The sequence below is a fragment of the Gadus morhua genome, chromosome 11 (genome assembly GCF_902167405.1).
Source record: "Gadus morhua chromosome 11, gadMor3.0, whole genome shotgun sequence".
Classification (NCBI taxonomy): domain Eukaryota; kingdom Metazoa; phylum Chordata; class Actinopteri; order Gadiformes; family Gadidae; genus Gadus; species Gadus morhua.
In genome coordinates this window covers 789629-861717 of record NC_044058.1, presented here as the reverse complement: position 1 = coordinate 861717, position 72089 = coordinate 789629, and the positions used below count along the sequence as shown (strand labels likewise).

Here is a 72089-nt window from a genome sequence, read left to right as displayed (position 1 = left end):
TTTTGTGGGATGGAGGTGTACATTTGTGGCTAAAGGTGTGTAGACACAGCTGGCCTTTGGCCACGTTTTTGTCTGGGGTCAAAAGAAGCCGGCACCACGCCGCTTATGAGATAACAAAAAGTTAATGTGTGTTTCTCTCATAACTTTTTGTCATTATTAAAGAGAGACCTGATTCTCAGATATGCATGTTGGATGGCTAGGGTGTAGGTCTGGGAAGAACTTCAGGCCAAAATCTTGCAAGCGAGCCGCAGGGTGAGGTGCAACGAGATGGAGCACTTGCTGGGTCATTTCCTGTAGGGCTGGAGCCACAGATTGAAGCGTATGCGTCCTTTGAGACCCCTTTGATATATAAGAGACCCCAAGGTAAGGTTCTCGACTCAGTCACCTATTGCATCACTTCCTTTAGGGCTTCGGCCTCCTAATTGATCATTGTGGTATAATTGAATGCCCTCTTTCATATATATGATACCTCCACCACTGGGACGTGGCAACAATTCTCCAAATTCATATGGGGAGGGGGCGGGGGGGATGCTTGTGGACAGTAGGGGTGTACACTAGACATAAATAGGAAGCAAACTCAGGAGAAAGAATGACCTCTCACAAATATTTATTTAATAAATTGTTTCAAATAACCCTGCCTCGTTAAATCAATGAGCTTGGTGTTTTGCTTTCAAAAATAGGTTACAGAAGAAGTCTAAACTGCAGAAAATAAAAACATCCAAGCTGCCTTTTAAGGATACCTTGGAATATCCGTCTATTTTTTAACCATCGGACCCTAGTTTATGACAAAAACAACACAATTGACGGCAGCTCCTTTGCCGTGTGGTTTTTAGAGCCATGTAAGGATTATAGGGTGCGGTCGATAGCAACCACCATAGCAACCATGACGGTCAAGTGACTGGATGCTGCCCCGTTGAAAAAAATAGAATACCACCCTACACACTCAGGAGATTAATGATATTTAAATTATTATGACCATGAAGTCTTTATTTGCATTTGTTTACATTTCGTTCTGTGTAGCATGGAAAAATCTGAGAAACACTCCCATTCAGAATGCATTGGTTTACATTTCGTTCTTTGGAGCACGGTTATTTTTATTTATTTTCAGTTTTTGAGGAGGTGCTTCAAAGATGCTAATTTTTCTGCAATAATCCAAAATCCAATGGAAAAACCTGTTGGCTTTTTGTCAAGGGAACCCAGGGCGACGCTCACTTCTGGGTTGGCCAACATACGTCATCCCTCCACCACTCTATACTGTAAAAACACATGTTCAAGTTGAATGATAATGCATGAATTTATTCTTTATTCTGCCATAGTATTTATTGAAGGGGGGGGGGGGCATACAAGTCTTTTGGCCATGGTGGATCCAGATCTGGAGCATTTCACCACCTGTTGTTGTTTTAGCATTGTGTGTGTGTGTGTGTGTGTGTGTGTGTGTGTGTGTGTGTGTGTGTGTGTGTGTGTGTGTGTGTGTGTGTGTGTGTGTGTGTGTGTGTGTGTGTGTGTGTATACCACGGTATTTTATGTTGAAATGCGACGTAATCCAGTACTCACGTACACAGTCAGTGCGACGTATGCTTTTGGCGACTGGGTTGGCTCTCAGATAAACGTGTTTCTAACAAGATGATATCATTAAAAGTTACATAAAGTAACGGTTTAATAACACAAACGCAGGAAACACGTGAGCTGCTAGTTTAGCGAAAGCAGCGTCCCTAGCAACCTGACGTTGTTGAAACATGCGAGCGAGCCGATAAAATCTTCCTAATAACTATAAAACTAAAGATCAGACACAATCACTGACTGAAGATTATGCAAGTAAAAAGTATATTTCTTGCTAGAAATGTTATTAGAAACACGTTTATCTGTGAATCGGTCCTAAAATATTGCATTTCCCATTCAGATAATAAAGATTAAAAAAGATCATACATATTCACTGACTGAAGATTATTCAAGGAAAAAGTAAATTTCTCGCTAGAAATGTCATTAGAAACATGTTTAATGGTGATTCTGTCCTAAAATATTGCATTTCCCATTCAGATAATAAAGATTAATAAAGATCATACACATTCACTTACTGGAGATCATAAGAGGAAAAGGTATATTTCTCGCTAGAAATGTTATTAGAAACATGTTTGATGCAACCTGGTCTCACAGGAATCCGTGAAATGACTACGGACGAATAACTCGAAATCCGTGGACACATCACGGAAACACGCCGATTTCCGTGATGTGGCCACGGAAGTTGCTCCAATGCAAGTAAATGACAATGATATTCCGTGGCACACACACAGATTCCCGTTTCAATCTGTGTGTGTGCTCCCGTTTAAATCTGTGTGTGTGCCACATTTGACCACAGCGGGGGCTTAACTCAAAATCCGTGGTGGTCTGACGGAATCACTTCAATTGTCCGTGATGTGGCCACAGAATTTGCTCCAATGCAAGTAAATGACACTGTTATTCCGTGGCTCACACACGGATATCGGCGTGTTTCCGTGATGTGGCCACGGATTTTGAGTTAAGTGTCCGACCGTAGTCATTTCACGGATTCCTGTGAGACCATGTTGCAACGATGGTGTATCTGTCCTAAAATATTGCATTTCCCATTCAGCTAATAAAGATTAATATAGGCTACGTAACAATTTCACCAAATGCTAGGAGAACGTCTAGCCCCCTGTTGGTGCTATTCCTCCATTCATGGAGAAGAAAGCGTGTTCAGGGTCACGCTTTGTGGACCAACGTATCTATTTCACGCCTTGGCGTGATACCGGGTTGGTGTGTGCCACGGAATATCAGTGTCATTAACTTGCATTGGAGCAAATTCCGTGGCCACATCACGGACAATTTAAGTGATTCCGTGAGACCACCACGGACTTTGAGTTAAAGGGCTAGTTCGGAATTTTGGACATAGGGCCTGATTCCCAAGTGAGCATTGGTATTCTATATCACTGGAGACAGTTTTCAACACATTTCATTCAGTCCTTCTAGTTGCAGAGTTCGCTCGTGCTAGGCTAGCGCACGGCAACGGGCAATGCTAGCCTGCTATTAAAAAACAGTCTTACCCACTCCACAGTACACCCGAGGTAAATCAATTATAACGCCAGACTATAGATTTAAATGTCTGTTGATAGAATAATGTTAGAAATAAAACTAACCTTGCATCGCATGAATCATCGAGGGACTACTTTCTCATTAGAAGCGGAATTTTACTATGCGCTGGTTAGGTTTGTAACCGAATCACGACAGAAGAACGTAAACAGAGAAGCGTGGGACAGAACCGCAATTGAACGACTAGGCAACATGATGGTTCAGTGTGCTTTTAGAAATTGTAGAAATAAACGGTACAGATGGGCACCACAAAGTTTCCACCAATTTCCAGTGCGAGATCCAGAAAGGACTCAACTGTGGCTTGTTGCTGCTGGCTTGGACATCAAAACACCGGCTCGTACATGTACGGTTCGTTGGATACAACAAATTCCTCATAATCGTCTTCAAAAGCAGATGCATCGCTAACTCCTCCAAACGTGGGCATATCTTGTTAATTGAATACGCTTATAGAATTCCTTCGTTCACTGTACTCTGCGTTTGTCAATGACAGCGGCAGGTAACCTAGGTATCAGTCCGCCGCTGCCGTAGCCTACGTACAGGAATATAAACACTGCTGCTGAGACCCCGCAATTCCCTCAAAATGCAATGCAATGCAAGGTTATTTATTTCTAACATTATTCTATAAACAGACATTTAGATTTATCGTCTGTCGTTATAATTGATTTACCGCTCGGGTGTACTGTGGAGTGGGTAAGACTGTTTTTAATAGCAGGCTAGCATTGCCCGTTGACGTGCGCTAGCCTAGCACGAGCGAACTCTGCAACTAGAAGGACTGTATGAAATGTGTTGAAAACTGTCTCCAGTGATATAGAATACCAATGCTCACTTCCCAGACAGCAAGCAAACATTGAATAAACATTAATTTTCCATCTGAATCATCATTATGGTTGATATTGAAATTTCAATGCAAAATAAATGTTGAATCACCATTACCATATCGATGAAACCTGATGTTATCTAATGTTGATGGCAGCAACATTGGAACAACATTGATCTATTGTTATCTTTATGATGGAATAAGCATTGATATTTGGGTTACCGGGCGATATTGCCAATGTGTTGAAAAGTCATTGATTTAGAGTTGACCGGGAAATATGGTTGAAAATGCATCGATATATAGTTGACCGGGAAATATGATGGAAAATGCATCGATATATGGTTGACCGGGAAATATGATTGAAAAAGCATTGATATATAGTCCTAGTTGACCGGGAAATATGATTGAAAATGCATCGAGATATAGTTGACCGGGAAAAATGATTGAAAATCCATCGATATTTGGTTGACCGGGAAATCATCGGGTGGTAGACCAACGTACTTCACCGGACACATCTCATTTCTGGACCCTTGACCCATACGATCAGGTAAGCTTGATTATGTAATGTTCGATATGAATGAATTGTACCAAATCAACTACTGTTACTCGTTAACATGGTGGTAACCCACGCAGTACTGCAGTCATTGAAATCGATTTTGTTAAATCAATGTCAAAATCTGCCAAAGTTAATGTAACTTCGTGCGGATGGCCATCGTCGTTATCTTCCAACAGGTTACAATAAGTTAGCAAAACCTCAGAGTCCAGTTTATTTGTGTGATAGCTAGCTCGAAATACATAGGCTATCTGTACCATCATACCAATTGCTAAGCAGGCAGTAGATACATGGATGTATGTCGTTAAATCTATTAAAAAAGCACCGCTTTTCTTCTGACCGCCGGTGAACACCGGCACCAACGCTAGCATAATTGCAGCAGCCTGCCGGTGTTCTAACAATTTCTGCTCCCTTGTCAGTTTTTGTTATCTAGTGGTTCTGCGCATGCGCACGATGACACTTGATCCGCTGTGTAGTATTGTACCCCTGAATGCTCCAATAAAGACGTTATAATACAGTATCAGCCTATCGAATCATGCTACCATATCAAAAAGTGCTACCATATGCGTTTGGTAGCGTACTTAATCAGTTGATCAACTGTTACACACACACACACACACACACACACACACACACACACACACACACACACACACACACACACACACACACACACACACACACACACACACACACACACACACACACACACACACACACACACACACACACACACACACACACACACCGGTTGAACGCTGATTGGCTGTTACGTTACACATGTCACTCAGTGGCCACGCTGTTGAACGCTGATTGGCTGTCATCACGCGAAATTCGCGTCAAAGTTGAAATATTTCACCTCGAGCGAATTTGTCGCGGCACAAAACCTCATGAACGCGCTTGCCTGTGCAGGGCGAAAGTGTGGCGCGACAAATCTAAACTTGTCTCCGGTTTTCTCGAGCAAATAATTCGCCGTTCACTTTGTATGGGATCTTGTCGCCCCGTCGCGTTTGTTGTGAACGCACCGTATACAAGATACAGCAGATACAAATATTGGGGGAATATTATGGGGGAAACCTTTTGGTTACCTGAGTACATATGTATAAAGTACAATCTCAATGTATCTGTATTTAAATTGCTGTTAACACTGACTTGTCTTTTCTGTTCTCTTACAGATCACTATTGCACAAAGTAAGCAAAACAATATTTTTTATTTCATTTCTACTAACAACTTGCAGATTCGCCCAAGCCCCCAAAGTGTTATTTCCAGGTATAGTTAGCCTCTGTCTCTCTGTCTGTCTATTACGCACAGATCAGCCCCTAACCACCTTTCCCGGCCCCCCACATCTTTTTTTTCTTTAGACAAACCAGCAACCCAACAAGCCAGTCAGGACAGCCAACCATCACCTCCAAAGATGCATTATAGCCTCCAACGCCCCAATTTCCCTAACCCCAATGTCCCTATCCCAATATCGTTCCGAGGAGATGAATTGGCCTACCCTCCACCCGGTCCAATGCCTCAATTCCAGAGGCCATCTCCTGAAGGTATGTTTTTAAAAAGAAGTAATTCATGTCAATTCAAACATCCAAAACAACTGCAGTATATCCAGTCAAATGGTTTAATTTCTCTCTTCATACTTGTCACAGATTCTCCAGGCACTGCCAGAATGGCATTAAAAGGCAAGTACAGGAATGTTATGTTCTAAGGCTATTTCTAGGCTTTCATTCATGTGCAAATCTTTCCTCAATTCTTTGAATCATTGAAGGATGTACCATCTATCAACAATTAGCTTAAACCAATGGCATTGCTTAAATATATATAACTCTTCAAAAGTTGTTCAACACTTTCTGAAATTTTTAAGTAAAAGGGCGTCAGCTTTTACATTCAAATGTTATTATTTTCTTTGTCAATAGATGTGGCTATGCAGAAACTGCTGACTGCGGTGACGGAGTTGTCCTAGGAGGTGAAGGACCTGCGGGAGGAATTCAGGCAATACGTCCACTCCTGCAAGTGTGGACAGACTGACTCGGTGGGTCTGGGCTCCTTGGAGCTGCCCCTCCACACCATGGAGGCCCTGGACCGTGCAGAGGAGACACTGCAAATGGACCAAACCGCCAAAATATGGTAGTTTAATAGTTACATCATTCTTCGGTCAGAAAACTTCAATATATCCTAAAAACTGTTGTTGTTTCAGTACGACTTTATCAATCCAAGTTATATTCAGACTGAAAAAATATATAATCTGCACAGTCTATGAATATGTTGGCATGAGCAAATGTGATTCCAGTCTGCGTGTGTTAACCCTGCAAATGTGTTATACTTTGCCAGACTGCCCGTCTCGCCATTATCGGAGGGACTACCCTAGAGGTGAGGGTCCGCCGGATGATGGCCAATTTGTTGACCAACGAACTGGCTTCAGGACTGAACTGGGCCGGAAAAAAGCAGGGCAAGGAGCAGGCCAAACAGAAGCGGCCCTTTAAAGACTTGGCACTCTGCCGATCTATGTTTGGTAAGTCCTGCTACATTTTCAATCACCATAAGAATATTCTATGTCATGAAATTGTGGACACTTTCTTACCACGCGCCTGCCAGTGTGATGCTGCTAGCAAGCGACTCCTCCGTTTTCAAACCAACTACTTTTTCAAACTTTCGATGCACGGCTATAACACTCTCGGCATGTTCCCTAGCATTTAAACATAAATACATAAACAGTTACACAACCACTGTTCGTACCTGTATAGAAAGTTGAAGTCCAAAGTTGAAATGGCCGAGGAGACGGCAAGCACGCTATTCCCCTACAGGCTGAACGAGGCAAAACAAAAGTAATCGAACACCATCTAGACTCGAGATTGAACTCAGAATGAGTTAACGTGCAGAATAACGCGCAGCGTCGGTAAAGAGCTTTAGCGCAAGGATTGACGTTACCCCGAATCAATGACCATTAGTGGGTGGGGGGGGGGGGGGGGGGGGGGGGCATACAGGGTGGCCAATCAGATTACAGGGGGGGCGGGTTGCCCCCCGTGCCACCATGGAAGCCCCCCACTGGATATGTATATCATTTTAAGAAAATGTCTCCTAGGCTGCCGAATTTGTTTCAAAGTGTGCATATATGTGGGAGTTCTGTTTAACTCTAAGGCTAATTTTTTGCATTGTGCTTGTATTCTCTGTTTTAGATGCTATTACACAGCAGCTCGGGACAGCCGCCGTCACCCAATACACTTTTGCCCAGGCTGTTCAAAAGTGGCTGCGCTATGCGCCAGACCGGGCAGGAGGGAGTGGAAGACGTGACGTCATGTAATCCTGTAATAAAATGTTGTTGTTTTTGCCTTAAACAGTGTGGTGTGGTCCGTGTTTTAGGCTAGGCTATAGGCATACAAGCTTTCAAATTTTCCATAACTTTTTAACATCCTGGCTGTCGATAAAGCAGGATATTCATTATAGGCTATTTAATTTAGGGCATTACATTTTCGTATGCCTAGCAATCATAATAATGATTGAAATTCCATTGATATTACGTTGATCCTTAGTTCAGTTGAAATCTCAACATTGTTTCAATATTCCTGATAATTGAAATACCATTGAAATTCCATTGATATTACGTTGATCCTTAGTTCAGTTGAAATCTCAACATTGTTTCAATATTCCTGATAATTGAAATACCATTGAAATTCCGTTGATCTATGGATAGGATTTCAACGTTGTTTCAATATTAAAAAATGGTGCAAAATGATGTAGAATCAACATCAGAGTTCAGATGTTGATTCAATGATTTAATGTTGACAACGGAATGTTGATTTAACATAGTTTCAATGATTGTTTGCTATCTGGGTTGGGAATCAGGCCCTATGTCCAAAATTCCGAACTACCCCTTTAAGCGCCCGTGGTCGACTCGCTCGTTGAAACGGGGATCCGTGTGTGAGCCACGTAATAACAGTGTCATTTACTTGCATTGGAGCAAATTCTGTGGCCACATCACGGACAATTTAAGTGATTCCGTGAGACCACCACAGACTTTGAGTTACGCGCCCGTGGTCGACTCGTTGAAACGGGGATCCGTGTGTGAGCCATGGAATAACAGTGTCATTTACTTGCATTGGAGCAAATTCCGTGGCCACATCACGGACAATTTAAGTGATTCCGTGAGACCACCACGGAATTTGAGTTAAGCGCCCGTGGTCGACTCGCTCGTTGAAACGGGGATCCGTGTGTGAGCCACGGAATAACAGTGTCATTCACTTGCATTGGAGCAAATTCCGTGGCCGCATCACGGACAATTTAAGTGATTCCGTGAGACCACAACGGACTATGAGTTAAGCGCCCGTGGTCGACTCGCTCGTTGAAACGGGGATCCGTGTGTGAGCCACGGAATAACAGTGTTATTTACTTGCATTGGAGCAAATTCCGTGGCCACATCACGGACAATTTAAGTGATTCCGTGAGACCACCACGGACTGTGAGTTAAGCGCCCGTGGTCGACTCGCTCGTTGAAACGGGGATCCGTGTGTGAGCCACGGAATCACAGTGTAATTTACTTGCATTGGAGCAAATTCCGTGGCCACATCACGGACAATTGAAGTGATTCCATCAGACCGCCACGGATTTTGAGTTAAGCCCCCGCCTTGGTCAACTGAGCGAATTCCGTGGCCACATCACGGAAATCGGCGTGTTTCCGTGATGTGGCCACGGATTTCGAGTTGAGCGTCCGTAGTCATTTCACGGATTCCTGTGAGACCAGGTTGCCACTACTATACTCTTTCACATACATGACTATACACTCTCATGCATACATGTTAAGGAGTATAATAGTGTGTGTGTGTGTGTATGAGTATAGTTGTGTATATGCAAGATTATAATAGTGTGTAAGACAAAATATGAATTCTGTCCCAGCCGGCCCGTCATGTTTGTGTATGTGACGTGTTCTTGTGTTTTGTGTGTGTGTGTGTGTGTGTGTGTACGTGACGTGTGCGTGTGTTTTGTGTGTGTGTGTGTGTCTGTGTTTGTGTGTGTACGTGACGTGTACATGATATGTGTGTGTGTTTTGTGTATGCATGTGTGTGTGTTTATTAAACTATCACTAGGCACACTACGTTCTCTACTCCTCACATCTCAACTGAGGCCGGAGTCACCGGCTTTGATGGTAAGATCCTCAAGCCTGACAACACAAGGCGGCCATGAGTGACGTATTCAATTAAAGAAAAAAACATGCTGAATGGTCATGTGTGAGCCTGTGTACATGGAGTAATTTCCTTGTGAAAGTGTAGCAGGGCCTTTTAGTGAAATTCAAATGTTTTCATTTGCAAGTCTTTCGCTGGGCTTTGGCATACTTGAGTAAATGTCTCTTAAATACGCTCTCTTTCTTACTCCCCCACAAGTGTCATTACCCGGATAAAAAGCTATGATGAGGAGCTTTCTCCAAGAGGCGATTATACTGTAGAACATGTTGAACAGTGTAGAAGCACTCTGTTAGACATGTCACAGACGTAGGGGTGGACTGAAGGTGTACCAGAAAGAATGAGGCTCCCTTCATTCAGTGCCGGAAGGCGTGTTGGGGTTCCATTCCCTCCCTTGCTCCGCCAAGGGAGGGAATGACCAGGGGAATGAAAACTACATGAATATGGAAAAAAGGCGTGGGGGCTGGGAAGGGAGGGAAAGAGACAGAGTTGAGGTCTTATTCATAAACTAAACAAACTTAACACAGTTGAAACAGGTCCCTTCTGATAGATCCTTGATCCAATGTGTGAATGATATGGACCTGATGCCGAGATTTCTGTAACGAAATGCCTGCGATTTTTCCCAGAGTGCCAGATTCCACTTTTATACATCATTAAGCCACAGAAACGATTGACTGAGGAAACTGTTTCTTCTAGGTCGTAAATCAACAAACACAAATGTGCGCACAAATAATACACACCACGAGCTATGGGCTCAATCTCAGTGCTTTGGTAATGATTTAATCAGTCACTGACAGGAAATAAAGTCATGGCATGATTTGTTACTTCCATTGGGAGTGAGAGTGAATGTGGTTGTGTGTGTGTGTGTGTGTGTGTGTGTGTGTGTGTGTGTGTGTGTGTGTGTGTGTGTGTGTGTGTGTGTGTGTGTGTGTGTGTGTGTGTGTGTGTGCGGGTGTGTGTATGTGGGTGTTTGTGCGGTTGTGTGTCGTTGTGTGTGTTGGTATATGGGTGTGTGTGTGGTTGTTTGGGTGTGTGTGCAGGTGTGTGGATGTGTGGGTGCTTGTGAGCGGTTTTATGATTTGCTTTTCAGTGAGAGAAACTGAGAACAGGTCCGGAGAATACTTTGTTATTTCTATTACACACAAAGGAGGATGGTATAACTGCAATTCTGTGTGCTATTTAATTAAACCTTTTGTATTTTTGTATTTTTTTGGCATTACTGCTGTACAACCAATCCAGTTTGTTTCTCTTAATGAGGAGTGTGAATCCGGGTGGGGGGTCAGGGATAACCGCGGTGATCTGCTGTGAGTGACACTTTTAAAATGCAAGCAGTACAGGAACAGGAACAGGCAGTGTACAGTACACCTCTGAATCCAGTTAACAACACAACACAGAGGGGTAGAGTTTTAATACAAGCAGTTCAGGAAAGAACACATCTGAATCCAAATGAACATACAGAAAATATGTGTGGAAACACATATTTGTGTGTGTGTGTTAGTGTGGGTGCATGCGTGTGTGTGTTAAACCATCCTCCTTTGTGTGTATACACGCCTAGGTGTGTGTGTCAGTACATTGAACAGTTCCACTGGGAGATAGAGAGGTCCGCTGCCGTAACAGCTGCTAAATCTTCCGCTGCTCTACATTTTACTCAGTCTGTTTGATCTGCATCCTGTGGAGAGGATTAATTCTCTCACACACAAACACATACACACACACACACACACACACACACACACACACACACACACACACACACATACACACACACACACACACACACGCACACAAAGATTCATGGAGTCATGAAGTGGAAAGAAAAGCGTTGTGTTGTGATTACTTCCTCTATACGGGGCTGACTCGCACAGCGAGGCAGACACCATCAGACTTCTGTGGACGTGTGCATCTGTTTGTGTATGGTGTGTGTGTGTGTGTGTGTGTGTGTGTGTGTGTGTGTGTGTGTGTGTGTGTGTGTGTGTGTGTGTGTGTGTGTGTGTTTGTGTGTGTGTGTGTGTGTGTGTGTGCACATTGTTTCCAAGTTGTTTGTGTCTTGCCTCTGGCTTCCGTGCTTAACTCATTGATACCACTGTAAATCAATCCCCATCTCTCCAGATCTCTTGGTTGTCCAAATGAAGCAACCATCTGGACTGCGTCCTGTCCTGTTCCCGCCTCGGCGGCCGCTGCAGAAATCGACCGGTTGGGAGGCAGCCTGGACACCTTCTGCCCCTCCACCCATCACTGCTCACCTGGCTCAGTGATGGCTGGACGATTGGAGGGGGATTTCATTTTAGATCTCCTAATATTGAAGCACAGTGCTGTTGTTAGAGGTAAGTAGTGGTGGCTCGGCGGTCTCCTCTGTGCACAGGTCCTGTTCATTATGATCTGCCTCTAGAGCCTGGTTTTAATTCACAAGCTGACAAGAGAACAATTCCAACATGGTCTCACAGGAATCCGTGAAATGAATACGGTCGGACGCTTAACTCGAAATCCGTGGCCACATCACGGAAACACGCCGATATCCGTGTGTGAGCCACGGAATAACAGTGTAATTTACTTGCATTGGAGCAAATTCCGTGGCCACATCACGGACAATTGAAGTGATTCCGTCAGACCACCAAGGATTTTGAGTTAAGCCCCCGCTGTGGTCAAATGTGGCACACACACAGATTGAAACGGGAATCTGTGTGTGTGCCACGGAATATCATTGTCATTTACTTGCATTGGAGCAACTTCCGTGGACACAACAAGGACAATTTAAGTGTTTCAGTGAGACCACCCCGGGTTTTGAGTTAAGCCCCCGTGGTCGACTCGCTCGTTGAAACGGGGATCCGTGTGTGAGCCACGGAATATCAGCGTCATTAACTTGCATTGGAGCGAATTCCGTGGACACATCACGGAAATCTGCGTGTTTCCGTGATGTGTCCACGGATTTCGAGTTATTCGTCCGACCGTAGTCATTTCACGGATTCCTGTGAAACCAGGTTGAACAATTCCAATGTAAAGCATTTGTACAAAATTATTAAGAAAAAAAAATTGAGGAACCAATTATGTAGCATTATACTTCAGATTTTGAGAAAAAAATAAGATTACCCTTATTGAAAAATATTAAACGGGATCCTTTTGTAAACATGAATGCAACAATTGAAATGTTACATTGTCAGCTTGTGAATTTGTGAAAAAACAGGCTCTAGAACAGAAGAGATAACATCATGATTTACATTACGCCATTGGATGACGTAAAGTAATTCCTTGTGTGAAATCATTAATCCTTGTCATACAAGGAGTAATACAATAGGATTACAATTTCTCTATATGGGTAGTGGTCTAAATGTTGAATAAATGAATATCCAAATATCTGCTTTCAATTTAAGCTCATTTATTTTAAATTAAATTTCTTACATACGACAATTGCTGTATAAGTCTAATTGCAAAAGAAAAAATAGATGATATGTCGATCATTAAACGAAATGGATCCCAAACGGATGTCCCTTGATGAGATGCTTATCGGTGTCGCAGAAGACTTCAGGGCTTGGGCATCGACACAGGTTCTTCTTAGGAGAACACAGACTAATGAATCCCTCACAGTGCTGTGTGCTGTCGACTGGTTGATGTGTGTTAAAGGTCCCATGGCATGAAAATTTAACTTTCTGAGGTTTTCTAACATTAATATGAGTTCCCCTAGCCTGCCTATGGTCCCATAGTAGCTAGAAATGTTGTTAGGTGTAAAACAAGGACTAGGTATCCTGCTCTGCCTTTGTAAAAACAAAGCTCAGATGGCCCGATTTGGAATTTTCCCTGTATGTCATCATACAGGGACATGTTACCTCCCCTTTCTCTGCTTTGCCCCTTCAACAGTTCCATGCTTTGCCCGCACAGAGAATTTGGCCCGCCAATGAGACAATGAGCTACGACCGTGCGAGCGCCACGTGTGTGTGTGTGTGTGTGTGTGTGTGTGTGTGTGTGTGTGTGTGTGTGTGTGTGTGTGTGTGTGTGTGTGTGTGTGTTTGAATACACACACTGAAACGTGTGTGTTGTATACTTCTTTGTTATTTGGATAACCGATCTGCTGTTTGTTTTATGGTGCATAACATATCGGGTTCTCTGACGTCTCTGGTATTTCCACAACGAGACTCGTAGTGGGGGTTATCACACACATGGTTGAGAAGGAATTGGGGGAAAGGAACTTTGGCTTTGACTCCCTGTAGTACATGAACTGCAACATGGAGGAGAAAGGGATTGTTGCCCGCGATTGTTGACCGGGATTGTCTCCCGCCAGTGCCCCGCTGCCCGCTACTCGCTGCCCACTGCCTGCTGCCCACTGCCTGCTGCCCGCTGCCCACTGCCTGCTGCCCGCTGCCCGCTGCATCGGCGGTGTTGCCTCGGTGGTGTTGCCTCTGCGGTGGTGCCTCCGGCTGGAGACAATTGCGGTCAACAATCGCGGGCAAAATTCCTTTCAATCATGTTGCAGTTCAGTCTACTTCAGATTGATGTGGAAGCAGAGGGTTATCTCAGTCATGGTTGAGAAGGTATTGGGGGAAACGAACTTTGGCTTTGACACTTTAGCTTTGACTTTGGCTTTGACTGAACCGCGACATGGAGGAGAAAGGGATTGTTGCCTGCGATTGTCTCCCGCCGGTAGGGACGGGAATCGAGAACCGGTTCTTGTTCAGAACCGTTGCCGAGTCAACCGATTCCTTGGAATCATTAGCAAGCCTGCTCAGCGATTCCGCTTATCGGTTCCAGTTGCGGCAAATGCGTCATGACGTCACACACACGCTGCTTTGTTTTGGTTCAGAACGCAGCAAACATGGCGACGCCGAGGAAGCAGCGCATTGTGCGTTCACACCAAACGCGACGGGGCGACAAGATCCCATACAAAGTGAACGTAGAGTCGCATATCTGGCGAATTTTGCGCAAGGGAAAACCGGCGACAAGTTTTGATTTGTCACGCCACACTTCCGCCGTGCACAGGCGAGCGCGTTCACGAGAATTTGTGCCGCGGCAAATTCGCTCGAGTTGAAATATTTCAACTTTGATGCAAATTTTGCTTGATGACAGCGTTTAACAGCGTGACAACTGAGTGACATAATAATAATAATAATAATAATACATTTAATTTAGAGGCGCCTTTCAAGACACCCAAGGTCACCTTACAGAGCATATAGTCATCATACATTTTTTAAAAAGCAAGACATTGTGGAAAAAATAAATAAATAAATAAATAAACATAAGCAATAAGAAATAAAAAACAAACAAAACAAAACAATCAAAACAGTGATCAGTTAGACGTTGTGTGCGAGTTTGAACAAGTGAGTTTTGAGTTGTGACTTGAAGGTTGAAATGGTGTCTGACTGTTTTATGTGTGGGGGGAGGGAGTTCCAGAGACATGTGTAACATAACAGCCAATCAGCGTTCAACCGTCAAACTCAGTGCAGTGCAGTCCGGGGTGAACTGCAGCATTGAGGAGAAAGTGATTGTTGCCGTTTGCGTCTCCCGGAGCTCTATATATAATAGTATATAATATAATGTTATTGTATACATAATATCACGGCCAACAGCTCTGTGCGCCTCCGGATGGCCGTAGCGTGGGGAGCTCTCATAGGGATTGGGCTTCTCGGGGTTTGTTTACCGGCTTTGCTATGGTTTCCGGTCTCGGGTGTTCCAACGGTTTATTAGGTAGGCCCATTATCAGGTTACCATGGTGGCACGCATAGCTTGCGAAGCCCTGTGTCTCACCGGATTTTGCAAAGTAGTGTTAATTTACTTGTTTGTTGTAAGCCTTTTTGCTAAAAACAGTTTAGCGTATACATCTTATAGCCGACAGGAACTTTTGGACATCGGTTCATGCAATTCCGTCAACTTTACGGACGAATTCGGTCTCATCTCGGAGATAGCCAGGACAGCGGAGCCAACTGACAAGTGGAGCTGGAGCACCAACGGGCGGCAGCGGCGTCACAGATGTAAACAGAGAGGGTCGCGCGGAGGTCTGAATGCTAGGCTAAAGCTAGCGCCTCACAGACCATCGCTTCCCAGCATCTTTCTCGCCAATGTCCGATCCCTGGCTAACAAAATGGACGAACTGCGACTGAGGATCACCACCAACAAATGGATTATGGACAGCAACATCATGATTTTCACAGGAACCTGGCTCAACAGCAACGTTCCGGATAGCGCCATCGAGCTAGCAGAACGCTACACTCTCCGTGCAGACAGAACGAAGGAGTCTGTGTATTTATGTTAATAAAGCTTGGTGCACAGACACTACCACCATCGAGAGTCACTACTCGGTTAACATAGAATATCTAATATAAATGTAGACCTTTCTATCTGCCTAGAGAGTTTACATCCACCATTGTGACTGCAGCCTTCATTCCCCCGGACGCTAATGCTGCATTTGCAATGAAAGAACTGCACAATGCAATTAGTAAACAACAGACTCTGACCCCCGAGGCAGCCTTTATTGTTGCGGGTGACTTCAACCACTCCAACCTAAAGTCTGTACTCCCAAAATTCCACCAACATGTCTCATGCCCCACTAGTGGAGACAAGACATTAGACCATGTTTACACAAACATAGCTGATGCTTACAAAGCCATCAAAGCCTTGTTCAATCTGACCACCACTCTTTGCTCCTACTGCCTAAGTACTCATCAGACGGGTGAAACCCACAGTGAGGACAGTCAAGGTTTGGCCAGAGGGAGCAGACTCTGCACTTCAGCAGCGCTTTGGTAGCACTGTCTGGAGGGATTTTGCCACTCAGGCCACCATCGACTCCCACACGGACATTGACATATACGCCGCCTCTGTTCTGAAACGTATGAACTCTGAAATCAACAGTGTCATCACCCTCAAACGGATTACCACATTCCCAAACCAGAAGCCATGGATGAACAGAGAGGTCAGACTCCTATTGAAGGCACGCGACATCGCCTTCAGTTCAGGTGATGCTCGGGCCTATAGCTCATCCAGGGGTAACCTGAAGAGGGGCATCAAAGCGGTCAGGCACTGCTACAAGCTGAGGATCGAGGAGCACTTTAAAAGCAACTCTGACCCCCGACGCATGTGGCAGGGCATCCAGGCCATTATGGATTACAAACCGGCCAACATCTCCCCCCCATCCAGTGACGCCTCCCTTCCTGATGAGCTTAACCACTTTTATGGACGCTTTGATAGCGCAAAAAACAGGGAGGTGGTCATCAAGGCTGTGCTCCCTGCAGACCACCAGCCCCTCACTCTCTCCCCCTTCAACGTGTGTGCAGCACTGAGCAGGACTAATGCATCGAAGGCTGCTGGACCTGATGGTATCCCCGGGCGGGTTCTCAGGGCCTGTGCTGTGCAGCTGACTGAGGTCTGGACTGACATTTTCCAACCTCCCACTGAGGCAGGCTGTCACTAGCCCAAGCAGTTGTCCCTGTGTGCCTCAAAACCACCTCCATCGTGCCGGTGCCAAAACACTCCACTGCAGCGAGCCTGAATGACTTCCGCCCAGTTGCAATTACCCCCATCATCTCAAGGTGCTTCGAGAGGCTGGTCCTGGCTCACCTCAAAACCTGCCTGCCACCCACACTGGACCCTTTCAAATTCGCCTACCACCAGAACAGGAGCACAGAGGATGCCATCTCCACGGCACTCCACTCCGCCCTCTCCCACCTTGACAACAACAACACCTATGTCAGAATGCTGTTTATTGACTTCAGCTCAGCGTTCAACACCATCATCCCCTCCAAACTGATCACCAAGCTTACTGAGCTGGGCATCAACACCTCCCTCTGCAACTGGATACAGGACTTCCTAACCAACAGACCACAGTCTGTCAGGTTGGATAAACACACTTCCTCAACCCTCACCCTGAACACTGGCGTTCCAAAGGGCTGTGTGCTGAGCCCCCACCTCTACTCCCTCTTCACCTACGACTGTACAACTATACATGGTTCCAATACGATTGTCAAGTTTGCAGACGACACTACGGTGATTGGTCTCATCAGCAACAACGATGAGACGGCCTATAGGGAGGAGGTCCAGCACCAACTGCATGGTGCGCCAACAACAACCTGCGGTGCCCGCTGCCCGTTGCCCGTTACTCGCTGCCCGCTGCCGAGGCACCACCGCCGCGAGGCACCACCTCCGCGAGGCACCACCGCCGCGGGGTGCTGGCCGCTGGGCGCTGCCGAGGCGGTGGTGCCTCGCCAGCGGGCAGCGGGGCTCCGGCGGGGGACAATCGCAGTCAACAATTGCGGGTAACAATCCCTTTCTCCTCAATGTGCAGTTAAGTCTACTTCAGATTGATGGTGAAGTTGAAGAACCAGAGACGTCGGAGAAACCGACGCAGTCGTTTGAGATTCGTAATATCGTCTGGAGGCACACTTGGTGCAGTAATTCTGCACCAAGGCTGAATTTCTTGAACGTCTTCAAGTATATAAAAGCATCCATAGAGTAGCATGCCATGGGACCTTTAATGACTTTGTAACACCTCTCAAATGAAAGGTTCTCAGCCAGGAGATGTCATCAATCATACAAGTTTAGTGTAGTGTATTTTTTTTTATATATAATGGTTCCTGAAAGATCCTGAAAAATCATTTGTATTTTCTTAGTATGTTGCTTAGATGGTTGATTAAATGGCAACATCACTAACCATGACAAACACTCCTTCATTGGAATGAACAACAGGTCTTCTGCTAGCCCTAAAAATATATCTTTCTTTTCACTATTCACATGCAGTGGATTATTATTTATTATACAAGCTACTATGTCATATTTTGTGGAATGACGTTTAATTCATTGTGAAGTTCAGGGCTATATTGATTATGTTGTCATTTATCTTCTCAGTCAGGAATGTTTGTTGCACTAGATTTAGAATAATTATGTTATAGTTAAAGTATTGTTTACAAAACGTTTAGAATCTGAAGAACATGAAGATAAATGCCCTAACATCCAGCAATCAACATGTTCTTTATCGGTGCTTGTTAAGATTAAATTCAGAAACACTCGATCCAATAAACATTGCACAACTACGCCAACACCTTAAAATGCTTTTTTAATGGTTATTTTTGACAACTATTATATTCCCTTACAGTGTGAATATTTACAAAGAAGACAACAGCCCAGTTCTGGGTTGGTTGGTAGCTAAATGAAAATAGTGATATATTTGACCTTCCATAGCCCTTTAATGGGCGAACGTGTGGGTGTGTGCTTGTTTGTGTCGCGTTTGGCTGTGTATGTATGTGTGTTTGTATATGTTTGTTTGTTCGTTTGTTTGTGTGTGTGTGTGTGTGTGTGTGTGTGTGTGTGCATGGAAGGAGAATGGGACTTAAATACAACCACACAGACACACACACACACACACACACACACACACACACACACACACACACACACACACACACACACACACACACACACACACACACACACACACACACACACACACACATCATGGTAATGTGTCTATGTGATGCCCCCAGTCCCCTGATCTTTGTGTATGTGCACTGAAGGCCTGGCTCTAACCTACATACCCTCCATAATATGGAGATGAGAGGAGACCAGCATATTGTTATCTCTTTACTTGCTTTTCTGTCCTCAGCGTGAAAGATACTTCAAAAGGCATTTGCTTTATCTGGCGTTCAGAGGAAAGTGAGACTAACCGAACTAGCAGGTGTGCAGTCCCTTCCATTCCTGCTCTGACTGGAGAGCCATGGAAAAGCCTTACGGATCAAAGAGTGATTTCCCGCTGTCTTGTCTGCTCCAGCACGGGCAGGAAGGCTAAATGAAGAAGAAATGGTAATCTGAAAACGAGTCACTAGTTGGATGTATATCTGTGGCTGTGTGCCTGATAGAAAGCCCAATCCCTGACACATCCCCATCTGTCCTGTCTCGGTTCAGATGGCAGCCGTTACATTGTGCCAGAGACTCCTGCTCCCTCTAAGCAGCCGTCGCCGGGGGAGACGAGGCACTGACATGGCTGCCAGTGTGCAGAGAATTCATAAGGCCTTCTGCCGGAGCCTCAGCGGCCAGGCTTTGTCCAGGAAGAGCTGTGTGCTCAGTGGGTGGAGGGCCATTGGGGGCAGGGCGGAGGCCAGGGGGGCGAAGTGAAAGGCCGGGATGCGGGGAAGGAGTAGAGGGGGTGGTGGAGGAGGCTGGTGGTTGAGCAGCACGGAGGGAAACAGGCTGGAGACGGAGAGAGGACAGAGCGGGGAGAGCTGGGAGTGGTGCGGCAGGGAGGAGTGTAGATGGAGCAGGTGGTGCTGGCTTTGGTGGCAGAGCGGGGCTGGGTGCGGAGCGAGGCCATGGGAGATGGAGGATGATGAAGGTGATGAGGAGGCTCTGTGCTGTAGGATGATGTGTCGGAGTGCAGACAGAGGCAGAGAGGGCTGGTTCGGGGGTCCGACCTGCATGGGCTGGGCGTAGGGCTCCTGTGGAGGCATGAATGTGGGCATGGGAGGAGGGGTTATAGAAAGGGCGTGCTGTGCTTCTGTCTGTGTGTGGCTGTGGTGTCCGTGGGGCTGCAAGTGTGACAGGAGCGTGTGATGTCCTTCCAGTTCATAGGTCTTCAGCTGTGACACATGCATGTAGATCCCCTGGTCTGCGTCTCTGTGCTGCATGGTTCCCCTTTCCAGGTTCTGGGCCAGAACCTTCTGCATGTGCTCTCTAGCCTGCTCTTGAAGGAAACGGTACTTGTCCATTTCCTCAGCGCTGAAGCTGATGGGCTGAGCTGTCTGTTTGTCCATTCTGAGAGGAGCCGCACTGCAACAGCTTGAAACATTACCGTTCTTAGTGCAATGATTATGATTAGCAAGTGTTGTAAATTCTTTCTCGTTCACTATGTTTTTCTCCTCTGCCTCGGCCTGCAGACTCGTCCCTTCTAAACCCTTTCTCTTCCTGGCTATCCTCTGAATAGCAGGGAGCTTCCCTATCAGAGGGAGGAGCCATGTCCTGGCTGGCCTCAGTGGAGGGGCGCTCTCTGGAGGGCTTTTCTCTGAGGTGTTGGTTGGGCCAGGGGCAAAGGGTTGGGGGTGATGGTCAGGCTCAGAGTTAGGTTGCATTGGCCGGGACAGATGATCAGCGCTACCGCTTGCACACCGGGGCTGTGTTTTTGCACTTGGCAGTATCAGGGAGGCCAGCGAGGCTGTGTCGACCCGTGCGTTGGGATGGTAGCCGGCATTTGAGGAGGAGGAGCCGCTCGGCTTCTCACTCAGAGGGGAGTGTTTCTCAACCCCAGCGTAGAGACCATCGAAGGAGGATCCAACCGCCCACTGAGGCAGGCTGACTCTGGACCGGGTAGTGCTCCTGCTGCAGTCACCGCTCAGCTCCGACACGCTGGTGCTGCTGGGACTTCGAGAGCTGCGGCATCTGGTGGCCTGCGTGCCGTCCCACCACTCTGGGCTACTGGAGAGGTGTTGAGGGCTGTCGGACAGCCTCCACACAAAGGCCGGACTGTCCCTGTGGTCCCTGGACACCGGCGTCGACCTGTAGGTCCCCCTGTCCTCCCAGCTGTCGCTGCTGCCCCAGGTCCAGCTGTCAAGGCTGCCCCGGTCCCAGTCCGCCATTTCTGGACGGAAGCACCTGCTCAGTCTGCTGCTCCACCCTCCTGCATTTGGGCTAAAGTGGCCTGCGATATCCCAATCTGCCGCTCCGCTAGTAGCCCCCCCCACCCCCACCCCCCCTGAAACTCTCTGGCCCGCCCCCCACTGTCCCAGCCTGTGTCTCGCTCTGATCCTTCCATGTGCTCCTCTGTTCCTCCAGCCCCCTGTCTCAGCTGACGACCGGCAGCACTTCACACTCTTCCAGCGACTATAAAAGTATTTATTCTCCCCGCAGAGAAGGGTTCTCTTCCCTGCTGGCCCGCTATCACAGCTATTGTCATGGAAATGGCAGTCGATGAAACTCCCATGGTTGCCATGGTGACCCCTATCCCCAAACAATTTAGCAGTGCATCCCGGTGAGAATGGCTGAGGGGACAAGTGAGAACGCCAGGGGAAAGACTCCAGCACATCTCCCTCCCCCTCCCTCCCTCGCTGGGCCTCCCTGCCTGCTGGGTATCTGTTGGGCAGGGAGTGCGCTCTGCAGTGGCCCGCCTGCACCCTGTCGGGTTGTGACTGGGACTCTGTGTAGTGGCTCCTGTGGGGCCCCCTGCTCCTGACAGTGACAGATACTGGTTCAGCCTCACATCTTCCCAGGAGACAGCTGCTCCCTGCTTTGTACACTCTCCTTCTCCTCTTCCTTCCCTCTGTCTGCCTCTCCCTCCTCCTCCTCCTCCTGCTCTTCCTCTGCCGCCCCCCTGCCTCGCCTCCCTCCCGCTCCCCGCCCGCCGCGGTGGGGACCGTGGTGACGACGCTCCTCATCCTGCACCTCGCTGCTCGTCGCTTGTTTGAACATTTCTCCCTCTCACCTCTCTTTCCGGGCGTGCCTTTCATCACACTGTCGTTTCCCCTTTTTCGTGACGTTCCTGAGACACCCTCGGAGGCGTTCTGTTGCATTCTGGCACACGCGCACGCCACCTTGCTGCCACATGCACACCTGGACGAGCTTTTGCTCGACGCACCGGGTTGGCTGACAGACTGTAATTTACAGCTCAGGACTGAGGCAGCTCTACCCCTGATCCCACTCACACCCCCTAATCTGCCTCCAGGAGGATTGTGGGAGTTTGTGTCAGAGCTGTCACTGGGAGGGGAGTCGAATAGATGGTAGGCTTCTCCCTCAGTCTTCTCCCAGCGGGCGCTTGGCTCCCCCTCCCCGGCGAGGTCCCTATCTGATGATGAATGCGGCGCGGTCTGCAGGAGCAGGTGGGCTGGGTCCACGCCGGGCTCTGCCGCCACACACCGGCCTTTTGCTCTTGGCTTCTGGCTTCTCGTCTGGGCTAGATAGAAGTGTGTCTCTTCTGTGAGGATGGCTGGGCTGCTGGAGGGACCTGTAGACTCCAACAAGAGGCCTGATCTCTGATTTGTGTTGGGATGCTCCGGACTCCCCGGGGTTGGGGCCGGTTGCGGGCTGGGTCGGCAGAGGTTGGGACATAGCAGGTTGCAGCTGTAAGCAAGGCAAGGTTCATGCGTGGTGTATTTCAGTAAACTAATAGGCCATCGCAAACTGGTGATGCCGTCTTTGCTCCGCACACAGACATACTGGCTCTCCAGCTGGCCCTGTGTTTCTCTAGTTGGAGGGTCAGGGGGGGTTGGGCTGAACACCGGCCCATCGGGATGGATGGTCCTTATGAATCCTGCCTGGATCTGTGCAGGTGAGGAGTGAGTACGATTCCTCCCGCATGCCTGATGTTGAAGTGGTACAGTGGGAATGAAAGTCTCCTCTTCAGTGTCTCCCCTCCCTCTGGCCCGGTCTCTAAGCGGCTCAACGCCACTCATTGGCTTGGTGTCTTTGGGCCCCAGATCCTCAGAGCTGGGCTGAGACCCCAGAGCTGCCCCGTGTGTCTGCCATTCCCTCTCCCCTCTTGCCCTGATCTCCTCGTCTATATCCTCCATTATTCCCTTTCTTCTGTCCCTCTTTTGTTCTCTTCGTTCTCTCTCGTCCTCCTCGAGGTCGGAGAAGACGGAGGCGGAGGGCTCCAGCCGGGGTCCTCTGCGGGAGAAGCAGAAGGAGACCCCCAGCCTGGGCCCGGTCCGGGGCGCTTGTGGGGTCAGCCCCGGATAGGGGAGCGTGTTATCCCACCCAAGAGCTGGGATGCTGGGAGTCCAATGTGGGTCGCTCAGGTCCACTGCTGCATGCTGGGAATGGGCGGTGGGGAGGTGGTGCTGAGGATCAGCAGAACAAGCAGCTTTGGGTGGAGAAGATGGAGATCGGCACACAGAGATCAGCAACCTGCCTGCCCTCTCTGTAGCGCCCGGGTAGGTGCTAGGGCGGTGAGGGTTGGGCCTCTGGGGGGGCCTTGAGGACTCAGGCCAGTGCCTCTGTTCGCCCTCTCTGTCCCTGGCTGGACCTCTGGGTTCACAGCTCTGCTCTGGGACTCTGCAGCAGAAAAACGTTTAGATAAATTCACTTCAACAGCCTTCCCATTTAGCTTATCTCTGTCAGGGGACATGAAATGTTAACAGCTTGTAATCGTTCATTAGTGTTGATAATGACAAGTTTAGTCTAAAGCTGTACAGCAAACAGGTAATAGGGAATGCCAATGGGTATCAAAATCAAAGCGTGAAATTGTTGTTCATAACGATGCTACTCTCAACTCGTATAATCCCGTCATTATAAGCAAACATGCTTCATTGCTCATAATTGCAAGGAACTTCACGAAGTGTTTAGTTTTTATGTCAATTGTTTTGATTGCTTTAGGTGTTTGGAATAATAGGGAATTTTGTAGTTAATGCTATGGTTTCACTTTTATTTTCCCTGTAAAACATTCCTTTTATTTTTTTATTTTTTTAAAGAAGTGAAGAACACAAAGTGCCAGCATCTCCATGGTATATTTACCTCACCTGTGGCCTACATAGGCCAGCCAAGTGCTCTCATGTGTACGCACACATCCATCAAGCTCGCCAACAGTAACTGGATGTGACACACTTTAACCTCTCTGGACTTTTGCCTTTGGTTTCATTACAAAAACACACTGAAAATATACCCCTCCCACACACACACACACACACACACACACACACACACACACACACACACACACACACACACACACACACACACACACACACACACACACACACACACACACACACGCACACACACTCACCCCTGGCTGTCCTGCTGCAGCTGTGCGAGCTTGTGCAGGCGTCTCAGGGCCCTCTCTTGTTTGCGCTGGTCCTTCCATGATTTAGAGGCCACGTTACGAGCAAACTCCCTGTGCTTGAGCTCCTTTAGTCTCTGAACAGGAGGGAGAGGGCGAGAGACACAGAGAGAGAGATTTAGGGAGCGACAGGGAGAGAGATAGAGGCGGAGAGAAATGGATGAAGACGGATGAAGGTTAGAGCGAATGAAAAGATAAAAGCAAGGAGTGTGGGAAAGGAAAATGAGAAAAAATAATAAACAAGGGGAAAGCATGATGCAATGGTGAGGAAGGTATCGAGAGTCGAGAGGAACAGAGAGGAATAGAGTGAGATTAACTTTCACCAGATTCCTTAGCTTTGACATGCATGAACAGCCATGTCTCTGTGGGAATGGCTGTTTCAAATTCTGGCTCTGGTCGGCCAGAAAAAGGGGAGGGGTCTCATCGTCATCATCATGTGATGAGTGACAGTCAGAGCTACACAGGTTTAGAGTGAGCCATCATCATCATCATGTGATGAGTGACAGTCAGATCTACACAGGTTTAGAGTGAGCCATCGTCATCATCATGTGATGAGTGACAGTCAGAGCTACACAGGTTTAGAGTGAACCATCGTCACCATCATGTGATGAGTGGCAGAACACAGCTAAAGGGTGTAGAGTAAACCATCGTCATCATTATGTGATGAGTGACAGTCAAAGCTTGGTTGGACAAATAAAACATGCTTTCATCTGATGATATTGTCATTTGAACTCACTGACATGTGTGAATGCACATCGCTGTGCACCAAAGCACTGAAATTGACTCGTATTTACATTAAAAATTTTACATTTAGGGCACTTAGCAGACGCTTTGATCCAAAGCGACTTACAATAAGTACATTTGTCATAAGAAGTGCATCAATATATCGCTGTCGGTACAGAAAGGATGTTCATAGAACCAAGTGCAAGTACCACAATCGCTAGGCTAATCAATTCCCCGTGTTACAGCCATGATAGCAGCTACTGCAGTTGCTACACAGTTAACTACTATAATACAATGCAATACAATACAGTGTACAATGGTGGCCAGAAGGGGGAGGGTGGCTATGCAGAGTCGAGGTGGACTCTGAACAGGTGAGTCTTGAGTCTTTTTCGGAAGATAGTGAGCGACTCTGCGGTCCTGAGAGTGGCAGGGAGCTCGATCCACCACTGAGGTCCCAAAACCGAGAAAAGTTGTGACTTTGCTGAACGGCCTTTGCTAGCTCTTAGCGATGGCTGTTCCAGATGTCCAGCTGAGGTATTTGAGCGGAGGGATCGAGCTGGGGTGTGTGGCTTTAGCAATGCTTGGAGGTAGGCAGGGGCAGTTCCATCGACTGCCTTGTATGCCAGTACCATCGTCTTAAATTTGATGCAAGCTACTACAGGGAGCCAGTGGAGGTCCCGGAAGAGGGGGGTCACATGGGAGAACTTCGGTAGGTTGAACACGAGGCGCGCTGCCGCATTCTGGATGCGCTGCAAAGGTTTAATCGCAGAGGCAGTAAGTCCAGCCTGGAGTGAGTTGCAGTAGTCGAGGCGGGAGATGACCAGTGATTGGACTAGAAGCTGAGCTGCTTCCCTTGTGAGGAAGGGCCGGATTCTGCGGATGTTGTAAAGTGCAAATCTGCAGGATCGGGCGACCGCAGTGATGTTTGCAGTGCAGGATAATTGATTGTCCACTACCACACCGAGGTTTCTCGCAGTTGGAGAGGGAGATACAGTGATGTTCTCGACGGTGACCAGTTAGTCAGTATTATTTGCGGATGACACTAGTATTTTTTGTTCTGGGGGGGATTTACATGAACTACTGGGGAGGATCAACACTGAAATGTGCAAACTGAAAATGTGGTTTGACAGAAACAAATTATCGTTAAACTTAAGTAAAACAAAATTCATGTTATTTGGCAATTACAATAAGAATACACAAGTACAGTTACAAATAGATGGGGTGGACGTTGAAAGGGTTTATGAAATCAAGTTTCTTGGGGTAACAATTGATGATAAAATAAACTGGAAGTCTCATATAAAACATGTACAAAGCAAACTGTCAAGAAGCATTTCAGTTCTGAGCAAAGCTAAACAAATTCTGGACCACAAATCACTCCACATTCTCTACTGTTCACTGATTTCACCATATCTACAATACTGTGCAGAGGTTTGGGGCAATACTTATAAATGTACAATACAATCTCTATCCATACTACAGAAAAGAGCCATAAGAATAATTCATAATACTGGGTATAGAGACCACACAAATTCACTATTCTTAAAATCAAAAACATTAAAATTCACTGATCTGGTTCATTTCCAAACAGCACAAATCATGTACAAAGCAAAAAACAATCTACTTCCTAGCAACATTCAAAAATTGTTTTTTTACAGAGTTGGGGGTTATAATCTGAGGGGGGAGTTCAATTTAAAACATCAGCGGGCACGAACAACATTAAAAAGTTTTTGTCTTTCAGTTAGTGGAGTGAGGTTGTGGAACAGACTGGGTGTGGGACTCAAGCAATGTCCAAGCATGATCCAGTTTAAAAAGCGGTTCAAACATATGGTTTTCACAAGATACAGGGAGGAAGAAGGGCTTTAACAATGGGTGTTTTCATGAATTATAAATGACTTATGTAGTTGTTTATTTTATCTATTTATTTTCTATTTTTTTTCTATTTTCTTTGTTTGTAAATATGTATTATTAGATATGTATATTTGAGGAGTTAGATTATTACTTGAGTAGTGGAGAAGGGGTAGGTTTAAATAAGCATATGCTTCATCCTACTCCTTTTCGGACATGTTGGGTTCACATTATTACTTTTTATACTGACTATTGTTATTGTTGTTTTCACTATTCTCATTGGATTTGTTTTTTGTTTTTTTTCAGTTCACTTTGTTGTGTTACCCGCACATGTTCGAAATAAACTATCTAAACTAAACTAAACTAAGTCCATTTGTGGGCAGTCTTTCCCTGGGATTAGGAGGAGCTCGGTTTTGTTGAGGTTAAGCCTCAGGTGATGGGCAGTTGTCCAGGTGCTGACGTCCGCAAAAACATTCCGATATGCCGATACGTGTTGCAACCAGGGTTTTATCAGATGAGGGGAAAGAGAGAAATAGCTGAGTGTCGTCAGCATAGCATTGATAGGAAAAGCTGTGTGATGCAATTACCGAGCCCAGAGACCTGGTATAGAGGGAGAACAGAAGAGGCCCCAGTACAGAGCCTTGAGGGACACCAGTTTCAAGCGTGCAAGGTTTGGACAAGGAGCCATTCCATGTCACTTGATAGGTGCGGTTCGTCAGGTAGGATGTGAACCAGGAAAGAGCAGATTCAGATTCAGATTCATTTAGGAGAGGGAGTTTGCTTGAATATAGAACTCTATGTTTAAATTCATGTGCATTGCTTGTACATTGAACAAAGTTCATAGACACTTCAACAGCATGTTAAAGTGTGTTTACGAATGTTTACAGTAGTCAAACGGTCTTTACTGTGTGTGTCTGTTCAGTACATGTGTGTGCATTTGGCCGTGTGTGTGTGTGTGTTTGTGTATGTATGTGTGTACCATCTGCCTGTAGATGCTATAGATTATTCAAACAATGATTCACGACTCTACCCCTTTTCTCTCTATCCTCTCTCTTCCCTCGTCTCCCTCCTCTCTTTCACTCTCTCCCTCTTCTCTATATAAACCTCTCGTCTCTTTCACTCTCTCCCTCTTCTCTATATAACTCTCTCGTCTTTCTCTCTCCCTCTCTCTCCTCTCTCCCTCTCTCTCTCTCTCTCTCTTTCTCTCTCTCGCTCTCTCGTCTCTCTCTCGTCTCTCGTCTCTCGTCTCTCTCTCTCTCTCTCTCTCTCTCTCTCTCTCTCTCAATTCAAATTCAAAAAAGCTTTATTGGCATGACTATTGTGGTAAACCAATAGTCAGAACAATATGTACATATAACAACGTCAGAACAATATGTGCATATAACAACCTATAACAATATAACATAACATACAGATGTACATATGTACATATAGAAATAATGGTAATATTATAATTAAATTAAATGTATATAAAGAGAAGCTACATAAAACACATTATAATTTACGAATAATCATTAAAATAAAACAAAATAAAACAGTGAGGCCTGGTGTAGAATGTCATCCTCTCATGTTGTGGCAAGCTGAAATAAACTGTCCTGCGAGGACGGAGCTCTCTTTTCTTTCTCCCATTAATATTTTTAGTTGGTCTGCATGGGAGTTTATAAAATGTGGGTGTTTTTGGCCTAATTTGCTAAAATATATTTTGAGGACATTTTTGAATTTGGGGTAGTGGAGGAGGAAGTGCTGCTCGGTCTCTACAGCAGCTTCTTCACACTGCTGGCACAGCCGCTCCTCTTTGGGCAGCCATGATTTCTCAAGTCAGCCTGTTTCTATGGCCAGGCTGTGAGCGCTCAGTCTGTACTTTGTTAACATCACTCTATCTTGCTTCCAGCGCAATTGACTTTCTACACTGACGCATGTATCGTTTACAGTTTGCAACTGGCGCAGAGCGTTCTTTTCCCACCAACGCCACGCGTCGGTCAATTAGGGAATGATCTTGCGCCCCAAGGGGCGGTTCGGCGAAAGGAGGAGGCTTGTTCTGGCGCAAACGTTCCCTGGTGCTATTTTGCAGTTTCAGAAAACAATTCCGCCTTGTTGCTTGTGCACCTCGCGCATACACTTTGCTTCTCTCATCTACCTAGCCACACATTCTTGGTAAATTATTTGGGAATTGCATAATGTTGCTTGTGCACCTCGCGCATACACTTTGCTTCTCTCACCTCGCCACACATTCTTGGTAAATTATTTGGGAAAGAACAGATGATGCAGCAGTAATAAGTTGTACTTTTAGATCAATGCATCTGCAAACACAGTACAGCAAACACAGACACAGACATCGTGTACAAGCCCATAACTTTTAGGGTTCATGAGTATTTGATCGTGAGAAAACATTGTTTTACCGCGAGTGAGTAATACAGTCCATGGCAATGTATATTAATGGAGGAACACATGCATATTAGGAACACAAGTAGATAGCGATAATGCATACAATGCTGGTAAGAAATGACATTTGTTAATGTATTGCGTATATTATTAAATAGACACACAGTTACCGCATATCATATGTGTGTTAAGTTTTCTTCGCCAACATTTATTTGAGGACTCAGTATTTCTGAAGTTGTGGAAGAAAATGCTATTCCATGTGTGAATATTATTTGGCCATAAACTGAGCCATTTGAAGTTAAAAATTCATGTGGTCATGCTTCTGTCTCATCGGAGACTGCAAACATGCTGTCAAAATATCAACTCGTCAGATTGAAATGCGCTCATGGCTCTTGAAGGGGATGGGAGATGGCACTCACATTGGTTTATTGCACGTTACGCCCAAACCACACCTACGGGTAATTAGGCTACCTCAGACCAACCCTTTTTAGATTTGCGTAGGGCGCAAGTAATTTATCCGCCGGTGAACTAGCGGCATCGCCATAGAACCGCCCACAAAACTACTTGCGTTTGGCGTTTCTCACTTGCGTTTCAGACCATTAAAATAGGGCCCTCTGTGTCTAACATCAGTCACTGTGGTCAGGCAGGGGGCCACAGTGTACTGTCTATTTAGGGCCAGATAACACTGCATTTTGTTCTGTGTGTGTGTTTTAGTGTTCCAATGGGTGAGGTAGGATTGTTTCTGATGTGTTATAATTTGGTTGAGTCTAATTGATATGTTCTCCGACTTGTCCTGAGGCAGAGCAGAGGGGGGAACCTGTCTGTGGTCGGAGCCTCAGGAGGACCAACTGAGTGAGGGGACTCCTGTTTATCTCTTGGCTTTGCAGGGCTTTGTGCTGGAAGGAGTGGGGGTCATTTTGTCTTAGATGTAGCCAATATTTAGTTGATCGTTTTTGGATTTTTAATAGCAGGGGATACTGGCCTAATTGAGCTCTGCAGGCGTTGTTAGTGTTTATCCTGTATACCTGGAGAATGCTTTTACAAAAGTTGTTTGCAATGTCAATTGGATTTTTTTTCCCATTGGTCAAAAAGTTTGTTTGTTTGTGGGCCCCACACTTCACTTCCATGGAGCAGGATGGGTTCAATAATTGCTTGAAGTAGTTTGAGCCAAATTAGAATTGGTATCTGAATGTAAATTTGTCTTTTGATTGTATAAAAAGCCCTGCGTGCTTTCTCTCTCAGTTCATTGACTGCTGGATTGAGATTCCAGTGGAACTTATTTTCAGGTCTAAATAATTATATTCTAAACAGTTTTCTATTTCATTTGTTCTATTGTGAAGTGCAATGTGTTTCCCAGACATCTGGGTCTTCCCAGACATCATGGATTTTGTTTTCTTAGGCCCCGTTCACACGAAGCCGAAACGGGCGAAACCGTTACGGTTTCGATCTATCCGGTTTCGAAGTATCTCCGTAAAGACGAAGCCAAGCGAAACCGGGTAGATCTGTAGAAACGCTGTAGTACACATTCCAGGCCCATAAGGGGCGCTGCTTCTGGTACAGAAATCCAGAAGAAAGGAAATAAGAAGAAGAGGCGAGCATGCGCATAAAGGCTGCCCTTATGCGCATGCTCGCATGTGATTTCTGAGACTCCGCCATTGGCTAGGAGGTCGAGGGGTGGGGCGATGACGTCATGGTTTGTGGTTTCAGTCGGTTTCAGGCGTACACACGAATCCAAAACGAAACCGGGTAGATTTGAAACCACCTCCGAGGGTGGTTTCAGAAGTTTGCGGTTTCGGTCAGCGGATTCGCCGGCTTCGTGTGTACGGAAGGCCGAACCGTACAAGACCTTTGCGGTTTCGCCATGTGAACGGGGCCTTAATGTTAACAGCCAGGGCCCAGGTCTGACAGTAACGGTCTAGTAGGTCTAGACTCTGTTGAAGTGCTTCTTTTGTGGGACTTAACAGGATTAAATCATCAATCAGCAGGAATTTGATCTCGGTGTTGTGGAAAGTGAGACCAGGCACTGTGGACTGTTCCAGAATGGAGGCCAGCTCATTTATGTAAATGTTAAACAGTGCATGTGATAGACAGCAGCCTTGTCTCACTCCCCGCTCCTGAGAAATAAAATCTGTTTGCTTGTGTCCAATCTTGATGCCGCACATGTTGTTTGTGTACATTGATTTTATAATGTCATATGCTTTACCCCCTACACCGCTTTGAAGAAGTTTTTAAAGTAATCCAATGTGCCAAATTGAGTCTAATGCTTTTTTTAAATCAATGAAACAAGCTAATATTATGTTTTTGTTTGGTTTACATATTTGTTTACCAGGGTGTGTAGGGTGTAAATATGATCTGATGTGCGGTGATTCTGTATGAATCCAATTTGATTTTTGCTCAGGACATTGCCGATCAGATTTTTTTTACTGCTTTGTTTCAACATCTCGTTTAGGATGCCTTCAATTCCGTTGGATTTTTTTGGCTTAGGGTTGTTTAATTTTTCTTCCACTTGTTTTTCAGTGATAAATAGATCTAAAGAGTTCTGGGAGTCTTTGATGGCCAATTCTAATTTGTTTAAGTTTTCTGTAATTTGATTTTGCTCAGAATCTGATTTTATAGGGATGTTGCTGTATAGGTTTTTGAAGGGATTGATCCAAATGTCTCCATCTTGTATAACTGGTTTGTTGGGTTTGGTTTTGTTTAGGTTTTTCCAATTTTCCCAGAATTTGTTTGTGTTTGTGTTTGTTCAGTTATTTGAGTGTGTATTGAGCCTTATTGATCTTGAGTGTACGTTTGTATTGTTTGAGCATGTATCAGTAAAGAAAGCGAACGTCTGTATTGCTTGGGTCTCTGTGTCTCTGATTGTGTCTCTGTTTCTCTCTCTCTCTCTCTCTCTCTCTCTCTCTCTCTCTCTCTCTCTCTCTCTCTCTCGCTCTCTCTCCCTCATCCTCTCTCTCCCTCTTCTCTCTCTCTCCCTCTCCTCTCTCCCCTGACTCTCTCTCTCCTCTCTCTCTCTGTTTCTCTCTCTCTCTCTCTCTCTCTCTCTCTCTCTCTCTCTCTCTCTCTCTCTCCTCTCACTCTCACCTCCATCTCTCTCTCCTCCTTCTCCTCTCTCTCCTCCTTCTCCTCTCTCTCCCTTCCTTTTCAGAGATGTTTATCCCCTCTGCAAGGGCTGAGATGGTGAGAGTGTGACTAGCAGGCGACCAGAGCTTGGATGGGCCCCGCGTGGGGGCGACTACGTCGTGACACCCCCAACCCTGCTCCCATCACAGCCCACGGGATGTGTGCTTGTTAGGGGTCCGAGCAGCAAAGCTGCTTGGCCCCTATTGTTTCTGTAACGTTTTTTTTTTCCTCAAATTCTGTAAAAGTCATACTGCAGCCTCTACCGTAAGTCGAAAACTCTTGACATTTTCAGGTATGCTTACCAATAACCCCCACTACCCATAAACCCAAATTTGTGGTACTGCACCCAAAGGTGGCGCTATTGTAAAAAAATAATGAATTAGGCTTATTTCTCCTCACCAGATTGACCTGGACTCAAAATTCTTTCATAATATTAATCTCTAGAATCAGACGCATTTATAAAATCATGCACTAAAAATTTATACTTTTCCCACAATTTCATATTAAAGCTAAACATGATAAAAAGATTGACAGGCTACAAAAATAGTCAAAAATTCACCAAAATCGCCACAGATAATCATTAGACCAAACCTCACAAAAATCATCTAACAGAATTAGTTTTACTTAATAGTTCCATTTGAGAAATATTGGCCAATAAAGTTGGAGCAGTTAGCCCGTTTTTTCTTATATCACCATTTTGTCATTGTATAAAAAAAATGTATGACTATTAATAGGTGGATACCAATACCCCCCACTATTAATACACCCAAATTGTGGTACTGCACCAAAGGTGGTGCTATTTAAAAAAAAGTGAACTAGCCTTATTTCTCCTTACGAGATTGACCGGGAATCAAAATTCTTTCATCATATTCATCTCTAAAATCAGATGCATCTTTTTCACCCTGCTCTTCTGCTCTAAAAATGTTTACTTTTCCCACAATTTCATAGAAAAGCCAAACGTCCACAGTCTCAACCCATTTTGCCTATATGACCATTTTGTTATTGTATAACTACCATACGGCTATCGTTACGTGGATACCATTAACAGTGCAAATTTTCAGATGTGTACTCTTTTAAGAAAGTCCTTAATTCTCTTGTGAAATGTGTGCTTGGAGTTTTCTTGATGTTGTGTGCTTATCAATCGACATTTTCACCTCGTGAATGAGGCTTCTTGTAGTTCAGGAATGTCAGTGGCTCACCGGGAAAATGCCGTGTTCTGGTGATCCTTTGGTTGACAGTTCGAATCCTGATTAGAGCATGCTGAACCTGAACATGACATTCTGTCATTGCCACTAATTTAAGAAACACAACATTGAACAGCACTAGAAATTCATCAGGCAATCAACATTCCGGCTCATTAGTTTCCAAGAATCTGACTGCCAAGTCACTGTATGGCATTTAAGGGGAACTTCTTCGTTAACCATTTTTCCTTCATAATTAACTTCTGTCATATTCATGTTTCTTCCGTTAGTGTCCTTGACTACAAATGTTTAACTTCCCCAGAATTTCAAAGATTTTTCAGGTATATGCTTTGAAGAAAGCCCTTAATTCACTTGAGAAATGTGTGCTTTGAGTTTTCTGGATGTTGTGTGCTTATCAATAGACATTTTGACATTTTTTTATGTGAATGAGGCTGCAGCTAAGGTTTATAAGTGGAACATCTTTCCTTAAATATGACAATTATATGTTATATTTATATATCTTCCATTAGTGTGTTCTTGACTTTTAATTTTGCTCGGACCCCGTTAATCACCGCTTGCGGTTATATTTTATTATTTGTATTTCTTTTGTTTTCTGTTATTTGCCAGTGGTGTGCTGAAATACTTTGCTGTTGCTTGTAAAATAGTGGGCCGATTTAGACATTAGACTGACGGACATTAGCTTATTCTCAAGCTGTATCTTGAGTTTCGTAAAGATGATGGAACACACACATTATAACCATGAGGATGAAAACAGTTTGACGTTCACTATTCCCTCGTTTTTGCCCTTGAATCTATTTAGCTCATTGAGAGCCGATCTATGTTTGATTATTCTTGTTTTTACATTGGATGTTTCACACATATTTTCCAAGTGCCTCATAATGTCCTTGATATTAGGAAAAAAACAGGCTGAATAGCAATATCGGCGATATGGGAGTCTGAAATGTTTTCCAATGTCCAGTCTTTAGAAAAAGACAAATCTGAAAGAAATCTGTGCTTTTTGAACAAGCTATTTTTTTCTTTGTGCAATTATCGACTGGGGTTTTCACATTATTGCTATGGGTTTAATTACAACTAGAGGTTTAGCGAGCGCAATGCACGTGCGAAAACTCTATTATATATATATATATATATATACAGTGCACATATATATATATATTATATATAGTTCCCAATGTCCAGTCTTTAGAAAAGGACAAATCTGAAAGAAATCGGTGCTTTTTCAACAAGCTATTTTTTTATTTTTGCAAAGCGAATATTTTGGATCTAAAACACCCACTTCCACTTCTATGCTTCGATGCGATCAAAAGGGCCCATTCATTCATCAATTCAATAGACTGTGGATGGCTGGAATGGCTGTTCTGTAATTATACAGTTCTCAGGTGGCCATTCAGCTGGCCCTGTTAAACCAACAAGCCCGCACGCAACTAAAAAAGGCAAACAAGAATAGTCCCTGCGTTTTAACGCAAATAGGCTGGTAAGTTATAACGCCATGAACAAGGCTTAATTGAACCGGATTATGACCGACTTGGGGAGGAGGTCACCAGCTGCATGTTGGGAATAGGCAGTGGGTGGTTTTCTGCAGCCTTACGGCCTCAGCACTGCCATAGACAGGTTTAATTTGACTGGACGACCCTATTCTAGTAGCTAAGAACAGAAGGTTTAGCGGACGGGGGCTTGGGTCCCTTGTCCTGTGTGTCGTATTCGCAGGGTTGGGACAGATCCTTTAAACCCTGCTCCATCCATGTGTGGCAGGTGCTTCCTATGTATGTGAACGGCTGGCAGGGATGTGCACAGCCTGTCCTTTGCTCTCTCAAACTTTCCCGGTAGATCAAGTGGAACAATCTATAATGAATGTATTTCTGGAAAGGAAGTCTCCTCGGAATCTCTTATTTGGTTATATTCTAACATGTGTATGTATATATATATATTTATATATATATATATATATATATATATATATTATGGCTGTCAAACGCTCAAAAAGATTATCGCAATAAATCGCATAGTATTGGTGAGTTAACTCACGATTGATCACATTTTTTTAATTATATTTTAAATCCACTCCAATTTAAATTAAATGAAATTATTAACTCGACATTCATGGAACACCACAGATTTTGGAATTGTAATTGAACAGGCAGTTACTTTATACAATTGTAAACCAACAGTTACTACTAATGTGTACATTTGTATCAATCAAATTAAAATAAGATTGTGTTTACGCGTTATAATTGCGCTAAATTTAACAGCCATAATACGTATAATAGCAGGCCTGTCGCACCAGTTACTCAAAATTACTCAAGTGCGCATGTGCCAAGCGCGAAGGCATGTATACACCGCAAGCAAGCACATGCGCACGAACATACCGGTACAGAGAAACGCACACACATGCGCACACACTACACGCACACACAAGCACGCAGACACACCGCACGTCAACACAACGGCAGCGACACACACGGAAGCGCACACAAACACGCTCGCAAACAAACGCGCTCGCACACACACACCACACACCACACACACACACAACACCACACACACCACACACACACACACACACACACACACACACACACCGCACACACACACGTACAGGTAAGACATTTAACGGCTCCGCCAACAAAACACGCGCAACGCAGAAGCGAAAACTTTAGTATATATATATATATATATTCACACACGTCTCTATATTTATAGTATATATAAATATATATATACAGTATATGGGTGTAAATAATTGCAATATAGTGACAAAAGTGGCTATCAAGGACACCCAATACAAATGCACACAAACAGACACACACACAAACATACACACATGGCCCACAACACAAATGTACACACACAAAAACACAAACACACACACACACAAACAACACAGCAGATTATCCTCATTGAAATTGAATGTATTTTTATTCTCTCTGTCTCTGTCTGTCTCTGTCTGTCTCTCTCTCTCTCTCTCTCTCTCTCTCTCTCTCTCTCTCTCTCTCTCTCTCTCTCTCTCTCTCTCTCTCTCTCTCTCTCTCTCTCTCTCTCTCTCTCTCTCTCTCTCTCTCTCACACACTCTTTGTCTCGGTCTCTCTATCTCGCATGGTTGACACTCATCAAGCTAATCTCTGCTGAGTCTTGTACATGCGAGTGTCTCTTTACGTTATTGTTGGATGCCTAACACCCTAGTGGAAAATGAGAAATGGTGAGTGTGTGAATATTCTGAGGTATATCCTAATGCCTTGTGTTTCAAACACGTGCTGGCGAACAGTCTCTCGTGCACCTCAGTGTGCTGGCATGTGCCTTCCCAATGTGCATTTGTATCTATTAGCATACTGTTAGAAGATCTGAGAGGGCTTTGATAACATACCCATTTTTGTGGAAACATTATTCATGCTCGAGTAGAGAGTCATAAATAATGAACTATCTTGGACTAAAGACGACTTCATTGAATAGTGGTAGCTGTCCATGGTGCTGACAGTACCAAGAAAGGGACCATTCGAAGAGGGGGAGAGAGAGTCTAGGAGATAGGTTTCATCTTCCCAATGCCCTATTTTACCTTATAAAGTGAGATCAGTGTTGTGGAATTGGTCAGTTTGAACTTGAATAAATACCAACCACAAACCTGGGGCCTGCTGTGCATCTGCTCATCAAAACAATGTAGGACACCCACACAGACCCACACACACACACACACACACACACACACACACACACACACACACACACACACACACACACACTGATAAACACATCCAAACACTGTACTCAAGGCCAATTAGCAGACATATTAGGAACAGACAAAAGATTTCACTCCAACAATGAACTCCCCTTCCCTCCCGGGTAGGTTTTCCTCCTCTGCAGACTTGAAAGACAGTGCTCTTACCAATGATGTCATGTCATCAGCAGGAAGCCATATTGCTCTTGGCCTCTGACATTACACATCTGGGACTGGGCTGTGAAGCTTGGTGTCTCTGGCAGACCTGTGATCATATTCCTTCAGATGTAGGAGGAAGGCTGGACGGGAAGGGACGAGCACCACAGGCCCTCCTGAGTGGTATTCACAAGAGCTCGGGAATGAACACTGATGTCTTATTAAGAGGAGCAAGGTGTCTTTGAGAGAGAGAGAGAGGGAGAGAGAGAGAGAGAGATAGAGGGGGAGAGAAAGAGAGAGGGAGAGAGAGAGAGAGAGAGAGAGAGAGAGGAGAGAGAGAGAGAGAGAGAGAGAGAGAGAGAGAGGGAGAGAGAGAGAGAGAGAGAGAGATAGAGAGGAGAGAGAGAGGCTACACGGAAGGACTGATTGTGCTTTTATTTTGGGATTTTGGTTATTGTGAATTTGTGTAATCAGCAGTATTGCTGATGAGCCCCTGCATTCAGTCATGATGGCTGACTGGAAGATAAGGAAGGAGACGGGCGAGCAGAGGCAATCAGCCTCTATTCTCTCTACAGCCGATCCCCCCTCGCAGGGAGGCCTCCTCCAGCTACCCTTTCATCTGTGCTCTGCTAGGTGCTGGCCGTGTGTGTGGGCATGTGTGTGTGTGTGCGAGTGTGTGTGCGAATGCGTGTGCGAGTGTGTGTGTGTGTGTGTTTGTCTGTGCATGTGTGTGTGTGTGTGTGCATGCGTGTGTGTGTGTGTGTGTATTTGTGTGTGTTCGCGCACGCTTGTGTATGTGTGTGTGTGTGTGTGTGTTTGTGTGTGTGTGTGCTTGCATGCATGTGTGAGTATGTTTTAAAGTGCCAGCGGCTACTGTCAGTGCTCAGCGCTCAGTGCAGTTTGTTTCATGTGGCGCCTCTGGCTAAAACAAAGCACTAACATTGGCCCACAGTTGCTCCAATTCATTTTCCAGGAACAATGTCAGTGAGGGAACGGTCTTATTTAATGTGTGTTTTGTGTTGCATTGTCTGGGTGGCATGACACGGGAGACAGCTTGGCTCAGCCGAGAGACACGTTTTTCCATGGATGTGTATACAGTTTAGTGTATTTTCTGGAGCCATCTTTGCATCTGTGTGTGTAATTGAGAGATAGTGTTGAGTTTATGCCCTAGTGTGTGTGTGTGTGTGTGTCTGTGTGTGTGTGTGTGGTGTGTGTGTGTGTGTGTGTGTGTGGTGTGTGTTGTGTTGTGTGTGTGTGTGTGTGTTGTTTGTTTGGGTGTGTGTCGGCATTGCCAGAGACAGCTCGAGGAGATTACGCCTTCAGCAAAGCTTTGAGCTTGTAAAAGGCAAGCGGAGCTGAAAGCAGCACACAGAGGAGGACCGCTGCCTTGTCTCCTCCTAATAGTCTGCTGCCCTCAACTTGTCCAAGCCGGAAGAATACAATAACACTCCAGGTATGAAAAATAGCTGGATCTGCTGCTGCACTATGGGGGCCGTTGGAAGGGGAGTTTGTTGGAAGGAGCTGATGAAAGCCCACGTGATCAAACTCATTTGTACCAATTACAAATTCATTTTGGGCTTAATTATATATTGTGCAACATCATGAAACATAATAACAAATTCAGAGAACACGCAACCAAATGGATGTTCATGAAACAAATCGTACCAACCTACCAACCTTCATCCCAATGAATCATATTCACAGGAATTCAAGGGCTTACCAGGTCCAGGAACCCCTTAGCCCGGAGCCATTGAGTAGATACAACTCCTCTAAACCCAGTGATTTAACATTAACACCGCAGCAGATTGTCTTTCCAGAAATATAAGGAGTGCAATTGCTATCAGACTGGGGCCGGTGTAATTGAAAGAGCAAATAAACAATACGTCTGTATTAGCTGCACAGAAGGAAATAGTCCCAAAATGCAATCACTATCGATGGATAACAAAAATGTGATAATGAAAAGAGATAAAGTAATCTTGAGCTAGGATTAATCAAAATCTGAAAAGGGCTAGAATAAAGCAAACAGAGCTATGGTTTCTGGTAATGCCGTCTCTGTCCAAACTGTTTCTTTGCGCCAATTTCGTCTTCATTTTCTGCTTGATGGTTAAAAGAAAAGCAGAGCTAAGAGAATTTTTTGTCTTTTGTGAGTGCAAATTAGTCATTTAAAGTCAGGATTTCTGTTTTACTTCGATATTTGTGTGTGAATTTGTGACCATGAATATGTATATGTGCCATGTTCTCAGCCTGCCTCAGAACTGTCTTCAAATGACTTTAATTTGCACTGAAAATACAGAAAACCAGAGTAAGAATTTAACAAAGTCACAGGAAATACTAGGGGAGATTCACACTGCTAATTATAGAAGAACTTACATATGCAAACCAATGTGTGTGACTCTGTGTATGTGTGTGTGTGTGTGTGTGTGTGTGTGTGTGTGTGTGTGTGTGTGACGTGTGTGTGTGTGTGTGTGTGTGTGTGTGTATGTGTGTGTGTGTGTGTGTGTGTGTGTGTGTGACGTTGTGTGTGTGTGTGTGTGTGTGTATGTGTGTTTGTGTGTGTGTGTTTGTGTGTGTGTGTGTGGTGTATGTGTTGTATCTGTGTGTGCGTACATGCAGTTGATTCATGTACCTGCTTGTGTGCGTGATCGTAGGAGTTGATGTGATTGTCGAACTCCTGGTGTCTGAGGTACTGCTTGTCACACAGATCACAGTAGAATGAAGCTTTCAGATCATCCAACGAACAGCTCAGAGCCTTCTCAGCAGACTCCTAGGCAGAGAGACATAGAGGGACAGACAGAGAGAGAGGGGAGAGACAGAGAAACAGAGAGAGAGAGAGAGAGAGAGAGGTATGAAAGGGTTGTAAGAGATGTAAAAAGTGGGAGAGATAGGGTAGTGGGGCATGAGAGAGTGAAACAGTGGGAGCAGAGGGATTTATTAAAGAAGGAGAGTGGATAAATATAGAAGGAGAAAGAGAGATAGATAAGAGAGATAGATGGAAGAGATACAGAGAGATAAAAGCAGAAAGTAGGAGGGATTGGGTATTGAAGCATGAGAGGAAGCAGAGGGATTTATTAAAGACGCAGAGATAAAAACAGCGAGAAAGAGAGAGAATGCCAGAGCAGTGGAGATAGAGAGGGGAGGGGAGAGAGAGACAGAGAGAGAGAGAGAGAGAGAGAGAGAGAGAGAGAGAGAGAGAGAGAGAGAGAGAGAGAGAGAGCGGGGGAGGGAGATATAGTGAGGGTGAGAGAGGGAGAGGGGAGAGAGATGGGGGGTAAATGGCAGATTGTTAGGCATTTAAATTGTATCTGCATCCAACACACATCAGCAGTAATAGCCTCTACATGTGTTCTGCATAAAGCTGTTAAACAGCTTTCTATTAAAGCGGGCTGCCGCCCAAGCAGCTGCTGCTGCTGCCACAACCGCGGCGCAGGCTAGCACAAAGCCAGCTGAAGCACACATATTAGCCCAGGGACACACATTATACAGCCAATACATCCCTATACACACGATGTGTGTGTGTTTGTGTGTGTGTGTGTGTGTTTGAAAGTGTGTTTTAATATGCATTAGGGTGATCAGTGCAGTGTGATTGATTGGTACGTTTGGTACCTTTTCAATCAATGTATGTTGGTTTGTGTGTGTGTGTGTTGTGTGTGTGTGTGTGTGTGTGTGTGTGTGTGGTGTGTGTGTTGTGTGTGTGTGTGTGTGTGTGTGTGCATACTCACATATTTGAATATGCATACATATACATATCCTATACTTGTTAGGATAAATGTTTTGTTGCTTGCAGTATTGTAAGGAATAATGTTTGGAAGACACACACCTCACACATGTCAATATCTACCCAAAAATATGAATGCAAATGGTTTAATCACTGACACACACCTCCATCAGTTAAATGCCTTGCTCATTTTACAGGGATTCTCGCATACATTTGTGAAGTTTGAGTGTGTGCACTTCAATGCGCAATCTGTTTTTTGTGCACAAGCATGAAGGTGTTTGTGTGTGTGTGTGTGTGTGTGTGTGTGTGTGTGTGTGTGTGTGTGTGTGTGTGTGTGTGGTGTGTGTGTGTGTGTGTGTGTGTGGGCATCCATGCCTTGCGCTGTCTCAGAATGTAATTTCCCTCAGGCTAGGGGCTGCCAATAAACACTATTGAATTCTGGTCCACCCTGACATGATGGGGATTTAATTTGAGGTTGTCACTTCGTTCTCTCGCTCTCTCTCCATCTTTCTCTCCCTCTCTCTCTCTCCCTCCTTCTCCCTCTCTCCCTAGCTCTCTCCCTCTTTCTCTCTCTCTCTCTCTCTCTGTCTGTTTCTCTCTCTGTATCTCTCTCTCTCGCTCTCTCTCTCTCCCTCTCTCTCTCTCCCTTTCTCTCTCTCCCTCTCTCTGCATGTGGCCCTGTCCTTTGCTCCACCCATTTCCCACCCCTCTCTCTCCTTCTTTTCAGCTTTTGGCTTGTTCGCTTTCTCTGCACTTTATCATCATTCCAGCTTTTTCTTCTCTCGATTATTGCTTATACCCTGCCATGATTCTCTCTCTCTCTCTCTCCTCTCTCTCTCTCTCTCTCTCTCTCTCTCTCTCTCTCCAACATACACATGCTTTCCCTCAGTCACTCTTTGTGCTTTCTGTTTGGTGAGCTCAGGGTCATGGAGTGACAAAGTCTATTGGCCCCAATTTGCTTAGGCGGCACAAAGGCACACAACCAGAGGGGAGGGGGGGAGTGGGTTGGAGAAACAGCCTCTGTCTCCTCTCTCTCACACATGTTGAGGTAGCACCCACTAACACACACACACACACACACACACACACAACACACACACACACCACACACACACACACACACACACACACACACACACACACACACACAAACGTGCCAAACCCACACACACAAACACACACACACACGAACACACGATAATAGCTATTTTATAATGACAGAACGCCGGTTCTGAATAGGTGAAGTATCCACTTAAGCATTTCTTTTTTTTATTCCAGAGGCCAGGAGATGCAGACAAATATTGAGGTATCAAACATCATTCACCAGTGCAGTGCAAATGAGGACACTCACTCAGTGTTGTTGTAGTCGAACAAAAAAAGGTCTTTACGAATGGCTCTAACAGCCACACCAAATTACTCTTTCAAACCACTTTATTTTCTATTTTCTATTTTGATACGTTCCCATTTTTCCTTTCTGTGTAACAAGCAGATATCATTACTTGCGCAAGCACTCAAGAATAACAGCCTCCTGAGGGCCGTGGCCACCAAGAGCCTCAACCATCCAGGGTCTTGCCACCGTACAACGCTGGATCTACAGGGATGATATTGTACCAAAGGTTAAGCACAATTTTGGTACAATTCTTACAAATTTCCAGCAAAACTAGCAATCAGTGCGCCTATGCACAAACTATAGATTTGGCATTAAAATGGATTTTGATAACATTTATACTGGGAATATGCATTTAATCATCATAATCTTCATTCAGTGTTGAGTGTTAACATTGAGTTTGTAAGTTCTTATGAATATTCTTTCGGCTCTCTTAATTGTTAGAATACGTTTTGACTCATTACAAGACAAGGTATTTTTTTCTGCAAATGTGTCTGTAACAGTGAGGTCATTTTAAAAAACGCCATGAGCAGTTTACCTAATTTACCTCATATACAATCACTGAACGAAGATTATGACAATAAAAAGCACTTTTTTTTCTAGATAGAAATTTTATCCAAAGGCATTTTAATCCCGATGGTTCTGCATTCCTTGGGCCTCCAGGTGCACTGATCCCTAGGAATTTTATGAAATAACTTTACGTAAAATATCATACGAACCTTGTATGAGAACAGCTTGGTGTGAGTGTGTGTGTGCGTGCGCGTGCGTGTGTTTGTGTGTGAGTGTGTGTGTTTGTGTGGGTGCGTGTGTGTGTGTGTGTGTGTGTTTGTCTATGTTGTGCTGATTTATGTGTATGTTTGTGTGTGTGTGTGTCTATGTTAGTGTGTGCGTTGTGAGTATGTGCTACACTATCGATCTAGCTGGCAGGCTCAAAGCACTGACCAGAAAACAGTCCAATCAAGCAGGGAAGAGGTGAGCGATCCTGCTGCTGATGGAAGGGGCCAGCCGCGCAGGTGATGAGGACGTCTAATGGAGATGGCCGTCTTTCACCATCCTTCCCTCCCTTCAGGGGGATTATTCTGATCCGATCATAATATTTATGTTTGCCTGCTTGTCTTTGGGCTGAGTTTGTTTTGAAAGCGACAGAGATGTAAAAGCCTCTATACATATGGCTTGATTGGTATGAATTAGGGATGTCCGATATTGGCTTTTTTGCCGATATCCGATATGCGATATTGTCCAACTCTAAATTTTCGATTCCGATATCAGCCGATACCGATGTCGATATTTGGGTTATTTTTCCTCAAACCTTATTTAGGTAACATTACATATCTCCTGTTGTGGAATTAACACAACATGCTTAATGTTATTGTGATGCCCCACTGGATGCATTCTTGAATGCAACAAGGCTTTCCAAATGTTAACATTGTCTGTGCAAAATAAGAAAAATACTTCAACTTAATTTAAGGGAAAAGTGCCATGTTTATTTTTTTAATGGTCTCAGACAACAGTTTGGATTACACTCTCCCTGATATAATCTTGACAATGCCCACAACAAATAGGGCAAACTTGACTTCACAAATGATAAAACATTGTACCTGAACAACTATGTGCAACATAGCAGTATGTTTCTTTAACTAAAACTCAATAACCTTAATTGAATAAATGCACAAATATGAGTCAATTACAATGTGCACTGTACTGCACAATTTTGAAAACATTTATTTGAGCTATAAAAAAAAAAAAAAAAAAAAAAAATCGGTTTTAAGGCAAAAAAAATTAGATACCGATATTGACAGATATTACATTTTTATGCTAATATCGGGCCGATAATATCGGTGGGCCGATAATATCGGACATCTCTAGTATGAATGCATCCATGCGCTTGTGTGTGTGTGTGTTAATGTGTCTGTGTTTCCATTTTTCCATGTTATGTGTGGGTGCCCAAAGAGTGGGTTTCTGTGTGTGTGTACGTGTGTGTGTGTGTGTACGTGTTTGTGTATGTATCCGTGTTTTATTGAGAGTGTGTCTGTGTCTGTGTGTGTGAGAAGGGGAATGTGCGTGACAGCAACAGCACAATTTATAATTTTTCTACTGATTATTTAATTAAATATGAACGGTTTATTACCTGCATGCATTGCAGGTAATATCTCCATACAGGCGCATATTGTGCACACTCATTACAAACAAATTTTTCATTCGGAATCCCACTCTGAAAGCCCAGTGCATTGAGGTCTGATTAGACCTCAATGTCCCCTGCCGGTGAAAATCTGCTTACACAAAGATTACTGTCGATGGCCACGGACCTGAATGTGCCTGAATGGGTTTTAGTGTGTGTGTGTGTGTGTGTGTGTGTGTGTGTGTGTGTGTGTGTGTGTGAGTTAATTTAACATTCAATTCTCTACTTCTCACTTCTTCATCCAGTCAATTTGGAGGCAGGTGGCATGCTATTCGTTTTTGCGGTATAAAATACACGTAGCAAGTGAATCATAAACGTCAAATTCACAAATGCGCTGCCTGACATGCAGACACGCATGCTTGTGCGATTTCATGTCAGGGGGGATAGAAATGTCTCGGTCATGCTTAAAGTGTTTTACAAACACACGGCTGTGAAGTATGCTTGGATGATTAGCCGCTACTGTCAACAAAGCCGCTCTAGCTTTGTCTCCTCTTGAATCAGTGAAAATAAGTAGGGCCATGGTTTTTCCCGTCTGTGTAAACCACTCCCACTTCCTATCAGCAGAGCCCATGTTCTCAAACTAAAAAGTGTCACTAAAAAATAAAAATCACACCGTTACACACGTTCAATCCAAGTTATCCAAGTAGACATGTTAATAACAGTGACGTCTTTTCCTAGAATATAGAAATACGAGTACGGAAGGAAGAAGATATCATACAATGGAGTAGAATAGCATTTAACAGATTGTAGCAGCACAGAGTAGCCCTGGTTGGGCTGCTGTGATTGGCTGTTCCCAGTCCGCTGTTCTGCGATGCCGTATTACAGAGTTGTCACGCAGGAGATCGCTAGCTTGGGCTTACAGGCGCTGTCCTAGAAAGCTCCTTGTGCATTCTCTGGAGTCTATCTGTGTGACACTCATTTAGCTCCTTGATTTTCAATCCCCATGTTTCCATAGATTTCTACCAGGATTTTATTTAATCCTCATGGCCAAATTCAGATTGGCATGCAGCACATAATCCCCTCTGGTACAGAACTAGTGTTCACCGTGTATCTGTTGAATGATATCTGGTAAATGTCGATACTACGATATCACTACAGAATCAGAAGTTCACATGGAGGGAATTAAGTGAAGGTGTTGCGGTCCGGTGCCCCCTGAGACCCGGACCTGGGAGGGGTCCGCCCCCTGGGAGGGGTCCGCCCCCTGAGACCCGAACCTGGGAGGGGTCCAGCTGGGCTCATCTCACACTGGCAGACAAAACGACTGCTTTTGACTCTACATTTACTAATTTGCAGATAAACTCTTATCTACACGTGGCTAGAGCAGCTGGGCTGATTTAGTAATTTGACGTGTTTCTAATCCCTTGTTCTTTGGTTAAATGTCCAACAGTCATACGGCCAACCTGGTCTCACAGGAATCCGTGAAATGACCACGGACGCTTACCTCAAAATCCGTGGAATCCTCACCGAAACACGCCAATTTCCATAATATGGCCACGGATTTTGCTCCAATGCAAGTTGATGACATATTCCGTGGCACACACACAGATCCCCGTTTCAATGAACGAGTCGACCACGGGCGCCTGACTCAAAATCTGTGGTGGCCTCACAGAATCACTTAAAGGTCTTAGCCTACTTGTTACTGTCCTTAATTCAGAAGTTACCTATTGCATCATTTCCTTTAGGGCTTAGGCCTCCTAATTGATCATTGTAGCATTTGAATGCCCTCTTTCATAGATACGACACCACAACCACTGGGGCACGGCAACAATTCTCCATATCCATATGGGGAGGGGGGGATGCTTGTGGACAGTAGGGGTACACTAGACATAAATAGGAAGCTTGCAATGAGCATTTCAATCACCAGAAATAGTCAATACACACTCAGGGGGGGGAATGACCTCTCACACATGATATCTTAATGAATTATTTCAAATAACCCTGCCTCGTTCAATCAATGAGCTTGATGTTCTGCTTTCACGAATAGGTTGTAGGCTGTGTCACTACCAAATATGTCGCATGTGTGCGCATCTCTCAGTGACGTAACAAGCCACCAGACAGTGACAGCTAATGACGTCATCGTTTGCGTTTCAGGCGTCCACACGAATCCTAAAACGAAACAGCATAGGTCCGGACTCCGGATAGATTTGAAACCACCTCCGAGGGTGGTTTCAGAAATGTGCGGTTTCGGGCACCGGATTCGCCGGATCCGTCTGGACGGTCAGCCGAAACGCACAAGACTTTCGCGGTTTCACCAAAAAATCGGTTCCGTGTGGACGGGGCCTCGGTTTAAGGAACGTGGTGAAGTTCAGTTTTTGAGGGGGTCTGCTCAAATAATCTGATGAATCGGATTGTTGTGCACCCGATTGAAATGCATTGGTTTAATATTGAATAAATTAAATATTAAAATATATATTATACATAAATAAATATACAATTATTTAGTTATGATATTATAAATAGACCATGTAGCTATTATCGTTATAACAAGATCTTTATCTGACCATTGACAATCCACTTCCACCAATCCAATCAACGAAGAGGGTTGTAACACCAAGTTACACGGTATTTTTTCTATGGGGAATGTGGTTCAGGTATGACAATATTTAAATATTTATAATATAAAAAAAACGAACCTATACGTAGGCCTACAGCATATCATACATTTGACATATAGAGTTAGACTATTATAATTATAAGGTTAGGCCGAATTTGGTCAAAATGCAGCCTCTGCTGGCCCACAACCAGATTGTCTCGTTGTCTGTTATACGCTTTATAAGTTAATTATATTAAAATTATTATAACCATGTAGACCTAGCCTTTATTTTCTTGGCGTTATCATTAGGCCTACATCCTTTCTCGTTACATCAATATAAATTATTGTTATAACGAGATCTGTATCGGACCATTGACCCTCCTCTCGGAAATGAATGAAATTCATATTGATATCCCTCATATTCTCGCCGGCCCTTCTTGAATTTAATAGACCACTTTCGTTGCTTCGAGGAGGTCTGGTGGTCTCCGTATATAATACATAAATATAAATAGGTATGTAGGCTACATACCTGTTTATTTATATACATTTATTTATATACGGAGACCACCCGACCTCCTCGAAGCAACAAAAGAAATAAAATATATATGCCTATGTATAAATATGTAGGTCTATGTGTGTATATATATATATATATATATATATATATATGTATATTTATATATATGAATACACATATATATTTATAGATATTTATTTATTTCGTAATATATGGATGTTTATATATTATATACGGAGACCACCAGACCTCCTCGAAGCGACGAAAATGGTCTATTAAATTCAAGATGGGTGCATGGGCGAGAACAGGGATATAGTGCCATACTGTCAATATGAATTTAATTGATATAGGCTATGGTCATTTCACGGATCCCTGTGAGACCAGGTTGACTCGGTCGTTGAAACGGAGATCTGTGTGTGTGTGCCACGGAATATGAGTCATTAACTTGCATTGGAGCCAATTCCGTTGGCATATCGCGGACAATTTAAGTGATTCCGTGAGGCCACCATGGATTATGAGTTAAGCGCCCGTGGGCGAATCGTTCATTGAAACGGGGATCTGTGTGTGTCCATGGAATATGAGTGTCATCAACACTCATTGGAGCAAAATCCGTGGCCATATCACGGAAATTGGCGTGTTTCCGTGAGGATTGGTCATTTCACGGATTACTGTGAGACCATGTTGCGAACGCCCCTAATGTGTGGCCTGAGACGTGCTTCTTATGGATTGAAGATAAGAGAGAGGACATGGAAAATAAAGGAAAGGGAAGAGAAGGAGATGAAAGAGAAGGAAAGGAAAGAAACACACAGAGGGCGAATTATGGTAAACAAGAAAGTTTCATGAATTTTAATTACAAATGTGTATTGTGAGACCACTTGAATAAACATTTATATTTGTTTCTTGAGTCTAAATAGGCTTTTCATTGGGTAAATCTTCATTAGGCAAAATAAACCACTGTGATGAACATATTTTTCAATATTTTCATTCATGCTACAACTAATCAGGAAATGTTTTTCTCATTATTTCTCTTTTGTTTTGTTATCTCATCATTTACAACTTAAGTCCAGTGTCTTACACACACACGCACGCACGCGCACGTGCGCGCGCACGCACGCACGCACGCACACACACACACACACACACACAAAGAAAATAAAGCACTTTACAGATGTGTACCCCACAGGGTGATTGGCTGCCATTCTGGACTTGCTAATGACAGCTGACCTGAGGGCAAAGACTCTAGTTACAGTAATGACTTGTGAGTCCTATGCATAGACACACATTGGGGTGGGGTGGGGGCTTACAAACACACATGGAGACACACAGCCAAAGACACATTATGCACAGTGTTAATGATCTCCTTTTGCAGACCTTTTATGCATCTCCCTTGACTGGCTTTAATCGGTCTCGAATGCACTTCTTATTCATCTTCCCATGTGTTGTCTTCTGAGAGTGCATTGTACATCATTGCACCAAAAGTTCTACACCAGGCCATTGGATACACGAAAAAATAAATATATCAAAATGAACAGAGCATCCCGAGACGTGGTTTGAGCGTGGACGTGTTCAATAGGGGATATCACAGCTCACAGCACATCACAGCTCGCAGCACATCACAGCCTGCCCGTTGAAATACGTTGGGACATTGCAGCTCTGTGGAGACAGATGCTGAATGGACATGGTGGAGCGAAAGAGGAGTGGGGGACGGTGGTGAGAGACAGCATCAACAGACATTATGATTATAGTGGCTTGTTGTGAGAGGAGGCTGTTGCCTGTACAGCCTACCGGCACCCTCACTCTATCATGTGATTCACCGGCATAGTGTCTCGTCCTGTCTCCTCGTCCTCTGACCTTTCCCGCCCATGCACAATGCCCGGACAAGATGGTTAAATACATGATAAATACGTTGCATTGGCACTTATGTGGCCTCTGTTTCTGGTCGAGGCAGTGGTGGATGTGTCCCTCCTCGTCTATTTGCTCATGTTTTGTCATTTTTCATTTAAAATAACATGTTGGGTAACCCTTCCTTTTACCTTCCCCTAGTTATCTAACAGGTTAATACCTGGTTGATTTTAATATATTGACATGTAATTATTGCTGAAATAGGTAGGTAAATACAGAGAAACTACAGCGGATATACTAAGAAATACCTCTTCGCTCTATCCCACTATTAGTCAACCAATCTTTAGAAACACCTCCTCTGTTACCCATCAATTAAAGATACAATTGTAGTTGAGGTTTATGTTGGTAACAACTTGGGGTGGGAATCTCTTGGCACCTCACGATTCGATTAGATTCTGATTATGAGGTCAACGATTCGATTCTAAAGCGATTATTGATGCATCTCGATGCATCAATGTATGTACATTTGTAAATGCATGTACATTTCAATGCATGATTTTCAAAGATAGATATGCATCTTAGTTTGCTACTCAGAGTTTGCTAATCACTTCATATTTTTGTGATGATCATTAAAGACAGCAATAGATTAATTAACTTATCTAATATTTGATGAGAGAGAAAGCTTTTGTCACAAATATGACTTTCTATGAACAATGCAATAATCAATGCAGCTTGCATTACAACGCAATATGGAAGTATGTAAAAAATAGGTTTCAGTTTTATTTTTCTTTCTTTTCTATGTCATTAAAGAAAAAGCTGCTCTTGAATTAGATGGAGTTCTTGTGTCTGGCTGTGAGTTTGCGTGCATGCTATGTGTAGCCTGAATCGCAATCGTGTCAAGACAAATCAGATTGGCCAATACAGACTGCAGATAAATTTAATAATTTTAAAATTACAAAATTACTATCCCTGAAACCACGCAGCTTGAGTGCGGGGAGATCCCCGGCCTACGGTGGGGTTAGTGTTACGCCGGTGCGCCCGGACCCCTTTTTCAGAGATTCTGGAATCTCCCAGAGCGACCCCCCGGCCCCCTTTGGTTGATAGGTCTAATGGACGGTTCAGAGCTCTTTCAGTGACTTTGGAATGCCTTGCTTCCAATGTGTTTCAATTACACATTTGATGATGCTTTGTTAATCACTTCCTAATTGCATACATCCTTGAAGACCTTTTTCTTATAAAAGAGACTCAGGAGCTGTGTTCGAAATCGCTCCCTATCCCCTCACTCACTATTCCCTATATAGTGTTCATGATATAGTGCACTATTTAGGGAACGAACAAACGAGAATTCGGACACTACTGCTGCTATCCATTTGGATTTACGAAGTGGTAAAGTCTCCCAGCTTTCTTTAGGCATTTCACTGAGGCACGCCCCCTTTTGGTCGTAGTATCTCGTCGCTTTCAAAGTAGAGCGAGCAGAGCTGTACAACTCGCAAAGAAGATGGCTGCGCCAGTTAATGGGGGATGAGATGTATTTTCTTTCTGTTTGTACCACGTTGGTGGTTTTAAGGTTGTTTTTAAAAACCTCTTACACACTTGATTTCATTGCTGCTTTAATCCGGTCAACAATGTATGCATTGCACGGTCTTGCTTTGCGTGCAATTCAATGTAAAGTTTTGTTTTGAAGCTGGTTTGCTAAAGAGGCTATGTTGCTTATGATGAATAGCCTGCTACTACTCCCCCTCGTGGCTCGACAGAAACACAAATGGCAAACTGGAAGGCTGGAGCAGTCGCCACCTTTGATGAACAAAAAATGAACAAAAATGAATAATTATTGGTTGACGAAAATTTCACTTTCCAAATCCAACCTCCATATTTCTTCATGACTCATTCATCTATCTATTCATTGACCGATCTACTGGCTTAACAGTTTATAATGATGAAACAATGCAGTTATCTTCTGGTCAGTCTGACATACCTTAAGCCATTCCAGGTTTATTTTCTCCCTCCGCTGGTTGAGGTCCGTGGTGAAGGCAGCCTTGAATCGCACAATATAGGCAGGATCATCATCTGAGATCTTCATCGCATGCTGGAGGTGGCACAGGGCAGGTAGAACCACAGAGCAGGATACATACTTATCCCCACCAAGGAGCTCAGTGATGTACCTACACAGACAGACAGACAGAGCAATAAATAATTAATGACTAATTAATTTAACTCAGATTACACATTTTAAATTTTTACATTATTGGATGCCAATTCATGAACACGCTATCTTTGTAGACCATACCTGCATGGCTCCAGCTGTTTCTCTAGCTTTGCCAACTTCTCATATTCAGCATTTGTTGGGAGGGCCAGATTGTGCTTCTGCTGAGACAGCGTTGTGTGCAGTGCGTCTCTGTTGCGCCTCACACGCTTGATCATCTCAAGGGTGGAATTCCACCGTGTAGGAACATCTTGCACAAGTTGCTCCTGATCTTGTCCAAGGGAGGCTTGCTGGGCATTCAGCTCGTCTGAGTTGGCCGGACTGTGTTTGAAATGTCCGACCACTTTACGGCACTTGGCCAGTGCACCATCAAAACCACCATCCCGAAGTGACATTACAACAGCTCTCTGTACAACATGCGCAACACAGGGCACATGCTCGAATGGCAGTATCCTCCCTGCTGCCACCATATTAGGAGCACTGTCTGTCCCAATAGTGCTGATTTTGTCAGTTATCCCCCACTGATTAGCGACGTCGAGAAACTGCCTGGCACACGCTTCGGCAAAGTGACGCTCCTCTGTTTTCATCACACCTAACGGACAGACAAAGTGCATCAGAATAAATTCACTAGTAGTAGTAAACATCTAGCAATCATCAAGAAGCAAACATAATGTTGTGGTGGTAATTCATGGTGTTGTGGTGATTAATAAGTAATTAAATTAAATAATGTAATTTAAAATTCAGTGTTGGGCAGTAGCTTCACTACTTGTAGCTAAGCTAGTAACTAACTACAATTCTCAGTAGCTTCACTATTTCTTGAATCAAGTAACTTTTCAGTCTTTTCACTTCTGGCGTTATAATTGATTTACCTCGGTGGACTGTGGAGTGGGCAACTGTTTTATTAGCAGGCTAGCATTGCCCGTTGACTTGCGCTAGCCTAGCACGTGCGAACTCTGCAACTAGAAGGACTGAATGAAATGTGTTGAAAACTGTCTCCAATGGTAAAGAACACCAAGGCTAACTTGGGAATCAGGCCCTATGTCCAAAATTCCGAACTACCCTTTTAACTTCTTGAAGTAGCTTGGCCACTATTTCTGGGGTATTTTTGTGGCTAAACACAGCGCAGCCATTTGTAGTATAGAGAATATCCCTGCAACATACTTGAACTTGTAGGCCTATCGTTGGAATTTTGAGACTTCTTATTAATCACAGATTCAATCCAAATTTGAACACACATTTGCTTGAAATTTGGTTCAACTTAAACATGTATGTTGAAATTGAATGAACTACTTTTGCTGTGTAACTTGGCTTGTTCGCCTACATTTGACTGGGTGGTAGCTTTTGTGTAGTGAAGCTTTATTTACGGTAGAGTAACTGATAGCTTAGCTCAGTACAATTTCCAAGTAGCTTGCCCAACACTGTTAAAATTAAATAACGTAGCCTACCTAGAGCGAAGGAGATAAGTTCCCAGCTGGCATCGATGAGGTGTACAGTAACGCCGAGGTAGTTATCATTCTTGACAGATGTCCAATGGTCCCCAGTCAGTGCTACACACGTCGCCTCTACCAGCTTCTCATCTTTTGCGGCTTTCTCTGAGGCGTGCTGGTCATGTATTCTTCTCATGATAGTTCGCCTCGCAGGTAGTTTGTAAGATGGGTCACCTGTGGCCGCCTGGAGAACAAGCTCGAGCCCATCATCTTCAACCACGCTGATGGGCCGGCAGCTGGTGGCAATCCACTGAGCGAGGAGATTAGTTAGCTTTTCTGATAGAGCTGTGCTGACGGGCTTGCCTCGGTTGTACTCAAACATAGTAGTTTGACGAACACTACTCTTCTCCGGCGCTACAGCAGTGCTTGGCCCGGCATGTTCCGCATTAGCTAAGGGATGCTTTGCGTTTAGATGGTACTTCAGACTGGAAGAACTCCTACAGTAAACTAATTCCGCATTGCACAAGGTGCAAACAACCTTGGTTTTGTCAAGGTTTCCATTGGGAAGCTTCTTAAAAATAAATTTTCCCTTTAGCAAACACGGCGGCTTCCTAGCTGCATCCATGTCGTCAGCACGTCACGTTTGATGTGGTAATTTACATACACAGGTTCGACTCGTTGACTGATTCGTTCTCGCCCCCTAGTGCAATTCGCCAAGTTTTTCACCCAACTTTGAGAATAGATTAACGGCGATATTTTTTTATCGCCGATAAAGAGTCACGCGTTAACGCAAGCGTTAACGCGTCTATTTATACCAGAGAGTGATAATAACTAAATTATAGGTCATCATGGCTAGGTTACACCATACGGTTCTGCCATTGCACACTTCCTAGTGGCGAATTGAAATATTGGCGGTGCCTCTCTGCACGGAGCTCCTGGACAAGATTGTGATATACCTCCTGTTCTTGTCTCCGTTCATTGATGGGGTGCACCCAAACCCTTCGTCTTCTCCTTGCCAGCCTACGGCGCAGCAGAAGAAGGGCAACCAACCTCTGTCTGGCAACAATTGTTCTGTTGAAATAAAGAAAACTAAAGAAAATGTTAAATAACTTTTTCAATTGTGTTCAATTACAATGGCTAACTACTGGCTGCATACATGTATGTTAAGGCTATATAGATGGATTGATAGATAGCTACTTTATTGGTCACAATGGGGACCAATAAAGCCATCCAGTAGCTCAATACAATAAATACACACAATAACAATTGTCCTTAAAAGGTGACTGCACTATATACTAAAAAGGCTTAATAGAAGGTCCTGCACTTATTGAGATTGTTGATGCAGTAGATGAATAATTGCAAAATATAAAATAAATAAGAAATGACATTAAATAAAACGATAAAGTGCCCTACAAACTAAGTTGATGTGATGCTTGAAAACATACTTTCACTGCGCAGATTATACATTTTGCAAATTATTCAGCCAAAAAGATGGAAACAATAGGCTACAATAGGCTACTCACCCATTGCGTTTCGTCTCTTTGCTGCGGTTGATTGACAGGTGACTTCCTGATTTTATACTGCAGCGCGGCCGTCGCACCGTGGTGCTAGGGGCGGCTTTTGACGCGCGTAAAATGCGCGTCGCTGCGCTGCGGCGCCGGTGTATTTAGGCCTCTACTCGTCAAAAAAAATGGCTGCGCCCGTAAAGACATTTATTTGGGGTCTGAGCAGCGAAGCTGCTTGGCCCCTATTGTTTCTGTAACGTTTTTGTTTTTTTCTCAAATTCTGTAAAAGTCATACTGCAGCCTATACCGTAAGTCGAAAACTCTTGAAATTTTCAGGTATGGTTACAAATAACCCCCTCTACCCATAAACCCAAATTGTGGTACTGCACCCAAAGGTGGTGCTGTTGTAAAAAATCATGAATTAGTCTTATTTCTCCTCACCAGATTGACCTGGACTCAAATTTCTTTCAGAATATTAATCTCTAGAATCAGACGCATTTCTAAATAAAAATATAATATTCTTTTCCCACAATTTCATATTAAAGCTAAACATGATAAAAAGATTCACAGGCTACAAAAATAATCAAAAATTCACCAAAATCGCCACATAAAATCTTTAGACCAAGACTCACAAAAATCATCGAACAGAATTTGTTTTAACTAGTTCCATTTGAGAAATATTGGCCAATAAAGTTGGAGCATTTAGCCCATTTTTCTTATATGACCATTTTGTTATTGTATAAAAAAACATACGACTATTATTTGGTGGATACCAATACCCCCCACTACTAATAAACCCAAATTGTGGTACTGCACCCAAAGGTGGCGCTATTTAAAAAAAATTATGAACTAGCCTTATTTCTCCTTACCAGATTGACCTGGAATCAAAATTCTTGCATCTCTAAAATCAGATGCATCTTTTTCACCCTGGTCTTCTGCTCTAAAATTTTTTACTTTTCCCACAATTTCATAGAAAAACCAAACCCATACAGCTACCATTAGGTAGATACCATTAACAGTGCAAATTTTCAGATCTGTACTCTTTAACGTAAACCCTTAATTCTCTTGTGAAATTTGTGGTTGGAGTTTTTTTGATGTTGTGTGCTTATCAATGGTCATTTTCCCGATGTGATTGAGGCTGCTTGCAGTTCAGGAATGTCAGTGGCTCAACGGGATAATGTTGTGTACTGGTGATCCTTAGGTTTAGAGTTTGAAACCTGATTAGAGCATTTTGAACAAGCTGAACATGAAATTCTGTCATTGCCACTCATTTAAGTAACACAACATTGAACAGCACCTGAAATTCATCAGGCAATCAACATTCTGGCTCATCAGTTTCCAAGAATCGGTCTGCCAAGACACAGTATGGCATTAAAACTTAATTCATTGGAGAAATGTTTGCTTGGAGTTTTCTAGATGATGTGTTTTTATCAATAGACATTTTCACCATGTAAATGAGGTGACATTTTCAGGTTTGTCAGTGGCTCAATGGGGTAATTCCTTGTACTGGTGATCCTTAGTTTGAGAGTTTGAATCCCCATATGACAATTATGAACATGCCGAACAGGACATTCGGCCATTGCTCTGCAGCCCAGTCACCAGAAAGCCGTGGCACTGTAGGGGAACATCAATATCTTTCCTTCGTAACTAGATGTCATATTTATATATCTTCCATTAGTGTGATCTTGACTTTTCGTTGTGCTCGGACCCCATTAATCATCGCTTGCGGTTATATTTTTCTTTGAATCTGTATCAAGTTGGTCTTTTTAATGTAGATTTTAAATGCTCTTACACACGTGATTACATTGCTACTTTATGCCGGTCACCAATTTATGCATTGCACGGTCTTGCTGTGCATGCAATACTATGTAAAGTTGTGTTGTTTGTTTTCGAGCTGGTTTGCTAAAGAGGCTATTATATAAGTTGGGAGATTTACAGCTGATGACTTGCACGTACCTTACAAATAATTTTCCACTGAGAACAAAAAATGTTGTCCATTTGTTTTGGCAAGACCTGGACGAATGTGACCTTTTGCTGTTTCTTGGAACAGGTGAAAGGGGGCGCTGTCCAAACATTCAAAAGGGTAGTTTGGGATGACCAATGCTAACAACCTATTCTGTCGTTTAGAATGGAGTACAGGCTGTTTGATTAGAGGTTTATGGTATTTCGGGCATCCCTAAAACGGATTTGTGAACTACCGATTGATTCTGCCCAGGAATATTCTTCTCTGTGGAGAAATGGAACAACAATTCTTCCATCCTTCCTCCACAAATTAAGTTAGAAAAGATAGGGTATTGGGTCCCTGGTTGTTCACCGGGTAGAGCGTGTACCACTTAGGCCCAGTCCTTACTCCAGTGACCGGGGTTTGATTCCTGTGGTCCTTTGCTGCATGTCTTCCACTCTCCCTCAAATACCTTCCTGTCTTACTCTACAATGAAAAGGATAAATCCTTAGAAAGAAAATAAGTTTGTTTGTGGTACCCGAGAATGCAGAAATTCTCGGGTAGATCTATAAACCCTGTATAAAAGAGTGGAGCGTGAAGAACAACTATTTAACGACGAGCAATTTCTAATTAAACTTGGATTGTTGCCAACATAAACCTTGGATAACTACTATTTATTTATTTAATTGGTGGATACAAGAGGAGGTGTTTCTAAGAATTGGTTACCTACTTTGCAAGGAATTATGCAATCACATCTGTGTTATTACCAACCTAAAACAGTCACAATTACACGGTACATAGTTGAGTGGTAATATTGGAGGTTGCTCTTCGTATTTCTGCTGTACTTTCTCTGTGTTTACCTACCTATTTAAAGTGGTAATTAGGTAGGTAATTAAAGTGGTAAACACGTAGCGGGCTAGCTAGCACAGTTACAGCATGGGGTTTAGTTATCACCATTTTTTTTTACTTAGACAGATGCTGGTGCATCTATCTTTCTTCTTTATTATTCTCTAAAAACGTAGGGACCTATCTCCTTCCTCAATTTTTCACCTAGAGATTCCATTCCAATTTTTTAATGTTCAGAATAGCTTGGAACCGCGTGCTACTTTTCAGATTTTTAAAATACTTAAAACTTTTTAAGATACTCTACTTAAAAAAAAAAAAAAAAAAAATTCACATGGGAGTCAATGAGAGGACAGCGGAGCCGTCCTCTGGTACTTCAACTGTTTAAGACCTAACTAAATCAATATTCAACCGTTTATCTTTTACACCATTTAACAAATATACACACTTGTATCTTCAATAATATCTAAACGGAATTTCGATATCATTTAAACTTTTTCAGAATCACAATTTTAGTTTCATACACTGTAAAAACTAAAACTTAAAATTGTTGGTCTCATTATGATTTCTGAGTAAAATTAATATAAAACATTAAGTATTCATGTCAACTGTGCAATGCAATTTAGTCCAACCAACAATGTTGAGTTTTGGGTCAAGAGTTGGGCTCACTGTAGTCTCTTTGTTAGCAAGACACACGGGTTTAAGTCAGACTCTGTCTGAGGCTGGGCCTACTACGGTGCACATGCGCATTTTGACACTACCCCCCGGGGAGTCTGGGTATTCGTGATGGGAAAAAGGTTTTTTTTGCCTTTTGTCAATTTGTTTCTGTTAGGTTAAGTTGGGTTAACGGGTTTGGGGTCTTTATTGTTTGTGTTGTTTATTGTGCGTAGTGTTGCCGCCACCGTTACCGAGACTTGCATGTCCGTTGGTTGGCTGTGCGGTGCGCTGTGTGTTGCGGGTGTGTGTTAAATAAAGGCAGCTCTCGGGATCGTGCGGTGTATGAGGCACGAGAGTTGCGTCACCGTTTAACCTGGGCTCCCGTCTCGTGCAGAACAAGTTTGACCATAATGTCAAACTTGTTCTGCACTTTGGTTTGCTGCATTTAGACAGCGATTCTCTGCTGCTGAACTAGCTACATGTTGCTTGTTCTATTGCTGTCTGGCATTCAGAAATGTAAAATGGAAGTTTCAAATTATTCATTTTAATAAAGTGAACTTAAAACTCGTTTTGCATTCTTTGAAATGTTTTTTTTTTAATTAATATTAACCTTAATTTGAAATATTAAGTTATCACCCCTGACTTATTTTTTTGAGTTTGTAAAATATAAAAATCTTAGTTGGTATAACTCTAACTTTCAAGTTTGTCTATAGAAGAAAATGACCTTTTTGATGGGCTTAAAACTCAAAAATTGATTGCAGTAAGTTGCCTTGCAATTTTGAGTTTGCTCTACTTTTTATTTTTTACAGTGTACCGGCTTCGTTTTCAGCTGTTTTCATTGAAGACGTCTGCCCATTCTGACACTCCTACTTCTTAAAGGAGACATATTATGGTGTTTTACCAACAAGTAAACATCGTATTTGAGCTCCAGAAAACATGTTTTGGAATCTGTTTGCTGGAAATTGCTTTTAGGAAAAAAAATATTGCCTACCTCTATTTCCCTCTGTTTCAGTCCCTTCATAATGCGCTGTTTCTGGGGTCTGTAGCTTTAATGCAAATTAGCTGCTGCCCATTGACCAACCAGCTGTCAGACTGAACCACAGCATGGAGGAGAAGGGATTGTTGCCACTTGCGGACTCCTGGAGCTCTATATCTATATAATATAATATATAATAATAATAATATTATATATGGGTATTATATAATATTATATCTAATATCACGGCCAAAAACTCTGTGCGGCCATGGTTGAGAGGAATTGGGGGAAAGGAACTTTGGCCTTGACTCTCTGAAGTCCATGAACCGCAACATGGAGAAGAGAGGGATTGTACTCCGGGAGCTTAGCCGCCGGAATTGCCGCCGAGCTCCCCGCGCCGGAGCTGCCGGACCTGCCAGCTTTGGCGGCAGTTCAGCTCCCAGAGTACACCCGCCGGAGCAGCCGGAAAGCTTCAGCCGCAGTTCAGCTCCCGGAGTACACTGCCGGACTGCCGCCAAAGCTTCTTTTTTTTTCGACTTGCTTCTTCTTCTTAAGGACCAGATCAGCTTTTGGGGTTGCCTCTAGATATTTTAACTGACGGCTTTTGGTTAATGTACGAATTTACAACAGCAAGGTCTCAAATACGGGCTCACCCGCGGGTTGTGTGCTCCTCCCTGCTTTTGATTGTGCATACAGATAGCCTTAGGACGTCTCCAGAGCTCAGCCATTCTGTGCCATCCCCTGACGCCCTCGAACTGTCTCTTCTCGAGGGTTCGGAGCCAGATCATGTGTGTACCCTACCTGCATTCGTCAAATGATGTGTTGATAACTTCTTTGACCTTAACGTGTCAAAAACGAAGGCATTAATTATGGATTTCTGCTAATAAAGCAAAAGCCAGCATTATACATGGCGAGGAGGTTGAAATTTGCCATCAAACATATTTATCAAGGAACGGAGTTCGCCTCAAAATTCAAATTCGTTGTAAACACAGAATCGGGAAGGAATCACTTAATGTGGAAGCTTAACTCTTTTCGTGTGTTTGACACTATATTATGCACTTTTTATCAACCACTCATTGAAAGTCTTCTAAAATTGTCATTTATTTGTTGGTTTAATATGTTGACAAGAATATCTTAAGTGGTAATCTCAAAGTATACTCCAAGATAATTGGAACCCAAAAAAAAATAAAAAATCCCCCCAGGCTAGCGTTAAAAGGTTAGGAGAACATACCGCTTAGTCCTTCATTCCTTCCTGGAGCTGGGCTATTAATCGTAATTTGAATTTATGGTTTAGGACGATTTTTTTAAAACCAAAATCGATTATTTAAAAAAATAAAAAAAAGTAATTTTTGGAATTGAATTGCCTTTCTTCGGTTCAATAAATCGGCTAGAATCTGAATCTGAATAATACATAATCATTATAATTACATTTACCTAACTATATTGTAACTAGGGGACTGTAAAAATAAGTATTACTAACTGTTGTTTGTATGTCTTTGAATCATCATATTGTATTGTATTGTATTGTGTTTAATATATATTTTATATTTTATTGTTTTAAATTATATACTTTACAGACTTATATCTCTAACTGGACTTACAGTTTTTTTCAATTGCTTGAACACTATAGACACATGCTTAGACCAAAGTAACACAACTTGAAGTTTTTGTTACCATACCTTAAACACATGTAACAATTCCTTAAACAAATGCAACTTTGCACTTTAGTTGCTATTCTGCAACACACTTGCTCCTTTCTGCAACACACTTGCTCCTGCACACTACACACTATTTCAAACATAAGACACTTAGTTCAAAAATGACATCTCAGTATATCATTGGGAAAACACATCTTTTCAAAATACTAAACACAATGGGTAATTGAAAATACTTAAATACACACCTCAAAACAATTACTTACAAAACTGAACACCTATCAGCCAGCTACAAAAAGGCCAAACGGAAATTGTCCACGTCCCGGGGCAGCGCGGGGGCAATATATCATTGTGTGCCGCCATAAGCTTTCGATGGGTAACTGAACCATCATGCAAAAATAGGTCCCTACAATACCCAACTTATCATCACACTTCTAGATGCACTTCATGATGCAGCTGAACAGGAAAGATCAGAGCAGCCCAGGTTTGTGTTGTCTGGGATAATGTCAGTTTCCATCGGGCTGTTTTGGTCCGGAACTGGTACCAACCATAAACTATTTGAAGTCGTAGGCCTATACTCATCTCATCTCATCTCATTTTCGTCCGCTTATCCAGGGTCAGGTCGCAGGGGGAGCAGCTCAAGCAGGGGACCCCAGACTTCCCTTTCCCGGGCCACATTGATCAGCTCTGACGGGGGGATCCCGAGGCGTTCCCAGGCCAGTGTTGAGATATAATCTCTCCACCAAGTCCTGGGTCTTCCCCGAGGTCTCCTCCCCACTGGACGTGCCTGAAACACCTCCCAAGGAAGGCGCCCAGTGGGCATCCTTACCAGATGCCCGAACCACCTCAGCTGACTCCTTTCTAAGTAAAGGAGCAGCGGCTCTAATCCGAGTTCCTCACGGATGGCTGACCTTCTCACCCTATCCCTAAGGGAGACGCCAGCCACCCTTCTGAGAAAACTCATCTCGGCCGCTTGTACCTGCGATCTCGTCCTTTCGGTCATCACCCAGCCCTCATGACCATAGGTGAGGATAGGAACGAAGATCGACCGGTAGATCGAGAGCTTTGCCTTGCGGCTCAGCTCTCTTTTCGTTACAACGGTGCGGTAAAGCGAACGCAATACCGCCCCGGCTGCTCCGATTCTCCGGCCAATCTCACGCTCCATATACCCTCACTCGCGAACAAGACCCCAAGGTACTTGAACTCCTTCACTTGGGCTAAGGACTAATTTCCCATCCGGAGTAACAATCCACCGGTTTCCTGCTAAGAGTCATGGCCTCAGATTTAGCGGTGCTGATCCTCATCCCAGCCGCTTCATACTCGGCCGCCAGCCGATCCAGTGAGTGCTGAAGGTCACAGGCCGATGATCCAATGAGGACCACATCATCTGCAAAAAGCAGTGACGAGATCCTCAGACCACCGAACTGCAACCCCTCCCCACCACGACTACGCCTCGATATCCTGTCCATGTATATCACAAACAGGATTGGTGACAAGGCGCAGCCCTGGCGGAGACCAGCACCCACTGAGAACGAAACTGACTGGCTGCCGAGGACGCGAAACACAGCTCTCGCTTTGGGAGTACAGAGATTGGATGGCCCTGAGGATAGACCCCCTTACCCCATACTCCCGCAGCACCTCCCACAGTTTCTCCCGGGGGACCCGGTCATACGCCTTCTCCAGATCCACAAAACACATGTAGACCGGATGGGCATACTCCCAGGCCCCCTCCAGGATCCTTGCGAGAGTGAAGAGCTGGTCCGTAGTTCCACGTCCGGGGCGAAAACCGCATTGTTCCTCTTCAATCTGCGGTTCGACGATCGGCCGAACCCTCCTTTCCAGCACCTTGGAGTAGACTTTACCAGGGAGACTGAGAAGTGTGATACCCCGGTAATTGGCACACACTCTCTGGTCCCCCTTTTTGAAAAGGGGAACCACCACCCCGGTTTGACACTCCTTTGGCACTGTACCTGACTCCCACGCGATGTTGAATAGGCGTGTCAACCATGACAGCCCCTCAACACCCAGAGCCTTTAGCATTTCTGGCTGGATCTCATCAATCCCTGTGGCTTTGCCACTGCGGAGATGTTTGACTACCTCAGTGACCTCCACCAGGGAAATTGAAGACGAAACACCATCAACCTCGAGCTCTGCCTCCAACATAGAGGGCGTGTTATTCGGATTCAGGAGTTCCTCAAAGTGTTCCTTCCAACGTCCGACGACCTCCTCAGTTGAGGTCAACAGAGTCCCATCCTTACACAGCTTGGATGGTTCCCCGTTCCCCCTCCTGAGGTGCCGGATAGTCTTCCAGAAACACTTTGGTGCCGACCGAAAGTCCTTCTCCATGGCCTCTCCGAACTTCTCCCACACCCGCTGCTTAGCCTCCGACACGGCAGCAGCTGCAGCCCTTCGAGCCTGTCGGTACTCTGCAACCGAGTCAGGAGTCCTCCAGGATATCATATCCCGGAAGGCCTCCTTCTTCAATCGGACGGCTTCCCTGACCACCGGTGTCCACCACGGTGTCCGAGGGTTACCGCCCCTTGAGGAGCCTAAGACCCTGAGGCCACAGCTAGCCACCGCAGCTTCAGCAATGGAGGCTTTGAACACCGCCCACTCCGGCTCAATGCCCCCAACCTCCACAGGAATGCCAGAAGAACTCTGCGGGGTTGTGAGTTGAAGATACCTAGGACGGGGGCCTCCTCCAGAAGTTCCCAGTTCAGGCCTATACTCGCCGTTCTAAACCCTATAGAAGGTTTCTTTTCCCGGCTTGAGGATGTAGTGTATATGACCGCCAACCACATGTCCACATGTTTCTTCTGCAGGCAATGGAAAAGGCCTGCAGAGACATTGCGGAAAGGTCAATCCATGGATGGATTCGGCACACATAAGCCCACCCACGCACAATTGCTGTGTTTTTCGGTGTTTATGCACAGTACAGTTAATTTTTGCTTAAACTGAATTTACTGAACTGTAAAATACTGTAATGCAATGTACAGTATTGAGTATTTGATTTTTTGGTTGTTGTGAAAACGTGCCTTCTGTGGAACTGAATAAAAACAGTGAATATGGAAGTGCAGTGTTTTATATAAAGTAGATTAGTGTGTTGAGGCTGATCTGAAAGTGTATTCATATGATACAACTGTGTATAATTTTGTCATCAGAGTGACATTTTGACCAAGGATTGTTAGGTTTCGATAGAAGAGATTCAATTTGGCATAGATGTGAATGGTATATTTCTCAGTGTTGTCTTATTTGCTTGTGGTTGAGTTTTGACACAATGAGCCAAGTTTTGCAGGACGTGTTCAAGCAACGGTCAAAAACTGTCCAGCCTCCCTCAGCATCTATCCATGGCTCAGGACATGGTCGACTAGTTTTGCGCGTATTTCATTTGCGTGAATTTGGTCCTGTGTATGTGTGTGAACGCAAGTTGGTGTGTAGGTTTGTGTGTAGGTGTGCATCTGTGTGTGTGTTTGTGTTTGTATACTAGTGTGTGCATGTGTAAAGCTGAGTGTCTAAGTGTGTGTGTGCAAGCGTTTGTTTGAGTGTGTGTGTGTGTGTGCCTGCATGCATGTGTGTGCACCCCTGTACTGTGGTAATATATGGATGTGGTTAACCCACAGCACACTTATTTCCAAAGTGATTGCGTCTATACAGTATGTGTGTGGTGCACACATGTGTGCATGTGTGTGTATGCAAGACTGTAAAACACAAAATGTGCACAAGCTTGCCTTCCTGCCTCCCACCAAAGGGCAGCCAGAGACGAGAGAGAGAGAGAAAGAGAGAGAGAGTGAGAGTGTGAGAGAGAGAAATTTGGTCCTATTCTTCTTTGAGCACGTCCTCTACCTCCTTTTTCTCCTCTGTGGATTTCCCCTCTCACCCTTATTCTTCTTCTCACTCCTTCGATTTTTGGTTACAGTAAAGGCAGGTGAACTTACCTGCTGTATTTGTATAGTGCTTGAACCTGATTGGTGTGTCTACAATTAGGCAAGCATGTGTTTGCGTACCTCATGGCTGTGTTTAACCAATTGGCTCATAAGTGTGTCATTTGACAGTCATTTGCTTTGGAATTGTAAGGAAGGTTCATCCTGATTTACAAATGTGTCTAATGTATGCAAGTGTGTTTAGCAGTTTGCAAATCTCTGTGTGTATTGTTTTGCAAAAAGTGTGAGGCTGACATTGTGCTTATAGTTGTGTTATACTTGTATCAGGACCAAGGATTTGCTTCTTGAGGAATTTTGACCGTTGGAAAATTGTGTGATACTTTTTGATTTTAGTGTTTATGAAATCGTAAAAAACTATATTCCTAGTTCTCTCCCATCACGCCTCTCAGTGACAAACAATTGTTTCACTTTACAAAAGGCAAAGGTGTCCTTCCTCCCCCGCACTCGGTTCACGTACAGCAGCATCACCAACCTGCCCACCTACCTACCAGGAGAGTGGAGGCAGGAAGGAGAAAAACAACTCTCTTGTCCGTCTGAATGACCATGAAACTATGAAACGACATCTTTCCCCATCATATGTCCTCCATGGCTATATATGCATGTCCTTAGTAAAATGTCAGAGGTGGAACGGGTGAACATCAAAGAAGAGACAGTAGACCTTGGGGGTTTGTAAACACACTCTGCCCTACTCTGTCCTCTCAGGCTCTTTCAAAACAGCACACATTTCTATCTCCCTGTTCATCCCATCAATCCACTTCCTATTTCAATTTCTCCACGCACATATTTGTTCCATCAATTTCTTTACTGGAGCACCACAATTACATGACCTCTGAAGAGGATACCCAAAATAAAGAAAACATATCCAGATGTACACACACACACAACACACACACACACACACACACCACACACACACACACACACACACACACACACACAACACACACACACACACACACACACACACACACACACACACGTATTCAGTGGAAGTAGGTGCTGCAGCTGATAGGGACCGCTTGGATGTCTTTGAGAGTGATGCAGGGGAGGGTGTAAAGCTGTCAGGATCGGGTGTTCCAGATGAGGATTGAGATGAAAGACACTGATCAAGAAAATGGAGGTAATGAAGGTAATCGCTTCGTCACTGGAAGATGATTAGAATAGGATAAATATAATCAAATACTGCACCGCACTCTGCTGAGCCATGCAAGAAGAGTCTTCAAGAAGAGAGAGAGAGAGAGAGAGAGAGAGAGAGGAGAGAGAGAGAGAGAGAGAGAGAGAGAGAGAGAGAGAGAGAGAGAGAGAGGTGCATGGAGTGGGAGTTCTGAGGGTCTGTTGAACTAAGAGATGATTGCTTTCCTTTTTTCCTTTAAGATTGCTTATCCTTTGAAGAGGATTGCTCTGTTAGTGTTTGTGAGTGCAGGTGTGTGTGTGTGTGTGTGTGTGTGGTGTGTGTGTGTGTGTGTGTGTGCGTGCGAGTTTGTGTGAGTATGTCTGTTTGAGTGAGAGCAAAATAGGGAGAGAGAGAGAGAGAGAGAGAGAGAGAGAGAGAGAGAGAGAGAGAGAGAGAGAGAGAGAGAGAGAGAGAGTGTTACATGTTTCTACATACTAGTATGTGCAGGAATGTGTCAGCAAAGTGAGGCAGGATAATGTGAAAATCTGTATGAAAGAATAACTATGAAAAACAGTTTACCCTAATTTTCGCAGCCATGTCCACACGCACGCACGCACGCACACACACACACACACACACACACACACACACACACACACACACACACACACACACACACACACACACACACACACACACACACACACACACAACGCTTACAATTTCAATTGCTTGAATACATTTTGCAAAACTTGGCTCATTGTGTCAAAACTCAACACACAAGTAAATAAGACACAACACTGAAAAATATACCATTCACATCTATGTCAAATTTAAACTCTATCGAAACCTAACAATCCTTTGTCAAAATGTCACTCTGATGACAAAAATATACACACTTGAAGCTGAAGCCGTTAGAGAAACAGGAGGCGGATGCTGCGGCTGCAGCAGGAAGACCTGCCTGTCGCGGACGAGGAGCCTGGAATGGCTTGAATTGCTGGTGCCTGTGCTCTCACCGTGCGCCTATGGACACAGAGGTAGAGTCCGTCTGCTGCAAAGAATTTCAAAGATGTCGATTTCTTCGGGCCAAAATCTCTGAATCAGACGAGGACACGGACGTATGTGTTGTGGAGCATCCTAGTTTCGCACCGCATATGGACAGCGGCGTCCTGGAGACCTATTTCAGAATCCCAAAGGTGAACTGGAAACGTCAGCCAAAGCCTGCAGGGACGAACGGACGTCTGACTGTAGTGAGTGCTTTTATTTTCTTTCTCTTACTATCGTGGCATGTTAACTGCATAAAGACCATCTATCACTAACTGTGTGCTCAATGTTTTGTCTAGACAATATCGCCTAACAGCCTACCGACACTCTGGAATGGATCCTGCAAGGCGAGAGATTAGGCAGAGGCTGTCGTGTCGTTTTACCTACTTGCGTCTTGCAGACCATCCGACTAAAATATCCAGCTCCAGGCGGCCAGTACTGCGGGCACCAAGAAGCTGACGACGCTCAGGGGGAACTATAAGTTTCATTGTTTACATATATTTTTTTGTTTATATTTCTTGAAATAAATGGTTCAAATTCACGTTGTTGTAGTCCTTAGTAGTGTTGCTCCAAGTGTATATTTGAGAAAATAATATTATTGGACGACCAACATTTCAGAAGTGGAGCTACTAAGCTACTAACTACTAGCTAGCCTAGATGAAAACAATAGCAGAATAACGTTAATGCATAATTTTTTATAAAGTATTATAAGTCTAAATTGCACTATAAGTTATGCCGCGTTTCCACTGCAGGGTGCGGAACGGATCGATATTTGCCTTTCCATATGATGACAAACAGCCTAGTATGTCTGCAACTAGCATTTGCCTGGAGGTAAGACTCACTCGACTATATTACTGATAATGATAACACACACTGATACAGTCGTTTGCAGTAAAGCACCACATCTCATAGGAGTTGTATATAAGTTGGCTGTTTACAAATTAAATCTGCCTTCTTTCGCATGTTTTTGTCGCATGTTGTTCTAATGTGCCGGTGTTACATCGAATTCTGCGACCCACCGAAAAGTGTGACCCCAGGGGGCGCTGTTGTAGATTTTCTGCATTCTGCGACCCACCGAAAAGTGTGACCCCAGGGGCGCTGTTGCATATTTTCTGCAGTATGCAGGAGTTTTAAGCGTAGACAGGCATGACAAAAACATACATAAGATCTCCCCCCAAACCTTTTTATTAAAGGTGCATTTAATAATAAATGCATTTGATTTTGATTAGCGCTTAACAGACCCATACAATGGATAGGGCGTTTAGTACGGTCCTTCACCGTTGCTTCTTTACCCATAAAAAGCTACAGTCAGTGTTAAAGAGCCCATGCCATTAAAATCACATTTTTCCTGTTGTTTGTTAAATAACATAGGTCTGAATAAGTTTGTGAGCTGTGGTAAGTTTGAAATCTATGCAGTGTGTCTGCTGAATGCAATAGGCAATGAAAGGAAAAAGGCAGAAGAAATGAGCCAATCTGGATAAGGTGACACTGTGACGTAGCGTTGTCAAACTATTATTCATGGCCCTGCCCACTTGGTTGGTTCGTAACCACCCACAAGAATTCTGAAGGAGTCGTGATTGAGCTAGTGCTAAATGCTAATACGTGTATGGTAGTTGCTTAGTTCGTAGTAACAGGCTAGTTACAGAATTTTGAATGCAATGGCAGAACGACATCGAAGTACATGAACTGCGACATGCTGCCTGCCGCCGGTTGCCGCGGCGCGAAGCACCACCGCCCGGCAGCGGGCAGCCGGGCGGTGGTGCCTTGCGCCGGCAGCAGGCAGCAGGCAGCGCGCGGTTCTGTCTACTACAGATTGATGTGGAAGTGGAAGAACCAGAGACGTCGGAGAAGTCCTTTGTGATTCATTATATCGTCTGGACGTGCACACAGCTTTTGGCCGTGATAATAAGTATTATTTGCTATAGATATCTATGTATTATATGATATTATTTAGATATAGAGCTCCAGGACTGTAACGCAAGTGTTGTACACTTCCTTGTTATTTGGATAACCGTTCTGCTGTTGGTGTGATGGCGATAACACGTCGGACTCTCGTCTCTGGTATTTCTACAACGAGACTCGTAGTGGGGGTTATCTCAGCCATGGTTGAGAATGAATTGGGGGAAAGGAACATTGGCTTTGACTCCCTGAAGTAGGCATGAACCACAACATGGAGGAGAAAGGGATTGTTGACCGCGGTCGTCTCCCGCCGGAGCCTCGCTGCCGATGGACCACCGCTTCAGGAGGCGGGGATTAGCGCTGACCGCTGCCGAGGCGGCGGGAAGCAGGGCTCAAGCGGGATACATTCGCGGCCAACAATCCCCTTCTCCTCCATGTCGTGGTTCATGTACTTCAGGGAGTCAAAGCCAAAGTTCCTTTCCCCCAATTCATTCTCAACCATGGCTGAGATAACCCCTACGAGTCTCGTTGTAGAAATACCAGAGACGAGAGTCCGACGTGTTGTTTAGATCCTAATAGCAACTCCAGCAGCGTTACAGTCCTGGGGCTCTACATCTAAATAATATCATATGATACATAGATATCTATATCAAATAATACATATTATCACGGCCAAAACCTGTGTGCAGACGATATAATGAATCGCAAAGGACTTCGTCGGGTTCTCCGACGTCTCTGGCCCACATCAATCTGAAGAAGACGCGGTCGTTTGATCGTCTGGAGGCTCACACAGCTTTTGGCCGTGATAATATATATTATGATATAGATATCTATGTATAAAATGGGTTTCTAAGAGCCATTGCGATACATCCACCGTAAACAGAGCGCATGGTACCGTGGCTACAAGCTGCTCAGGGCCAGGTGATAATATATATTATAGATTATATGATATAGATATCTATGTATAATATGGGTTTATAAGAGCCATTGCGATACATCCACCGTAAACAGAGCGCATGCAGGGCCAGGTGATAATATACATCATATATTATATTATATTATATAGATATCTATGTATAATATGGGTTTCTACGAGCCATTGCGATACATCCACCGTCAACAGAGCGGCGAGCGCATGGTACTGTGGCTACAAGCTGCTCAGGGCCACACCCCCACCCCCCTCCTTGACCTGCCTTGACACGCCCACCGTAACCAGAGCGCATTGTACTGTGGCTACAAGCTGCTCAGGGCCACACCCCCACCCCCTCCTTGACCTGCCTTGACACGCCCACCGAAACAGCGCGTTTGGGGGAAGCTCAATGTGCGACTGGTTTGGAGTGGCTGTAACTCTGCACCACGGCTGAATTTCGGGGACGTCTTTGAATACTGTGTTTGTAGCCCACTAATACCTATATTAAAGCATCCATAAATAGCATGGCATGGGATCTTTAAGTTACGCTGATTTACCTTTGAGCATTTCCTATTATAGGCTACTGTGTAAAATGCTCTTTAGAATTAATGTTAGTATCAAGAAAAGAAAGACCCACCGGTGGGGGGCGATCTTATGTTTTATTTATGTTTTTGTTATAATGCACACGTGCATGTTGCAAAAAATGTACAACAGTGCCCCTGGGGTCACACTTTTCGGTGGGTCGCAGAATGCAGAAAATCTACACAGCGCCCCCTGGGGTCACACTTTTCGGTGGGTCGCAGAATTCGATGTAACACCGGCACATTAGAACAACATGCGACAAAAACATGCGAAAGAAGGCAGATTTACTTTGTAAACAGCCAACTTCTATACAACTTCTATGAGATGTGGTGCTTTACTGCAAACGACTGTATCAGTGTGTGTTATCATTATCAGTAATATAGTCGAGTGAGTCTTACCTCCAGGCAAATGCTAGTTGCAGACATACCAGGCTGTTCGTCATTATATGGAAAGGCAAATATCGACGGAATTGCGGTGTTCAAAAGCGCGTCTCTCTTCATTCCCAGGACATTGACTTTGAAGTCTTCCGGCTTGAAATGGAAACTGCAAACTTTCTTTTGTTTTACGGCTTCCATGGCTGTGACTTCTCCAAACTTTGGATGATTGATGGCCCGTAGCCACTGTTTGCAACGCTCCAAATCTCTAGGTAGGAGATGAAAATGTACTGCTTGTCCTTTCCTTGTCCTGCTTGAACATCCCGGCACCATGCAAAGGTCCATTTCGAAAGAAAGACAAACGAGGAGTAATTCACTAATGAGTTCACCAACTAATCCTCTTCGCTAGAAATGTTGTGTGAATTGATTTTTAAGCCGTCTTGCGGTATCAGCTTGGTAGATGGAACCGAGAGGTCTCTGGGCCTTTAACGCAGCCGCAAAATCGGAGCCCGTTCCGGGGGAGCTAGAGCCAGTGTTTTGGTTTCACATCGCCAGAGAACCGGCACCGGCCTGTAAAAACCGGTTCAATCCAGCCCCAGGATTGAGCTGGGCTAGAACGAGAACTGCCTTTACGCCAGGGGCAGGGGGCGGGGTTATCCTTACCTTCATAAACAGGAAGACCAACGAAGACCGGTGTGGGTGTCAGATTGACTCGGCTGCCAGATCAACTCGGGGTCCTGCGCTTACAGATGACATAACGACACTTGACGTATCGACACAAGCCAACGGACAAATCCGGAAGGGTTGTTTATAAATGGGGCTCAATCTTGGACATAAAAAGAAGGCTCAATCCGTTTTGGTTTTGATTTCATTGAACGCAGCCCATTCTTTCGCACAACAAAGCCATTGGAAACACATCTAAAAGCACTGATGAATGCATATGTAACCCAGTTCCTGTTAGGGACTCTTATTCTGAAGGAGGAGAACGGAAGTGTCTGCATGTGGGTCGCTGTTTTGACTGTGTTTGGAGCGCTGGAAATAAAGTGGATCGCCCCGTTCAGTGATTGGAGTTAACCGATTCTTCTTTTATATATAACCCAAGTATATGCACCTATAATTTGTACATTAGATTATTATTCATAGATTAGCAAATAAAAGGAGATCGTTAATACTTGGGAATAACATGGGAATGAATGAAACGCGCATGCGCATTTAAAAGACAGCGTTTACAGGAAGTGCGTCATTATTGTGCATCTAGGACCCTGAGTCGATCTGGCAGCCGAGTCAATCTGACACCCACACCGGCATTTTTAAAAAAGCCGAAGT

The 72089-nt window shown here is 44.2% G+C and overlaps 2 protein-coding genes and 2 long non-coding RNA genes across 5 annotated transcripts; 1 reads left to right on the top strand and 3 right to left on the bottom strand.

Moving 5' to 3' along the window:
* Positions 1–6080: 6080 nt before the first annotated feature.
* On the bottom strand, positions 6081–7396 carry LOC115554461 (uncharacterized). 2 transcript variants are annotated; one of them, XR_003978599.1, is made up of 3 exons: positions 7210–7390; positions 6797–6902; positions 6081–6571 (listed from the first exon to the last, which is right to left on the bottom strand). It is a non-coding gene; the product is annotated as an uncharacterized LOC115554461 (long non-coding RNA). The 2 variants fall into 2 exon arrangements; XR_003978600.1 differs by lacking the exon at positions 6797–6902 and having other exon boundaries at positions 7210–7396.
* Positions 6468–7776, top strand: LOC115554463 (uncharacterized). The gene is made up of 3 exons (XR_003978602.1): positions 6468–6600; positions 6805–6985; positions 7650–7776. It is a non-coding gene; the product is annotated as an uncharacterized LOC115554463 (long non-coding RNA).
* An 11845-nt stretch (positions 7777–19621) lies between these two features.
* Positions 19622–24474, bottom strand: LOC115553787 (uncharacterized). The gene is made up of 2 exons (XM_030370316.1): positions 24328–24474; positions 19622–23597 (listed from the first exon to the last, which is right to left on the bottom strand). Exon 2 carries the CDS (start codon positions 23111–23113, stop codon positions 19622–19624), a length of 3492 nt encoding a protein of 1163 aa, XP_030226176.1. The 5' UTR covers positions 23114–23597; positions 24328–24474.
* A 13169-nt stretch (positions 24475–37643) lies between these two features.
* LOC115553786 (zinc finger BED domain-containing protein 1-like) lies at positions 37644–54272 on the bottom strand. Its single transcript, XM_030370315.1, has 5 exons — positions 53340–54272; positions 51979–52486; positions 51667–51853; positions 40145–40282; positions 37644–37694 (listed from the first exon to the last, which is right to left on the bottom strand). The coding sequence occupies exons 1-5, from the start codon at positions 53944–53946 to the stop codon at positions 37644–37646; spliced, it is 1491 nt and encodes a 496-aa protein (XP_030226175.1). The 5' UTR covers positions 53947–54272.
* Positions 54273–72089: the final 17817 nt, after the last annotated feature.

Bases quoted from the DNA above. Each gene is read 5' to 3' on its own strand.
- LOC115553787 (XM_030370316.1), bottom strand. From the start codon at position 23,113: ATGGAGGATATAGACGAGGAGATCAGGGCAAGAGGGGAGAGGGAATGG.
- LOC115553786 (XM_030370315.1), bottom strand. From the start codon at position 53,946: ATGGATGCAGCTAGGAAGCCGCCGTGTTTGCTAAAGGGAAAATTTATT. The intron at 52,487-53,339 runs GTAGGCTACGTT...TCTGTCCGTTAG, and splicing joins ACTTATCTCCTTCGCTCTAG to GTGTGATGAAAACAGAGGAG. The intron at 51,854-51,978 runs GTATGGTCTACA...CTGTCTGTGTAG, and splicing joins AAACAGCTGGAGCCATGCAG to GTACATCACTGAGCTCCTTG.